The sequence below is a fragment of the Oryza brachyantha genome, chromosome 12 (assembly GCF_000231095.2).
Source record: "Oryza brachyantha chromosome 12, ObraRS2, whole genome shotgun sequence".
Taxonomy (NCBI): domain Eukaryota; kingdom Viridiplantae; phylum Streptophyta; class Magnoliopsida; order Poales; family Poaceae; genus Oryza; species Oryza brachyantha.
Genome location: NC_023174.2, coordinates 3411432 through 3472379, shown reverse-complemented (window position 1 = coordinate 3472379; position 60948 = coordinate 3411432). Strand labels below are relative to the sequence as shown.

The window sequence follows — 60948 nt, the reverse complement described above, 5'->3', positions numbered from 1 at the left end:
ATATGCAATCTAGTACGTACATAAACTCGTAAATAAGAATGATAGCAAACAAGTCCAAAACGATATATCGTAGCAAATCATATTGAGCTAGTTAATTAGAATTTCACATGCACATATGAGATCATGTGAAATATTATATGTACAAATCCTGCAGGTATGCCTTTTATTTTATGTTATATCTACTTCATACTTCCTTTACATCTCAGATATCTTTGATTTATGTATAAAATGACTTATTCTGTATTTGATTGAGCATGTGCATATGTACATAGCATTACCTTATAACATACGGGCCTACACATTATCCTAATTGGTGTTTAGCTTAGTGAAATTAATAGATAATAACATGTCTTTGGGCTTTAATTTACACGTATAGTATCAAACAAATATGTGCACTGAAATGAGCTATTTAAAAGTTATGTACTAAATTGCACTCATCTCGCAATTTTGTACACAGGTAGCGCAATTTACTAGCTCGATAAAAATTATATGTCAAACTTGTTGAGTACTACTGGGATATATATTTTTTTGATAATTTTTGTCATTTTGGCCAACAATAAGGCCTTCAAAGTATATCTTTTGAATGACTTTCTATTATAATATATAATAAAATAAATAAATGATTGATTCTATATTTGTTCTGTTGTTTTTGAACTAAATGCTTTAAATGTTATTGGTAGTCAAATTTTAAAATTTCAATGTCAACTTTAACCAAAATGATAGGGACTATGGAACCCACAAAATGATAGGGAGTACTAAGTACTCGTTATCCATGTACGTACCCAGAATGTTTCCTTGTTACTTCTTTTTCCATGCCAACTCTGAAAGGAAAAGGACAGATTTCATTTTTCTATAAACAATATCTCCGGTACAATTTAGCCATTCCAGTTCAAAGTTAGAGCATTTCCATGCATGCATATATGCGAGTTGCACTTCAATGACCATATGGTTGAATTTTCACCGGAGAGAATCAGAAGAGACAGTAGGTCAAGTGGGTCCGGATCAGGTGAAGTTAATACTGTGTCTACAACTTATACAGTTGATGCTATCAGCCTTGGATGGAGATTGGGTGAATAAATTCGACGCGAGAACTATTCATAATACTGTAGTATCACGCTGTAGCATATTTTCCTTTAGGTAGTTTACTATAGCGATGATTGTGAGCCGTTGATCATCAAAATGGACGACTAAAGCTGCATGCAGTCGTCGGCTGTGACTACAACTGATCCCAATCCAGGTTAAGTACGTATATAGTTACTTGTACGCATATCATATCGTGACTCCTGAATTAACCAAAAAGCCGGCCGACCTGATAGATTTGAATCAACTAATAAGTTGGAGGTTGACCTGTAGAAAAAAAATTACGTGGAATTAGTGATGAACATAGTTGTCAATATATATTGGTCTGTGTGACCGCTGATCTACGGTTGATTGATGAATTGTGAGCTAGCATCTATATGATCAATGGAGAAAACAAAAACGTGAACAACATGAGATACACGATAATTTTATCGTCATTTGAGAAAGGAACTGTGATATATATATTACCATGTTCTCTAGCTCCGTACTATTTTTTTTAAAAAAAGAATATGCATGGTAGATGCTCTTAAGTACTGTAAAATTTCTCGTCTGCATTATTTTCTTCAAAAGACCGAGGAGGTGGACGCTTGTTTTTTTTTATCAGCGCGATTTGTTTAGATAAACTATGTATGATAACACATTAATTTGCACTTTACAATCTGTAATTGAGGATAGATAAGTTACATATGTGGAAGCTTAAACAAGCGATTTAGCTAACTACAATAACATATCTCTACTATCTATAAAATTAATGTCATTCTCTCTTCTCTCATAAAGCCATATCACCTCAATTATTTTTAGCGTTAGGATGACACATCAAGGGTGTAAATTAAGCTACATCATCTTAATTATTTTTAGTCTTAGGATGATACATCAAGGGTGTAAATTGCATTTCTTCACATCACCTTAATTGTTTTCAGCCTTTAAATAATTCATCAAGAGTGTAAACTGCATCTCTTCCCCCAAAGACACACCATACAAGTACAGCACAACCACTTATAACCTACAAATAATTGATAGGCATAGAAATATATAAACACATGAAAAAAATCATAATAGTATAAATTGCATCTCTTCCCCCAAAAGACACATCATACAACACAACCATTTATAATTTATGGATAATTGATAAGGCACAAAAATATATAAACACATGAAAAAAATCATATAATAGGTAAGAATTTTTTTAATTCATATCTAATACATTATCACTCAGTTCTCCCGCACCAATACGCGATGTATCCATCTACTTTGCAATTATAATCGGTGACCTCGAGTTGTTTGCATGTCAAATAAAGCATTTAATTTCATTGCCATGGCTGAGAAAGAGAAATGTTGTTGGAATGGAACAGGGATTTTCAATGTATATATGTAATGGGTATGTGTCTCATAACCAAAACCATCAAACATGCATAAAAAATGGGCAATGTTATGGTACCTTTTACTTGCAACGGTATTAGTATAGTAAATTTTTATCTAACTATGTATTTTTATAAGTATATTAAATATTTTTATTCTAAACTTTGGTACTATATATTTATGAATTTATCAATTTTAAATGATATATGACACACAATTTTATCACAGAGTTATATATTTTAGTTCTAACTTTACCCTTATAGAATATTTTACTACATTAGTAGCGGTGTAGTATAACAAACTCAGATCCGTTGGATCCAAAGTAACGAATGACTCTCTATCATTCATGGGTATCTTAAAAAAATTCTAAAAGTTATATTAAAAAATTACTATACAAAACTATTCTATGGGTTATATAAAATGAGAGGGCTTAATTGTCCGATTTCGTAGGATAATATGCTAAAATGTACCTTTAGACCATCTCCAACCATACCCAGTATCTGTCCTCCAAAAGGTGTTTTTGAAAAATTAGTCTAAAAATAAATCTTCAATGGTGTCCAATACCTACTCCTAATTCTATTTTGCTCCTAAAATGACAAAAAAATGCTATATTTGAAGGTTTTTTCTTGTGTTTTCAATCGCTTCAACCGATAAAAATAAGACTGTTGGACTTAACATCGATTTAGACGAAGAATTATTTTAAAACAGCTCGTAATATAATAATTTTGGAACTTGATTTTTGACACACTCTCTCTCTATCTTAGAGATGCTCCTGGCTGTATTCATCCAAGTGGATATGTGAAGGCTGAGTTCAAATCATTGTTTTCCAAAATGAGACAGACTTTCATTCCAAGTTTGGATTTACATGAACATTTTTTTTTTCAACTCAGAAAGTCAGAATTGGCTCATTCTCAACAAGAACTTGGTAACGATGAACTCACTCTTTGTTTTCTAAGTCAACTGGAACTAATGTGCATGTCAAACTTCGTTTGCTGTGTTGAGCTCTTCTTCGGCCGTACCTGCAATTTGCTGAACAAAATAGGAGCGCCGACAGTTGACCGGCCGAAATATGTATAGTTCATTTGTCAACGAAGGAAAAACTATACCGAGAATTTAAAACGCGTGTCAAAGGTCAACGTTTCATAGTTTGAGGAAAAAAATTGTTTTTCAAGGCATCCACAGAGGATAGAGTTTTTATTTTCGGTTTTGGGACAAGCCAAATTTATGTAATTCCAGCAGCTAATGTTGATGATTAAATTAACTCTATACTTGTTGGATTATTAGTACCGTTTCAAATTTAAATTCTGGAACTTAATTTGAGAGTTGACTTCAAGGTTTTTTTCTATGGAAATGCTAGAGGATAGGAAACCTAACTAATTACTCTCTATGCTTAATAGTATTTAAATTTCTGCATGTTTGACATCCCTTTGTCCCGATATATTTTGGAAAAACATAGACATAACGTTCTCATATCTTTATATTTTGGAATGGTTGCAGCTAGTAGTTTTCAAGCAGAAGATGGCATATCCTATTTGCAAGGACGGATTATCAAAATTTATATTGAATAATTCTCCTTGCAAAATTGGGACTACCATTTACCAATATATATCCTATATGTATGTTTTCTTTCTATTTTGCTAATGCCATATTATAGTTTTAGCAGTTTTATTTAATCCAGCTTCTACATCGTGGGGGTATTTGGCCAAGCTTGTGCGAAGGATATCATCTTCTACGACCTCTGGGTTCTAGAATACATAATAGATATACTGCAAGGAAAAAATTGTAGCCCCATGGCCCCCCATCACACAGGTACTAAGAGACAAAAATTCACAATAAAAAATATTGACCTCCTAAATAATCAGAAATTTATTGAGGCTGAGTTCTTTTACTCATGTTTAGCTTTACGTGCATATTTCCTGAACTGCTAAATAAGTTGTTTTTTTTTTGCAAAATTTTCTACATAGAAGTTTATCATTTCACTTTTCTAAGCAATTTTTTTTACTTTGCAATAGTTAATTCTATCATTTATATCATTAAATAGCTATAAAAAACCAATAATCTGTTTTACACTACATCAATAAAAGAACATAGCCATGTGTTATCTAAAAGACACACCAAGTACTCTCCATATAAAGTATTACTGTGAAATACTTTCCTAACAAGCGTAAGAATTTTACGGGGCCGGCATTGAGACAAACGGAGCTAGTTATCAAACATTTTAATAGCTATTTAATAGTGTGAATGATGAAGGATGAAAGATTAATTAATTCTTTTATAACTATTTAATACTAACTCCGTTTCATAATCTAAGATATTAGACTGTTTTGGTTGCAACGCTTAACCATTCGTCTCATTCAAAAATTTAGTACAAATATAAAAATGGCAAGTCATGTTTAAAGTTCTTTTGATAATAAAGTAAATCACAAGAAAAATAAATAATATTTCTATATTTTTAAATAAGACAAATGGTCAAACATTTAAAGCAAAAAAGTCAAACATTTTATATTATGAAACGGAGAGAGTAGTAGAAATGGTGAAATTAACTACTATAAAACTGAACATCTACATTACAAAAGGTGAGATGATAAACTTCTATAAGCATTTTTTAAAAAAAAACACTATTTAATGGTTCGGAAAGTATGCATGTGAAAATCGAGGAAAAAAAACTAAGTATAATATAGTGTAATGAATGCAGCCTTAGGTGATATTTTATTTATTTATTTCAAAAAGTATTGTGCACTACTTTCATATCTCTTCAATAGTAAAATCACTCAACAAATCAGTCCATCATTTCAAAATATAAGTTGCAAACTACCACTAACACAATAAGCTCATATTAAGGCATGTATAACAATGAGATAACAGTCATCAATACGCACCCATGTCAGATTAATCATCCAACGTAACATCATTAACTCAACAAAAACTTGGGTCTTCATAATTTTGTTCATCTACTGCTTGGGTACATGCTCCTAGGATACATAAATCATGTCTTATAGAAAACTTATGCATCGGTTTACATGTAACAAATACAAAATATAAAAACAATGATGTATTAATTATGGTATATACAACCAAATAGGCAACTTATTATGTAGCTTATCTGTTAGCTACCTGTATATATCAAATAAACAATAGTTGTCTAGATTATTATAAATGCCCTTCGAGCTAACATGTACAATAGTAGGTTAATTAGCTTCAGTATTTTTCTCATCTCTCTTTCGTGTTAGTGGGAGGGAATACGGTCAGAGATTTGCTAGCTGCAATTAAAAGAGATACAGAAGTATATATGGATGTATGCACTTAGCCACCACAGAGTTTGTAGAATAATTAAAGTGCTGGAGTACTAATCAAGTAGAAAGCGTACAGAGATTAGGCGCACGGCACTAATCAACACACGCAGATGATTGTATTTTGACCGCTGGCCGAGACTGTACTGTATTTGTACCATATGCACATTACTATATATACACTGGGATCGATTCAAGAAAAGGCAGCTCTGACTTTCTCATCAGAGGCTGCAAAAATTAAACGGAGAGCTATATATATTAACTGTCTTTTGATTTCAGAGATTCAGCCAGCCCGGCCAGTTTAATTAGTCCTAAACGTGGCCATTAGTTTCAATGGGATCCAGAATTACAAGGAAATTAGGGCAGGCAGGTGATCGAAGGACGGACTGGGTGTAAAGCAGTGAACCATTAACCTGACTCTGAATGGATGAGATGCATGGACTTGTTCTCTGTTAATTAATAGAACTGGTCTCAGATTGTAACTGCTTTCAAGCTGCGTCCTTCTATTCTTCCATGCATTTTGACCGTTTTAGCTGGCGTTTTTACCCGACCTGCTACTGCTACTAGAACTTGTGCCCTTTTTGGAAATTTATTATTAGTAGGAGTATTGATTTGGTCTTTTCTCTCTAATCATATTTTACTGTACAATAGCTCTCAGCAAATTAATTAATTGATTTCAACTTGTAGGAGGCTTCTTGGTTGCCAAAATATTTAACCCAAAAAAAGAAGACTTGGTATAGCTTCCACAACAATTTGTTAGAACTGTTCAAAGTTATTTTTTCCCCATACAATATGCACCTGTGGAATACCAGTGAAGACAGCCTCCTTTTACTGCTGCTGATGGTCCAAGTCTGGCAGGGGAGTGACAGCATGTATTGCTTTTGCCAAACCAGTAATTGAATATTAAGAGGCATAAATATTCGTATTTGAAGCATAAACATATACTCCATAGACATTAATTACTGGTGTAGTCAAATTAGATCTGACCTGCTGTTTCTGCCAGTACAAGTTGTATTTTTGGGAATTCATTACTATTGATTCGCTCCTGTCTCTAATCATGTTCTGCTAATAACTTATCTCCAGCAAATAATCAAAACATCAGTATGAAAAAATTACTGGTTTGGCAAATATATGGTTTAAGTATATCAATATATTAATTTTCACTGCATGCGTATATGCAAATGCAACTCGAGGGAAACAATGTCTTGAAGAGACCTACAAGAATAAATTGCATAACAGAGCTATCTTTTAAGTTGAACGTGCTAGCTATCTGGCTAAGCTAGTTAAAGGCTTAAAGCAAGTCATCAAACACACCGTAACAATATACTTATCTCACTAAACTTCTTTAAGCAGGGCACTCTATCTCATCCAAGGAAAATAGACGCATAACAGGGACACCGAATTTTTACGTAAAAACCCTTGCAAAACAAAACATGGACGCTGACCAACAAAAACCGCCATGAGAAAATAAATATAATAACGGACCGTCACGCCCTTCTCATACAGCTTATAGGAGATACATAGAAATGAAATATAAGAGTCGACTATAAGTCTTATTAGAAAATTCTGATCCTAATAGAAAACTAGAAGCCATGTTAGTAAACTAATATCATAATCCAAATACATTGTATATTGTAGTACGAATCATATCTCTAACAACTTAAATGTCAATCTTATAAATGTGGCCAACGGCATGTACTTTTTCTAGAGCTTGGCTATGACGCTTTATCATTAGTATTCTACTATCATTACTACAGTCGGTAAAAAAAATCTCGACCATTGATTTAATGTTCTACTACAAATAGAAAAAGTATTCTCTTACCAATAGTTTATATGGTAATATAAATACATTCAACCTATTAAATAAAAAACTAAACTATCTATATTGGTTCTACTGTCAGCTGAGACACAGTAGAAAACCTATTTTTATACTATACCACGATGGTATGTTGCAAATATCTAATAATTATAATAATCTGTGGCAATAAAGCTAGGCCTAAGACAGCTTAGGCATGGCCCAAACAACAGCAATGTTTGTACCACCACTACATATATATATTAAACAAATTATCAAAAACAACATATATACGTGGTCTCAGGCAGCTTAGGCCATGGCCCAAAACATATATTAATTATCAAAAACAACGTTAATTAACAACCTTATAAATAGATATGATCACTGGGTTCATTTGTGTGACACTCTTGTACCCTCACGACCCACGTGTTCATGCCCATGATGCTAACCCTCATGGCATAAAGCATGCATATTGTAATCATCTAATTATATATATATACGAATGTTGACCATGATGTTCAACTAGCTAGTTTGGGAGATTGGTGCAGTGACATCTTCAAACCAACCTTGGCAAGTTGAGAGTGGCCCATGCTTTCAATTAATTACTGAGCCATTAATTATTTTATCACATTGATCTAAATAGCGGTTTTGATCCAATTGTTGGAATTAATTATATTTACTCTAGTAGCCCATATTTATTTACTCTAAAATTTTAATGTTAATATAGGTCTTGAAAATAGAACTTTCGTGCTAAATGCTCAGCGTAATTGATTTGTTTAGGCTTAAAAAATTACTGGTTCCGCCACCGCAAGTCATTCTCGAATATATACATGTGCTCGTGTGTGAGTGTAGGTATGTGTATATGCGTGTGTGTATATATACACGCAAATATATCATAGAACATAAGTTCACCTACTCAAACAATCTCTACTATCCATCCATCCATCATCCATATACTTATATACGTACATATACTTAGATACATGCATACGTACATATATCCATGATTATATATATATATATATATATGTGTGTGTATGTATATGTATATGCATATGTATGTGTATGTGTGTGTGGGTGTGTGGGATATAATTAAGTTTCTGGTACATGTGCATATATAGAGGGGACCGGCTGATATTGATGAAATATATATTGATACATTTATACATGCTCCACAAGTCATAAATTGGAGTGGTAGTGGTAAATTTGTATTCACAGTTTGTTGCTTACACGGTGTATTAAATCTGAGTTTAGTTGGCTTAGATTTTGTATATCTTGGTCGGATAAGGCCTGAGGTATATTCAATTCTTGTGCACGCGGAAGTGCAGTGTTCTTTTTTTTTTTGATGAAATATCAAATATAATAGTGTAAACGACAAAATATCAAAGATTATTTAATTTTCTATAGCTATTTAATAGTGTAAACGACAAAATTATGTACTATAAAATTTAAAATTTACTGCAGAGGTAACTTAATGAACTTGTATATAAATGATTTTCTTACTGCACCACGTTTAGCAGTTCGGGAATTATACGAGCAAAAGCCGATAAATAATCTGGCTCAAAATAGCACAGCCATGATGTTGGCACATGCATACTTAATAAGAAACAAGAGCTAGGTCAACATAGAAACAATTAGTACACACGTACATCCTAAACTATTTGAAGAGATCGACACACGTATACACGATAAGAGGTACGTGTTGAATTTGGGAGAAGAAGAAGGAATGAACACCACAACACGAGATCCTTGTGATCTTCATGCCAACCCCAGCCGGCCAATTTTTTTTCCCCATCCTGAAAATGTTTGCTCCGAACATATCGAAATTCAGAATCGAATTGAATTAATCGATCCCTGCCAGTACTTAACAGCTAATAGTAATTCGCACGCGTACAACTGTAGTGATATGGTCGTTCGTGTATGAACAAGTCCTTGGAATGTTTTGAACCTGGAAAAATTAAGAAAATGCACATTCGTAGCTTTTAACGCCTTTAATGCATCAGCATGCATTCATAATAGACGACTCGGTAAAATAATGTGATGATCATTTCCATCCATCATCTCCAGTTAATTAAGGATACGTACAACGCATGTTTTTAAGTTGTCTGTATGTTACGAAATTTATAAAAAAAACCCGTCACATCTAACGGATGACCACAATGTCTCTTTGCGAAGAGACGGTAGTGGTGCGTGCTCCAATGCCAAACAGACGCCGCTAGCACTGCTGTACGCCACGTCTCGTCTATTCATTAGCACCATTGATTACCTTGATTTATGTGTCAAATGATAAATTAAATGTTTTGCTGACAAACAAATAGATAAGTCATTGTACAAGCTGTCTATTTAGTTGTCTGTGTATGTCAAATAGACAACAGCTATCTACACTGTTATATGCATCTCCATACACTTATGCATGCATGATGGAACAAGAAGAAGAAGAACAAGAAAGTGCATTCTGGAATTCAATTAATTATTTTGGAAAGAAGGAGAAGCAATTGTGTGTGTGTATGTATTGTTGACCAGCTATAGCTAGCTAGGCTGCATTAAATCAAAACAGCTACACCCTTCTTCCTCCCCATTTCCTGTTGTTTTCTTCCTGACTCTTCTTCTCCATCTTCATCATCACTTTGCTGCCACTGTGTTGGTGTTGTTGTACATTTCCACATCAATGGTGCTATATATACCGGTGCCCATGCAAGTATGCAACCTACCTACCTAGTTGCCTTGCCTTCCTTCTCAACCCAAGTGTTGATCCTAATCGCCATTGATACATATATGAGCTTGGATTAATCAGCTCATTCTCTTTAATTTTCCATTGCCATTAATTGGTTGAGCTCATTAAGCTCCAAGTTAAGATCTTCCATTCGTTGCTAATCACATAGATAGATTGATAGATAGAGAGAGGAGAATGCCGTCTATGCAAGTGCAAGAAGCTGCGGCCGTGGATCACGCGGTGAGCAGCATGATGAGCCTGCTCGGGGCCATGTCGTCGGAGAAGAAGGGCTCGGCTGCGGTGGCGGCGGAGAAGAGGGTGGAGTGGCTCCGGTCGCAGCTCATCGGGAAGGACGTGGAGTTCGACACGCCGTTCGGCCGCCGCGTCCTCACCTACGCCGACCAGACGGCGTCCGGCCGGAGCCTCCGCTACATCGAGGAGTACCTCGTCAAGGAGGTCCTCCCGTTCTACGGTGAGCTACTGGGCAGAGCTAGCCATGGCGGATTGATCGCTCGAGAGTGGCACGTACGTTAAGGTTGGTGGCTGACGCGTGGTGGTGGTTGGGTGTAGGGAACACGCACACGGAGGACAGCCACGTCGGTAGCAAGACGACGAGGCTGGTGCACAAGGCGGCGAGGTACGTGAAGCGCTGCATGGGCGCCGGCGCCGGCGACGCGCTGCTGTTCTGCGGGTCCGGCACGACGGCGGCGATCAAGCGGCTGCAGGAGGCGATGGGCGTGTCCGTGCCGTCGGCGTCGCTGCGGGGGCGGCTGGCGCCGCAGCTCCGGCAGGAGGAGCGGTGGGTGGTGTTCGTCGGGCCGTACGAGCACCACTCCAACCTGCTGTCGTGGCGGCAGAGCCTCGCCGAGGTCGTCGAGATCGGCGTCGACGACGAGGGCCTCCTCGACGTCGCCGCGCTCCGCCGCGCGCTCGCCTCACCCGAGTACGCCGACCGCCCCATGCTGGGCTCCTTCTCGGCGTGCAGCAACGTCACCGGCGTCGTCACCGACACCCGCGAGCTCGCCCGCGTCCTCCACCAGCACGGCGCCTTCGCCTGCTTCGACTTCGCCGCGAGGTGAGCATCCCATCGAGATCGACGACACACCATGCGTCGTACTAAGCATTAATCACTAACAATAATAATTACCCTCTCCGTTTCACAGCGTAAGACTTTTTAGCATTGTCTAAATTTATATAAATATCAATTATATACATTCATCAATTGATAAATTTAGGTAAGATTAGAGAAGTCATACAATATGAAACGGGGTAGTAATTATAATCTAATCCTTTTAGATAGATTTTGGGCTACCCTTAGCAACTTTACACAATCGCTTTCATGCAACCATTCATGGGGTATGGCATCAGTGGATTTGAGTTGACAATCTCAAAACATTAAGAAAAAGTCCAGATTAGGCACAATGTTTTCGTATCTAGGGTGATAATAAACCAGGGTTTCTCTGAAACGCATGAATTTTACATGAATTAGTTCAATTACGTAAAGTTTTCTTTAAAATTCAGTGTTTCAAAGAGGACATGTAGTCCTGAAATTCAGTGTTCTCTTTTTCTCAAAAGGAATTTCTAAGATATGCTTTTTTTAAGGTGGTCCTGAAATCTTTGCAAATCACCTCGCATTATTATTTTTTAAATAAAAAACAAGTAGTCCCTATCAAACATTCTGCCGTTGATATGTCCAACGTACATATCAATTCCTGGTAAACTATGAAAGGCAAGTTATTTTGAAGGACACCATGTTATATTCAAGATGTTTATTTTATTTTCTTCTGAGGAAGATTTTTTGAGATCTTCATGTGCTCTATATTATAAGATGTTTTGATTCAACATAGATATATCCATGGACCAGTATATATATTTTTTATATATGTTTATATTTATTGACATTCATGTGAATCTATGTAACACTAGAAGATCTTATAATATGAAAATATGGTAATACTTATTTTAGGTGGTCCTAAAATCTGTCCATATCACCTCACAGTTTTTCTCAGAAAAAAGGGACGTCCCTATCCAACATTCTGCCATCGATATATATGTCCAAAGTACATATTTCTGTTGTTGATAGAACATGCCCAACATTACATTAGTTGTGTATATGAAAAATAATACCACTAAAGCTCTGAGAATACTCACTTAATGTTATAAATTTACTACAATATCCTAACTTGAAACAAAATAAAAGAAAATGCCAATTAATATAGCATGAATAGTAAAATACAACAAATATATGTGTTATTGTCAACTTTTTTTCTAAAAACAAACAAAACTTTATAAAATGAACACCTATCCTTCTTGTTGTTTTCATAGTTAGGAGTTAAACAGTGTGATCTAATTAATGAACAACAGAATGTCTTCATTCAATTTGCCTGACAGTACCACACAGCTAGCTCGTAGTTTTTTTTCTACACCTTGCATTAAATATGACAGCAATACATCTGCCTATATCTATCTAATCCAAACATTTGCAAGTATATGATCTCATGCATGATGATTGACTTATGCGAAGTGTATGTCTAGGCAAACTAAGGTATAAAATGAAGTTAATATCTTTGTTTGCGCGTTGAACCAAAAAGAAGAAAGACCTAGGGCCATATTCTAAAACTTGGGGAGGAATGAGGAAATTAACCTGCCAAAAGTCTAGTGAATTAGCTCATTGTGACAACGAAATTATTTTGACTTTGACAAGACATGAACAGCCTGAATGTTTCATTTTTCCAAATTTATACAATATTGTACGTGCGTCATTTGCCTATAGCTTGAAGTTATTTCCACTTTTATTTTGACGTGGACTGTTGGGTTAACTTAACTTACTGGTCTTCATTTTGAATCTGTATAACCATATATGATCAGAATTGTTCAACCTGGTCAGTAGTCAACTTCATACTTGAAATTCACTAGATATGGTCAGAACTGTTAAGTCTAGTCAGCTAGTATTATACTTCTTCACTTGTACATTTATGAAACAATACCTACATTTTAACTCATGACATGCATTTTTGCAGTGGCCCTTACGTGAAGATTGACATGAAGTCCGGAGAAGTTGATGGCTATGATGCAGTTTTCTTGAGTCCCCATAAATTTGTTGGTGGCCCAGGGACACCAGGGATCCTTCTGATGAACAAATCATTGTACCGACTCAATTCGCAACCACCCTCAACATGTGGAGGTGGAACTGTGGCCTACGTTAATGGCTTCAATGAAGAGGTTAGCATATATATATATATATATATATATATATATATATATATATATATACACACACACACACACACACACACACACACACACACACACACAAAGAAAATACAAGTATTTTTGTGGTGCCAAAGCATGGTCATTTAATAAACACTAATGAACAAATGTATACGTGATGTGCAGGATACCCTATACTATGATGACATCGAGGAAAGAGAAGATGCTGGCACGCCACCGATAGTGCAAAAGATCCGTGCGTCCCTAGCATTCTGGGTCAAGGAATACATTGGATATGATACAATGGAACTACATGAGCGAGTGTACTCTGAAATGGCGATGAAAAGGCTCGTCGGTAATCCGAATGTAAGGGTGCTAGGAAACACAAGTGTTGATCGTCTTCCAATCTTCTCCTTCCTCATCTACCCTCCGGTAGAAGATTCACTTTTCCTTAGGGTTGAGCCTGGTAGCTATAGTTCATTGGGAAACAAGACATACAAGAGGCTACCGCTCCATGGGAGATTTGTGACGAAGCTTCTTAATGATCTTTTCGGCATCCAAGCAAGGGGAGGGTGTGCTTGCGCAGGTCCTTATGGACACATTTTGCTTGATGTTGACAATGAACTCTCTCTTCGCATCCGTTCTGCTATTCTTGAGGTATATATGACTATATTTCTTAGTACTAGTTAAATACCCGTGCTTTGCTACAGATTTTATGATATGTTATTAAAATTTTTTATATGAAATAGTCACCTTAATTTGAAATCTATATTTAACTGGTTTTTAATATCAAGAAATTTGAGGGCTTAATTGTAAAATTATAGTGAGGGTTAGGGTGGTGACAGATTCACTGCCACCACCACTACTCCTTTTTACAGGAGTATTGAAATTTAAACTTACTAGTATCCATGATGCTAATTAATCTATGGCCTATGGTCAAATTATTCCAGGGTTACAGTGGACTGAAGCCAGGATGGACCAGGTTGAGTTTTGCTTACTACCTCTCAAAGGAGGAGTTTAAATTCATCCTCTCTGCCATTGAGTTCATAGCAGCATATGGTCACCGATTTCTCCCGCTCTACAAATTTGACTGGATCACCGGCAACTGGACATTCCGTGAGCAGGCAATCAAATACCATGTTTTGAAGGAGGAACTTGCGACAAGTGTGAAATTTGCAGAAAATATCAAGTCAGAGGTTGCAAATAAGCTGGACAAGAAGCCTGAGCCCAATCATATGAAATTTGAAACCTATTTGGAGGTTGCGAAAAAAATCGCGCTATCGCTGCCAAACATCAGCCAACAGATTGTCAGCATCCCAAAAGGAGTAGACCCTGACATGGTCCTTTTTCATATATAGTGAATTTCAGAAATCGTGATTAGGCTACAGCTTTGTAGAAAATTGCATTCATTGTATGGTAATATATGTGAATAGTGGTAGCCGACTACACAGTTAGGAGAAATGTGATGTAAATTTTCGAAGAACTAAATAAATGTGCCGAAAAATGGTACCAAGTTATATCAATTGTACTTCTGATTTCCATATCAGAAACAGTTCGGCCCATATGATATCCTTTTCGTTTTTGTTTTTCTTTTTCGTTTTTGTTTTTGAGAAGAAACAGTTATTTTACGACGGCAATTACAGAAGAAAAATATTCCAGCAATTTAAGAGACAAACAAAATGTGTGCATGCATGACAACTAAATTGATTGCAATCATATAAGAGTGACTTGACTAATCGTCCTGAACTGGCTGATTTCACTATCTCTATTCTGAATCTGAACCAGAAAAGTCAAAATATACAGGCTTGAAACGATTGCGACACCTGATTTTCATTCCATGTTTCTCACTAGTATGATAGAGCTAATTGATCGGGGGTTTTTTCGATTATAAAGAGATGATTTTGCATATATTTTTTTTAACTTCTTTCCACAATAATATAGATCAGTATCACATCGTGCATATATATATACTTGATTTCAGAATCATCCAGAACTTTCTGGAGAGTTTCATGGGAAATCAGAAAGATGATCGAACTATTCATATAATTATTAGATATATAATTAAGCTAGCTTTCACTGGTAGTATAATTAAGCAAATAATCAAATAAAAAACATGTTCAGTAGTTGTTCATGACATATAAATGATTTAGCAAAGCAAGCTAGGTAGGTTTCAAATACGATAATTAAGGTAACCAGCTGGATTAATGTAGCTACAGGAGGAGAGCACTTTCAACTAAATGCTCGAGAGATATACAGCATGTGTGGTAATTAATATGTCATCTCTGATGTGATTGCAATTTTGCAATGAACATTCGTACGGTGTCCCTTAAATTTTCTTTTATTCCTGTACTTGCAGGTTTCACTGTCTCTCTTGTTGTTTCACAATCTGAACCACGAATAGTTTATATATAGTTTGTCAAAGCCTCAAAGGTATGAAATTAAAAGATCGCGATCAATTAATCTCTCATCTGTTTCAAGGTCAGTAAGACAAACTAAGATTTTTTTTTTTGCAACATTATTTCAGGCCATATATATGTACTGCAGATATGTGATGACGTGTAGTTTGATTTGAATGCTAAAATAGTTGCAAGCTAGTCAAATAATTGGTTTGTTTTAAATAGTTTTTCAGTACAGTGATTCTCATGGCCACATGGGTGTTACGGTGTATCATGATGCCATGTGTGATGCTTCTTACTTGCAAGGCACACTATCTTGATGTGCAGTTGAATTGAAAATTTGAGATCATTCTAGCAACTGACAAAATTTTCAGGCTAACCTAACTACCGAAAATCTTAGTTTCCGAGAGATTAAGCAACTGGAAAATTGGGTGAAGACAAACGCATAATAAGAATGGTGCAAGCGTATGATCTGATGATAGGCTGTGCTGTTTTTTACTATTATTTATTTGCTTTTATGTGTATTTTTCTCGAACTACTGAAATTGTTTATTTTTTAATTAAAAATTTTTATGTATAAGTTTATCTTCTCATCTGAAAGAGTGAATTTTAAATTCTATAGTGGTTAATTTTACCGTTTACATTATTATAAAACAATATGATAATTTTTGTCTTTCATCGACCAAAGAAACATAATCGATCGTATTCATTTTTTTCAACATTTGAATAGAATTCATGCTAACTTATTAATATTGTATGCATGCAATGGCATGTCATGTAGAAATACAGCTTCCTCATTTATAACTTACGACCTAAAACTTTGAAATGACGCCTAACGATATTATCATGCACATGCAGAGAAACGTTGTACCGCCTGCGATTTCAGCACGTGTATGTTATCGGTTTTTCCAAAGTCAACGGAAGCTTTTACCATCCTAGCCCAATAATATCAAGAACCCCTATTGGAAATTGAGGTCGTCTAGCTTAAAGCTTAATTATAAGCCACACATAAAATGAAAAGACCGTCGAGCGTAAGGGTCTGTAGCTGAGTGGTTACAAGAGCCTTAATTAGTAGCACTTGAGATTCTGATTTCGACTCCTAACTCGTTGGGGCAAATTTTCTAGAATTTGTATCCGTCGACGGAGCCCGTTAGGGTTTGCGTGCGTCGTGAACATAATGTGTTTAAAAAAATAAAAAGAGACCATCGCGAGATGGTTAATTAAATATTAGCTATTTAAATTTAAAATAAATGATTTTGCTTATTGTTTGACGGATACTTTTATATAAAAGAGTATTATTAAAAACACCACCGTTTCAATAATTTAAACAAAACGTGTTCATCGTAAACAAGAAAGTAATTTCCTCTAATAAACAAAAAGGAAGACTGTCTAATTATATGTTCATACAAAGCTTAATTAAGTGGACGCTCATGAAGTCAAGGATTAAGATCACCTCGCCAGTGCTGCTCTCACAGGAGAAAAAACAGAGAAAAGGCTGTTACAACTAACTTAACTAATCGTTCCTAATTTTGCAGACGATCGAATGAAAGAAATATGATTTTTTTTTTCTGGAAGTACGCGTACGTACGTGCGTCGACAGTCGTCGTAGACGACTGGACGGACTGACCTAGCTAGCTACACATATACGTAGTATATACTATGTGACAGTGAAGTATATATATACATATACATGCATATATATATACGCATGTGACGCGTGTCCACGTCGCTAATTTACATGCATATATATATATACGCGTGTGACGCGTGTCCACGTCGCTGAAATTAGCGAGAGAAAAATGCTACTCACTCCGTTTCACAATATAAGACTTTTTAGTCTGATCTAAATTCATATAAATGCTAATAATATATATATATATATATAAACTATATACATTCATCAATGGATGAATTTAGGCTAAGGTTATAAAGTCTTACAATATGAAACGGAGGTAATATATACGTAGATTACGTTGTTTAAGTACACATATATAGAAGGTAATTAATTAGCATGAATGCGACCCACGAGACTACACGTGGCATGCATGTTCAGAATTAATGAGTTATGCCAACTGGTGGTCCACCTTCGTATCAGCCAAAAATTTATACTCCCTCCGTTCTAACATTGTCTAGACATTTGATTGATCAATTAATATATATATGATTTGTCTGTGCGTTTATATTACTGGTATAAATATAAATTCAGGTGCTAGCTACGCATTGCTCGAAAGATCTATATAATGGAGTAGTTAAGAGTTAATAATTAAGAATAAATTCTATATGACAGTTAAATTTATTTTTACAAGGTTTCTAACAGATCATTATCTTCAAGAAAAAAAGGGAAATTCGAAATCCAAATACCCCCTATAAATAACCGTGTGTTTCTTTCGTTTAAATTTCTCACGTCATGTGGGTCTCCGGCGCATCCTCTCTATGTAGTATATGAAGTAAAGATTAATTTTCTCATTAATGCATTTCATCTTGTCTCTTTACTCGAGTTGAAATATAGATCATTTCCTTCTCTAAATTCTCTTAGTAGTATAATTGTAAGTATTTTTTGGTCTTACCTAGATTTATTTATGTGCTAATGAATCTAGACACATAAAAAACATATATATATTGATATATGGATGAATCTAGATAAACTCAGAGAGTCTTATAATATGGAATAGATGGAGTAGTTGATTTATACTTTGGCGAGGTGATATGGGTTCCTATCGTCCCATCAAGCTAGAAGTCTAGGATGAAAGAAATCGAAAGAAACAATGAGGAATCAATAGAACACGATGTAGGGGTTAGAAAAGAAATTGACATGTAGAGAGGTTTGTGTACGAAATAGAGTTATAGGGATAGAGCATAAACAATAATGACATATAAAGGTTAATTGCATTTTACCTTGAAAAACATGAAGATTTGGAATATCATCAACAGAAATGAAATTCACTAGGTAATATTCAAATTTACATGTACTTCAAATTTCAAAATCACCTGCCGTTGAAGAGATTAGCACCTCCATCATTCACCCTTTAGCTTAAATGAGATAGCAAAAAATTTAATTCTAAAACTTAATTTAAGTTGATTTTAAGATTTTGTACTAGGTTATTATTTTGTATTTTGTTTTTGAACTACTAGTCAACACATATTCAAAAGTTTTACTCGCAGATTATTTTTTGGTCATTGATTGTTCATATTCAACGTACATAAACAGGGAGCGTCTTCACCGAATAACAAGGACTATTATGGAACGCGGAATAATGAAACGGAAATTATTCAACATTGATATGCAGAAGTCTTTGTAAATTTTACACATTTGACACAATGTATGGTGAATACAATGTCAGTATGTCAGTCGTTGCAAGCTTCTTTGGTCAGTCAGTCTCTCGTTTCACCGCCGACCTCAAATTCAGTCTGCAGTCTGTACACTGCACAGCATAATTTCCGTTTGTTTCTTCCTTTCCAGAAGATTCTTCTTGCAGATCTGGAGACTACTATTTTGTTCTCACTGGTTGAATGGAAGATGGATTGTTTGATTCTGTGACAATATTCTAAGGTACAAATATTACAAAAGTTAAAAATGTTTTAGAAAACTCTAAGAAACCTATATATTAAAAAGATTTACAAAAATGTTCGGTTGAAAAGCTTACATGCACCTCGATCTTTTTCGCTTCTGCTTATGCTTATTAGCTAAAATTTAAATTTTTAATCTTTAATTTGAAGTTGATTTTAGGGTTTTTTATCGTATTTTATTTTTTAAAATTAGCTTTCAGATCGTTAACGATACGTATATTAAAGTTTTATTTATAAATTATTTTTCGCTTGTAAATAAGCTCTTAGGAAACGAGGCAGGAGAAGAACAAATGGCAAGTATTCAAGTCGTGATTAATTGTTGGGCTTGTTAAGCAGAATTTTTAAGTCCACCAGGGTTTCTTTCTAGGTCCTTCCATCTTGGGCCTTTTTACCTTAGAAAATTTTCAGCCCAACAGAACAGCTTCAGAGAAATCTAGGCATCAATCATCCTTGTTCACAAGAATGCCTGCCATGGAATGTCAATCGTGGGCCACATGAATGAACTCCAACAAGAAAAATCATTCTGTCTCTCTTTGCCATGTGGTTGATATCTTTAACAAATCAAACCAGAGAGGGAAAAAATGAATGTGAGTTTTAACTTTGAACTGAACACATGCAGTGTGTGGTGAGGAAGAATTACCTGAAAAAAACAAGCATGTTGTCCTCCTGATTTTTGATTTGCAAGTTTAACTAAACCTGAGTGTAGTTACATTTACACCTCACAAATTATCTGTGCAAAACCCAAAGTATATTAGGTATTCTACTATACTTTCTACTGGTGGTAGAACTAATCTAGATTGTTTTTTTTCTAGTCTCAGTGAATCGGATCTATTTATACTACCACAACTATTACTAGTATTAAAAATTTAAAAATGGTAATACTGGAAGTATAATAGCAGTAGAGAGTATTATAATGAAGCTTAAAGTACACAGTAGAGGGATAAAAGCGAAGCGTCGAAGCAGCCACACTCAGACAATCTAGGAGAGAGGTTTTTGTCTGAACTCCCAAAATCATCCTGTCCACTCATGGCCTGTGGTCCAGAACAGCTGAAGGAGTATGAACTGAACAAAAGATAAATCTCTTTATGAAAAACAAGAGGCAAAAAAAGTACTCAAGAAATATCAGAGAGCCAGAGGCCCAGAGCTAGAGCATCAGAGAGAAGGGAGGACCAGCTCCCAAGAAACTCTCACAATCTCCATGCTTCTTGCAGAGATGATGAGCAGCTCAGTGCTGTTCTTGCCAAGCTCCTCTCTGTTCCTCACAAAGCAGGTGACCACAAGCAAGGGCAGGGCGGCAGCAGCAGTAGCAGCTGTTAGGTGCAGCAGTAGGCCCAATCTGTCAGAAGCACATGAGGAGGAGGAGGAGGATGGAGTAGCCTTGATGGGGAGGAGGCATGCAATGGCTTCTGCTGCTGCTGCTGCCTGTGGAGTTTCAGTGTTTAGTTTTGCAGGTGAGAGCATGGCAGTGAAGCAGGGCCTGCTGGCTGGGAGGATCCCTGGTCTGTCTGACCCTGATGAACAAGGTTGGTTCTTGCTACCATTTTGATCCTATAATCCATGTGTGATTTATAATGTTTTCTGTTTGAAGGATCAATTTATAGAAATTTCCACAGAGAAACAGAATGTCTGATGCTCTTTATCCCTTTCTTTTTTTTGAGATAATAGTTATGTTGCTTCTCTTGTGTTCACAAGTGAAATACATGCAAGATACTGTAGTCTTCTGCCAAAGCATTCTTGTTTCTACTAGTTGAATATTTTGTTGTCAAAGAATTACAATTGCAGATTTGATAGGAGAGAGAACAACATGAAAGTGAATATGTGATCAACATCTCAGAACAAAATTTGCAGTAAAATGTTGGATTGTTTTCATGATATAGTTTGTTCAGACAGGTTGGAGAACATACCGCAGGCCAGATGACAAGTCTGGTGGACATGGAGTTGGCTGGAGCCCAATCATTCCCTACGCCTTCAAAGTTCCTGATGGCTGGGAAGAGGTAAAAACTGAAGCTACTGCCACAAAATTCAGATCCATACAACATTGTCACAAGGTTTCTGATGCCAAATTGGTGATGTTCCAATTGCTCAACGTAGGTCCCAGTGTCGATTGCTGATCTTGGTGGAACTGAGATAGACCTGCGGTTTGCGAATTCCAAGCAGGGAAGATTGTTCGTCGTCGTTGCACCAGTTCGAAGATTTGCAGGTGAGAAGCACTTCTTTCTGAAGAGATTGCAGCTTCTGTAAGATCTTCCTAGGATGGTTGCAATCTTGCACTACTGACTACTGACATGATGAACTGTGCAAAGATCTCGATGATGCGACAATCGAGAAGATTGGTCCACCGGAGAAGGTGATCGACGCTTTTGGGCCGGAGGTGATCGGTGAAAATGTGGAAGGGAAGGTTTTGTCCATGGCAACTGCAGAGTATTCAGGAAGAACTTACTACCAGTTTGAGCTGGAACCACCTCACATCTTCATCACTGCAACTGCTGCTGGAAACAGGCTCTACCTGTTCAATGTAACTGCCAATGGTAAAATTACTGTTCTTATCTCAAAACTGTACGCCATTTCTTTAGAACTCTGAATTGAATGATGAATAAAAGAAGTGGACCTTTGCAGGGCTGCAATGGAAGAGGAACTACAAGGACCTGAAGCAAATAGCTGAATCATTCCGCGTTGTGTAGAGTTTAATTACATTTGCTCACAGTATCTGTGTGTGCATACCATAGAGTAAATGAGAGATGCTATTGTTCATAATGCAGAGGGGTCATAAGAAACATCCCTTTCGATTATGAGTTGCATAGCTGAAGCCACTGGACACTATGTTAAAACTACCCCCTTTGAGGCCTCGTACTAAATACAAAATTTTCTAGATCTAAAGGTGCGAACAATTCAGATGCACATCACACATTGTTTGCAATTTCTGTGGCTGCAGAACATGTCAAGTCTCTGTTACTATGTAGCAACCGATGAATGTAGTCTCTTCCCTCTACCTGCCAGTTCTCCCAGCTGGAATTCTGAACTTAAAGACTACATGATTCTTGGAGGTAGATCAAAAGGAATGAGGCCCTTGCCTGACTTCTATGACTGGGTCGAGTACCGCTGTAATTCTGATGCGTCATTGGCGCTCCATTCATCAACACAAATACCAACACAGTGAGCAAATGAACTAAGGTCACCATGCACAGCTGAAATTAAGAACAGACACCATTTCATTCAAAAGGTTATTATATAAGATGCTACGAAATGGCATGGGTAATAACTACGACAGAACAAACTAATGCAGCATGTAGACAAAAACCACATGGAAAACATAACACAAACCATTTAATGAGAAAAAGACCGCCTTTTTTTCTTTGATTAAAGAATACCAAAACAAAAATAGCTAAATCGGTGTTCAAAGGAGAACTGGAACAAACAAGTTCACTCAAGAAGAACAACTCCTAAGAACTTTATATTTCAAAAGTTGCTTGATAAATGCAATACACAATTGTATTGATAATGTGTTTGTGTCCTGTAGAATTAGTGAGTAAATGATAGTGTATGCAGCGATGGCCGATTTACAGGAATTACTTCATAGTTGTTTTAACTGGCAGTATTCTATCTGCTACCTAATAAATAATATCGCACCGCAAAATAGAAGTGGCATACCTATATAACATCATCACATCAGTGCTTTCCTGTCAGGCAGATGCACTCCGGGAATGGGTTTTCATAAAAGGATTCCTCAGTCCTTAGACGTGCTCTGCCCTTGCTCCCTGGCAAGGAGCCGTTTCTCTTCCTTGGAGATCCCTGCCTAAAAACAGATGAATACAATCTCAGTGCAACCCTTAAAGTGTGGAGTACATGTGGCCTAAATCAAAATATAAAATCACCTGTTTTTATGCATCTCGGTAACAAGTGAGGAAAATTTTGGACCTTCCATAAGTTCCCCTTTTTGTAGTAAATCAAAGAGTTCCACCAACCCTCTCCTGACGATTAAATGGAACAAGATTATAATTCAGATTGCAGAAAGAAACTAAACAAGCAACTAGCAGCACTAGGCCAAGATTGATCGATGCCAGTTACAAAAGAATATTTTTGAGAATATTCTAATATTTACCTGTCTGGAGTGACAGTCTTACGATGACCCAGAAATCGACGATGGCCCTCAACAGCTCTTGCCATATTGCCAGAATGCGATGGAACAAACACATCACTTTCAACTGAAACTATGTAATCAAGAGCTGCAACTTGAGAAGCATGGTTGTTAAATTTATCAAGCTCTTCTTTTGTCGCTAACACCTCCTGCAATATAATTTTGGTTTAGCTAAATAGTATACAATGCTGTGCAGAACTGACTGAAAAAGGTAGTGCAGCTGACCTTGCTAACCAAGTTTGGGAAGTATGATCTCAATTTTGAGACATATTTATCACCGCCATAAATTTCACCAGCTGCCAGGTAGATCCATGTGGATTTTGGATATCCCATTGCTCGTAGAAAAATCCCCACCTCCTCAGGCGTTAGTGGACAGTTACCTTCAGATCTCTGTTCAGTTGAGTTTATGTCCTTCAATTTCCAGTGGCTTGTTCTCTCTCTGTTGAGTGCAGAAAGTAAATTAATACAACCGCATGCATAAAACAGTACTGGTTTGCATTGATTATCTTTACCTCATAATTCTTAACTCATCTGCTTCAGATTCACTCAGACCATAAGTACATCCTGTAAATGCTAGCATATCTTTTTCATATCGCAGATGAAGAGCAATAAATTTTCCACGTGATCTTAGACGCTCCAAAAGCTTCTGTTGTGTAAGTGTTATGTTGGCTCAGAACCTAGTTTACAGCGTGCCATAAATTTCCAAATGCAAATTGAAGACTGTAATACAGATCCTGAGTTAGATAAAGGCTTAAAGATTACAAAGAGAATGTCCATGCCTTTCCAAGGTTCTCGATTGGATCTGAAAAATGCAGTGCTTGGTAGAGACAGCGACATCTTAACCTCTGGATATCCATGGGAAGACCATTGTTAGCAAGTCGTGAATCTGATTTCGGAATGTGAACTACCTGTAATAAAAATGTTTGAAGTGAGCTCATATAAATGGTTTTCAGATTTCAAAGGCAAAAGTTGAACTTTTAAATAACAGATATTTTCTAAGTAAGTCATCTTTTCAGATGACAAGATTAGTGTTGGTAAAGTTCTTGCATCAAGTTGAGAATACATGTCAGTATGTACTCCAATGCAGTCATGTTGGTAGAGCAGAAAATAAACCACCACCACTACAAATTATAATATATTTCTTTCTTGCGACATTCTTGAATATGCTTCATACACCGAATAACAAGAATTTTGACATTTTGGTCCTTTTGAAAAATTTATTTTACAAACATACCCCTAAAAGAACTTACTGGCACCGTAGGCCAATAGGACGGCGCCAATATAATTGGCGCCGTCCTCCTGCCACGTAGATAGCTCGGCCCGCCGGACTCGGTGATGTGGCAGGAGGGTGGCGCCAATGACACTAGCACCGCCCTCTTGGGGTGGGGGAGGGGGGGACTTAGCCGCGCAATCCCCCCTCCCTCTACCCCGAGCCTAGTTCTCTCGCCCCCTATCTCCTCCTTCACCTCCCCCCCCCCCCCAAAATCCACTCGTTTCGGGAGCTTTTTTCTCGGGATATTTTTGGGGAATCAAAGAGCAAGGTAAACTCCACCGTTCCCCTCTCGTTTCATTCATTTTTGTTGGTTCAATTAGTAGTTTGGGGTGAAACCCTAATTTGATGATTTAGGATGATTTGCTCAATTTGGACTCTCCATTTGGTTGGTATAGTGGGAGCAAAGTGGGAGCATTTGGTGTGTACGCATATGGATAGGTACTTTAGAAATTTATAGATAAACTTGGGGTGATATGGTAAGTTAGATTGCTAGGTCTAATCGTATATTGATACCAATAGTGGTTCTACATGTCGTTTGATAGATTATGAGATTATAACATTGGTTTTAAAATTAATGTATTGTATCCATAGGGAAGTGATATCATGTTAGCTCGTGTTAATTGTGTTAAAATTACGGAACCGTTGTGTTGTATACTTATGGTAGTAATATCGTTTCGTCGGTTTGAAATATAGGAGGTTGATAAAGAGATGGATACTGAGGCTATTAGCATGGTGAAGACTTGGCATGAGTGGGAGTGTGAACGCATCAAGCGTAGGTTGGCGATGAGGCGACAAGAGAGGCTTGAGAGACGGGAGGAGCTTGAGCTTAAAGCGTTGGCGAGTGAGCACGAAAAGAAGAAGGCACGTGCGGAGAAGCGAGCTAGGAAGGTTGCGAGAGCGAAGCGAGCCAAGGAGGCCGGGTAGCAGCCGCAAGCAAGGGGAAGTACCCCCGATGTACCCAATAAAGGGTTGTAAGTTGTAAGGAGTGTCACAAATTCTGGATGTTCCGTTCCGCATCAAACTATGGGTTGTAATAATAGTACTATGTTACCCCGCGGTAACGATTATTGGAGGTTGTGAACAGCAATTATCGAAGACTTGTAGTGATTTCTGTTTTAATTTTAAGACACTGATGTTTGATGAATTAACTGCTTAACATGTGATTGATTCAAATTGATGTAATAGTTTGTACTTTGTTGGTTGGATTATGTTATTAATTTGTTGGTTGGTTGAATTTTGTTTACATTTTACAACTCGTACTACAGATGGAATTATTCAAACATATCTTTGAACTAGACTTGAGGAAGCGCCTCTAAGCCACAAGCGCTTCTGCTTACGGGAAGGGATTAGCGCCCTCATATTGGGGGGTGGCGCCAACGGCACTGGCGCCGCCCTCCAGGCGATGGCAGCTCCTGGTGAGCTTAAAGTGCTAGCGAGTGAGCACGAAGAGAAAATATTTGGAGGCTATAGGCAGTTTTGTGCCTTCCAGCAAGGATACAGGATGGCGCCAGCCAGGGTCGGAGGCAGGACGGGTCGCGGCCTGCAAGGCGGCACCAACATCATTGGTGCCGCCCTCCTACGTGAAGGTGTCAGGCCAGGGCTGCATGCAGGATGGGCCACGCCCTAGAGGGCGGCGCCTATGTGAGGTCACCAGGAAGAGGCTGCAAGCAAGACAGGCCACGGGTCGCCCTCCAACATGAGGGCGCCAAGCCGGGGCTACAGGCAGGACATGCTATGGCCTGGAGGACAGTGCCAACGTCGTTGCCGTCGTCGTCCTAAGCAACGGTACCAACCTGGGCCAGCAGGCAGGAGCTGTCATGGCCTGGACGTCGGCGCTAGTGTCGTTGGTGCCACCCCCCTATATGAGGGCGCCAATCCTTGTCCGGAGGCAAAAGCGCTTGGGGCCTGGAGCTCAGTGCTCCCTCGAGTCCATTTCAAACATATGTTTAAATAGTTTAATCTGGAGTACAAGTCGTCAAATGTAAACAGAATCTAACCAACCAACAAATTAATAACATAAACCAACCAACCAAAAGTACAGACTATTACATCCCAACAATTTGAATCAATCACATATTAAGCAGTTTATTATCATCAAACGTCAGCGTCTTACGGTTAAAACAGAAACGACTACAAGTCTCCGATAATTGATGTTCACAACCTCTAGTCGTTACCACGGGTAATATAGTACTATTATTACAACCCATAGTTTGATGTGGAACGGAACATCCGGAATTCGTGACACTCTTTACAACTTGCAACCCTTTACTGGGTGCATCAGGGGTACTATAATCTATCAAACAACATGTAGAACCACTATTGGTATTAATATACGATTAGACCTAGCAATCTAACTTACCATATCACGCCAAGTTTATCTATAAATTTCTACAGTGTCTATCCATATGCGTACACATCAAATGCTACCAAATTGCTCCCACTATACCAACCAAATGGAGAGTTCAAATTGAGCAAATCATCCATAATCATCAAATTAGGGTTTCGCCCCGAACTACTAATTCAACCAACAAAAACGAACGGAAAGAGAGGGGAACGGTGGAGTTTACCTTCGCTCTTCGATTCCCCGAAAATATCCCACGAAAAAAGCTTCCGAAACGAGTGGATTTAAGGGGGAAGGTGTTAACACCAAAATTTGGTAAATTTCCGTATTGGATTCGGATAAGGAAAGGTGCAATTGCCGATAGATTTTTTATCCGGAAGAGACTGAATTCAAGAAGGAATCGTGAAGACCAAGGCTTGGCGGCATAAATTTATCTATTAATTAGAGTTAGTTAGGATTTTTATTTTATCTCTAAGGTTGTTAGAGTCCGATCAGGACATGTGTGTTAGAGATAGAGATAGAATCTATCTAGGAGTTTGTTATTTCTTTTCATCTATTACGAGTTGTATGTCGTATCCAACACGGCCTAGCCTCAACCCGAGGGTATAAATATGTATGCCCGGGGTCATTGTTTTTGGTCTACGAATCAATTAGATCAACTTCTTTCGGCGCATCGCAACCCTCTTGTCCGAGGTTTTCAACTCCGGCGGAACTTGGCACCTGACGCAGGGCTGCATCGCTTCGATCTCCAGCAGAGGGGTAAGTCCATCGTTCCGCCGGGCCACGGTAATCGTTCGGCTAGATTAGAACTGTCTCGGTTCGGTCTAATCTTCTAATCTGGTTGCGCGATTGCTAGTTATCGTATCAGTTTCAACTTAGATCACTTTCGTGTTTTGAGTTGAATCTGGTCGACCACTTTGGGCGATCTATGTTGGTTTGATATTCGCCGTTTGACATATTCAATCTAATACTGTCTCGGTTCGGTCCGATCTAATAGATGGCGTTTATCAGATGGTTTATATCAGATTAATGTATCTTGCTCATTGTTTTATCGGAATACCAGCCGATAAGTTATCAGTCATGGGCTAATTGGTTTGATAGCAATCTAGATCTGTTTAGTATCTATCCTGATATTGCTAGGTTTAATCTTGAACTGTCTTGGTTGGGTCCGATCTTCTATGATTATTCTTAGCAATCTGGGCTAGGTATTTTATAGATCTTGGTTGTTTGTCCGCCGTCTATAGCCGATGATTTTTGTCGATCTACATGCTTATCATATTTACATCAATAGAGTAGCCAATTGTTTTACTGCATTATTTCTATACCAATCGGCTTGATTTAGTTAGATCGGCAGTTATTTATGTTGCATCGGCTTATGAGAATTGCATGTAAATTGGTTGTAGCCGATCGTAACATACGATTCATTGTTTATTCCAAGTAATTTGTTGGTTTATTTATTAGCTTTATCGATCTTCATGTTTCCTATAATCATATCATGCCCGACTGCATACTGTCTTGGTTAAGTCCAATCTCTGCACGTCTAGTTCGATCTGGTTATAGAGGCTCGTCCAATCGACTAAGATTAATAAGTAACTTGGCGGATTACGTTGGTCTAATATTTATTTCAAATATGTTTCTATCAAGTTTCTATCCGGTCCAAGCTTTTTACAGCCGATCGTTTGTCCTATCGGCTAACCGTTGCAGCATCAACATTCGATCGGCTGAATATTTAGTTACCTATCGGCCCGATAGCCGATCGGCTTGTTTTACTGTTTATCTTGTCAATTGCAGGATCAAACTGACTGGCACGCCCGCGCATCATTCTAAGAATTTAGGTCCTACACTGGAGCTGTCTAAGATTGACTCCGAGGCCTTCGTGTGTGACACGTTGGATCGCATTTTCGACGTCAACAGAAGGTGAAGGAGGAGAGAGGGGGCGAGAGGAGACAGCAAGAACAGAAGAGAGAACTGGGCTCAGGGTGGGGGGTTGGGCGGCTAAGTCAACCCCCCTCCCCCCAGAGGGCGGCGCCAATGACACTGGTGTCGCCCTTGCCACGTCAGGGGGCGGCGCCAATGACATTGGCGTCGTCCTATTGACCTACGACGCCAATGACATTGGCGCCGTCAAAAGGTCCATTCGGGAATAAGTTTTTTTAGGTGTCTGTTTGTAAAATAAGTTTTTTTCAAAAGGACCAAAATGTCAAAATTCTTGCACAGAATAATGTGAACGCCTTCAATAAGAACTAATGTTCTAGCACTCTCAACCCTATTTGGGAAGAACTATATCAAAGCAGTTCAATATCAAGAAGGGAAAAATAAAGAAAGAAGCACCACAATTATTCTCAGCACAGAAAGATCAGTATTTTATTTCATAACAAAAGAAATAAATCTATGGAGTCTTCAAGCTGTTAATTGTGAAAGAGCGCTTAACTGAAGAAATACCTTGTGGTCCTTCCAAAGTTGCTTCACCTCGTCATAATAACTTGCACCAGACCATGAAGTAAAGTGTTTTCGAGCTCTAGGAACAGATTGCAAGCTTTGAGGCAAGTCACTCACAGTGTGGACATCCCCTTCCAGAGCTTTAATAAAATGAGGCTCATTGAAGATGTCCTTGAATGTACTGTAAATAGTAGAGTGACTTGTTAATGCACAAAATTGGAGGGAACAGTACATGCCAAATAACCAAAGTATATTATAATGGTAAGCACCTGGTATCTTGCCAAAAGGACCGTTTATCTAACTGAGGAATAACAAGTGTTGCATTCACCAAACGAGCAACTGCAACCATATCACATATCTACAGAAGGAAGAAGCTTCAAATTAAACATAGCAACAATAAATTTGTTTTTTTCTGAGGATTTTGTTGATAAGATTCACAAAGAAATGATGAATAAATGAAAAAAAGTTACAGATATAACATAAGGAATTCTCTGCAGAGGTTAACCATGCAAAAGAAATCCTGAATTTTAGAAGGAAAAATACATACATATTTGAGCAGCTACATAGTTATTGGTGCAAAACTATATAACTCTAAGGCACTTCAAATATAAGCCTAAAACCTAAGTTTGGTATCATGAACTTACTCCAGTACGCATTTGGTTGAGTCCTCCATTACTCCTAACTGTCATGTAGCGTTCTGACTCTTTTGGAGCTGCTAATGCAAATGATGGTGTTAGGACTGTATACAACGAAACCACGCAACCGTATCGATGAAGGATTGTTACACATACATGTATGTTCACTGAATTTTCTTTACTAGAGTATGTAGATTAAAACATGGATAGGGACCACCCTAAAAGATGACAGCAAAAGATGACCTATACCTTAAAATATTGTTGTGCCAGCTCTATTGCAGTAAAACACATATGTTTTAACCAAGAGTGGCATCGCACGTCAGCATTCCAATTACTATCTTAAAGGGAGATCAAAGGTAGTAGTATAAATCATGACTAAGAGTATGAGCATACGAGTGAAATTGACACCAGCACAAAGGACCAGAAAGCTTCCACTGAATATTTATTTGAAATGAGGGCATCCAAGTTGCAGAGGACCATATTCCATCTCAGTAAATCGAAAAGGGAATCATCGCATGCATGATGAAAATCGTTGCATAAGAAAGAAATTTACCCATATATCTGGATGTTGGTGTGACACAAGCATGAGAACCATCACCATTAGAACCCCACAGCTGCTCACTTGATACCTGAAGATCGGTTATATAGCTCCAGTCAACAATCATCGAGCATCGCAATGGTGCTTCATGGCTATGATAGTGCCAATGAACCAAAACTAAGATGGGAAAAAAAATAGGCATCTACCACTTCACTGCCTCAAAATTCCCAAGAGGCTGGGATGCATTTCATGAACAGTTTATAGCTAAGAACACTAAGATTAATTCATCCTGGTCTACCCCTACTAGTATATCCAAACTCCGCGACAGAGAAAGTGAGAGGGGGGAGACCAGGAAAACCAGCCTGGGCGTGAGCGGGCGAGGGGTCGTGGCCGTGGCCGGGGAGGGCGACGCGGTCGACCTGGCGGAGGGAGAGGACGAGGAGGAGCGCGGCGAAGGCGGCCAGGACGCCCGCGCAGCGCGAGATCGGCGACCGGAGCAGCCGCCGCAGCCGGAGAGGGAGGTGACGCGCTCCTCCTCCTCCTCGAGGGTTCGCCATGGCCGGCCGGAAGGGAGAGAGAGGAGCAACAAGAGAGAGCTCATAAGTAAAAGGCTAAAGGCCCACGTCATCTAAAGTGGGCTCTATTGGGCTCACGCGTTGCTCTGGTGGGCTCCGTTGGTCCTTGATGGGCTGATTTGGTTTGGCTCTGGCCCGGTAAGAAAATTCCAGGTGCTACGCATTTCCATGGAAAAAAGTCCGTTTGGCGTCCCTCTGGTTGGCCAAATCCGAGGATGGCATGGTTGGGAATAGTTGAGTCACGTAAAATAGGCTTACCGAAATGGACACAGGGGATGGAGTCAGCGACGGCGGCCGACTGATGATGAGAACGGAAGGTGGTTTTGCACTAGCCGTGAGCACGTGGCAACCCACGAGTAATTTATGATCAGCTTTACTTCGACACAATCAATTAAGAGCTTATTCAGTTTATAGGGTTTATAAATCGTAGGAATAGAATAGATGTGCTCATAAGTAAAAAGCCAATGTAAAAGCTATTAGCAGCCTCTGTTGGGCCGGCGTCGTTGTGCTTTAATGGGCTGATTTGGTACGCTCCGATGGGCCCAGATGTTGGCTTTGATGGGCTATGAGTATTGGGCCCAGGCCGCTGTGGTTTTGATATAAATCACTCCGGCGCGATGCCGTGATGGATACGAGGAACGGAGGAAGGAAAGCAATCTCGGCGCGTGTATTTCGTGCTCCAAAATGTACACATCTGATTATTCATCTTATTTAATGTTTTATTAAAAATATAAAGTTATATATATGCATAAAAGTATATTTAGTAATAAATAAAATGATATAAAAATTATTAATAATTATATAAACTTTTTGAATAAGACGAATAGTCAACCATGTATTAAAAAAAGTTAGCTCCGTCAAATATGGACAGACGGAGTATAAGCTTTTGCTTTAGCTAAAAGATTTCCTTACGTCTATGGGGCTACTTGCAGGATGATGGGTGTAGCGGCTTTACATGAATTTTAGGAGGTCCGGGTTGTTTTCTATAGATTTTGGTAGAATGTTCTTATGGTGGGGGTGTGACTTGTGAGCGAGCTACGGAGGTTAGGCTGTGTTTTTTTAATCGAAGACGAATGATTATCTGATAGATAATTATGGTTATAAATGATGAAATTAGCTCAACAAAATTAAACAATTATTTAGAAAAGTAAGACTATGAGTACATAAAATATATAATTTAATGTTTTAGAAAGCGTGTGCGTAAAAGTTAAGAAAAAATCTAAAAATAATCGGAAAAGAAGAACACAGGTACAGCGTAAGATTTTCAGTTATTTTCTCAGATACTCGTCGCATGTGAATACTTCCTCTCTCACTCCCGTAATATAAGCGATTACGGCCACGTTCGGCGTGGGTAAGATAAATTAATACGGAAAACATAGTAATAATTAGTATATTATTAATTAATTATTAAAAAATATAAAATATGTTAATAAGATTTTTTTAAAACAATTTTTCTAAAAAATTTTTTATAAAAAATAAACCGTTTAATAATTTAGTAAACGTGCGTACGAAAACGATAGGGCTTAGTTAACTTCTTAGCTGGGACAAACGTGGCCTACGTCACCTTTTAGAGAAGTTAGGAGACGGGGAGAAAATACTAGGAACCTCACCCTTTGCAAAATGAGAAAGGCAAGTTAAAACAACTTTTTCTTTCCAAAACATGGTTACTTGATTAAAATATATTGCCCAGCAGGTCACGTGCGTAATTAATCAAGATGACGATTGTTTAAGGCGAAGAAGTAATTCGGTTTAAGTCCACGCTACTCAAAGACTAATATATGCACACCTTCTAAGCCCTCTCAAGGTCCACCCTATCTCTCACCCTTCTCCCAAAGCCTAAAAAACACTCTCACCTTATTTAAAAGGTTAGTCAAAGAGTTAATATCGTGGGTCATTCCTTTTATGGGTTTCCCCTCATATCTATCTAAGCTCACATCTCGTCTCACAGGAATTATGCGGTAACACGACGACAAAAATACAGTAACACGACGACTAATTTACAGTAACAACGTCGAAATATACCCATGAGGGATCTATTTTTTTAGAACAATTTTTTTCAAACAATATGGTACAAAAGTTCTTAAAAAATAATATATGAGGCGAGAGATAAAGTTGTTTAAAGTTAAAAATCTTAAGAAATATCTGTATGTGCAGTAATGATGCGCCTCTTGTACAGTAATAGCGTTATGTTGCTATATAAATTATATGTAGTGTTAAGTAACGTCATGATAGATGTGTAGTAACATTGCGATATACGTGCAGTAATATGTGTGTTGCACAGTTACAGTAATATAAAATAATATAAATTTTATATTATTTTTCAAAACTGTTTTCACCACATTGGTTAAAAAATATGATTTAAAAAACTAGATCCGTCATAACTATATTTTAACGTTGTTACTGTATTTTATAATGCATGTTGTTATTGTACTTTTTAAATAGACGTAAGTTGGCAAAGGTGGGGTGTGGAGAAAGGTCAAAGGAGCGGTTTGACCGGCGAGGGAAGGCTTTGATCAGGCTAGTTGAGAGGTCCTAGGCTCTTGGAAAGGGGTGGGAGGTGGATTTGGGCCTTATGAGAAGATTGAGACATAGAATAGCTTATTTTATAGGGATGCATATATATATATATATATATATATATATATATATATATATATATTAAAAGCAAATTAAGAGTCCTTCTGTTTAAGATTGGAATAAAAATTAATTAAGCGTCGAGTCGATCGAAGAGAAGGGCATTAACTTTATCAAAGAAGGGATAAGCTAGCTACTGTATGCTATGATGTTGTAATCTGTTTATTTTTTTCATTTTCTGCCGCGAGATCTCAGTGTCATTAAATAGACATGGTCATCTCCAGAGTCTATATCTCCTGTTTGTTTAATATCAACCATTTAGCTAGTCGGATAGTTAATTAACGGAACCTGGGTGGCGTCATCACGTCTGAATGGCTGACGTACGATCTGTTAGTACTTCGTAACAAAAATATCAACTGTTCATAAAAAATATCAAAACTCGATCAGGTAAGAATAATAAACTATTTACTAGACAAACTATCATATATGTAACTCTTTTATTTAATATAAATTACTTTTATAAATATTAATGGTCAAAAGTGATATCTCGAATATTGTGTCAAGATTTCAAATTAAAAGTAGGGAATTGCTATATGGTTGCATGCTTTTTTATTTGTTTGTTTCAGCCGAATTTATGTTCGTTAGATATGTCTCAAAATTCGTGCACCTGGACCCAATAGAGAGACGCACTCATATGCTGCATGCCCATGTCTCCAACCACCACACATACACGTGTTGCTACAATGCAATATCGGATCCCCATTTTCTCCTCCATTCACACCACAGAGAGATCAGCTGGTGCTCGTCAACGACGACGACGGTGCGGCGACATGACGACAATGCTCCTAGCGTATCCTCTAGCTGACTGTTGCAAAGAATATACGCTAGTTCTGTTGGCGGGTTATGAATGGTTGTTCATAGGGCAACCGAGAAGATAATTGTATTGGTTTTGTTTTATGTTTTGTGAGCTTGCTTTTTGAAAATAAAAAATGATTCATTTGTGATAGCTTCTCATAATACTTATTTCAGATGATTTATTGATGTTTTGTTAATTTTGTTTTCTCCTAAATTCTATAGTTCTTCTAAATTCACTTATAATTTTGTTTGTTTTGTCAGATGACTTGTTGATGTTTTGTTAAAAATTCATCCAACATAGTTTTGTGTTTTGTTTTGCTTTGCTTTGCTTTATGTCATTCGATTTGCAATTAATTGGTGTGTTTGGAAATTGCTGAAGGTGAGCAAAAGGTGAAGCTAAATTTTACATTACCTCAGTCAGCTTATAGCAATGTGAGTATAACTATTCTGTAAGTTTTTTTTTTCTTTTCGTGTTGTCACTATGAAAATCCATAGTTCATTCTCCTCTCATGCATTTCAGTGTGGCACTTGTCCATAGAATTCTTTGCTTAGCTCATGTGTTTTCTGAACATTCTAAATTAAACCATAATTTTCACATAACCTGACCTAATTGTTCTCTGGATGACTAGGAACCTAACACATAACATCCCTGAATGGAGAAATTTTATTCCACAATTAACATATAAACTTTCTGGATGGAAAACTTTTTTTCCATAATAAAGTTGGGAATAACACAGTTAATTTAAGTGCTGAATAGTTCAGTCATAGACTAGTTTTGTCAAACTTTCAGCTAGCCACTTGAGCTTGAGGTTGGGCTTGAGTGTCTAAACTGCAACCTTTGAACTGTTGTTGTTTGCACCTGCTGAAGAGACTCAAGGGAATAGAATCACATCAAAATGGGTCGTATGAAATATGCAACGCGCGCTTTGCTAATCTGCTCCCCGCACGCTCTGAGCAAGTGCATTGTATGGTTGACACGTGTCAGAGCCGATGATCCAAAATTCAGCTGAAACCTACGAAATTTTCAGCCGGTTGCTTTGTAGACAGTCCCACTTAAAACGAGTTCATGAACAGATAATGTGCACGTAAAAACGAGCGAATCTTATTTGGTGCCGAACGGAGCTAGAACCATTTTCAGGGAATATCTTTGGAATCTTTTTTTTTCCTAGAATTTATGGTCATATCAGAAGGTGGCCAAAAGGCATTTGCATATCTCCATCAAAGAAAACGATTAAACTTATGTTTAATTTTGTGGCCAACATCTAATACTGACACATCATCTGATACCTTTCACAATATGTGGCATTTGACAAATTGTCAATAGGGTTGCAAGGAATTCAACGAGAGCCAAGAGAAACAAAAGCAGATTTAAGCCGGCCACGGTATTTTAGAAGAATGAATTTCCCATAGGATTACGGCCATGTTCATGTTAATGCCGTTTTTCTCACAGCCACAGACCATCCTATCATGTGGGGCACCTCCATATAGGACACGACAAAAATGTGCCCACTTCTATTTGGTCCCAACAATCACTTGTCACATACAAAATGATAATTCATCTTCTTTATGATTCTGACACGTTTAGTCCCAAAAACTTTTCCTAAAAACATCACATAGAATTTTGGACATCTAAATAAAGCATCAAATATACATGAACATTAAAACTAATTACATAGCTATGAGAGAAATCGTGAGATAAATCTTTTGAGCCTAATTAGTACATGATTAGTCATGAGCGCTACAGTATCCACATGGACTAATGACGGATTAATTAGACTCAAAAGATTCATCTCGCTGTTTCCAGATGAAATCTGAAATTTATTTTGTAATTAGACTATGTTCAATATTTTAAATGTGAAACCATACACGTCGATATGACGTCTCTACCAAAAAAATTTCCAACTGTATGGGGACATAAAACAAAATTTCGTTTTCAATAATTGCAACACATGAATTATTCAACTTGGGATGCATGGTAGATGACGTGTTAATTTTTTATTACATGTTTGACCGTTCATCTTATTTAATAATTTATATAATTATGGTTTGTTTTGTTACAATTGGATTTGTGACTTAATGTATTTTAAGTATAACCTATATTTTTATATTGGCATAATTTTTTTTAAGTAAGACAAACGGTTAAAAAAGTCAATAGTGTTAGAAGTTAAAATATAGAGGTAGTGTATAACTGTCAAATGTCATTATCCTGGTTTTATACGGTGTGTGTTTCATTGCTGCGTTGCGTAAAGCCGTAAATGCAGAAAGTACCGGAGGCGAAGTGACCGGGTGAATGATTGATGAAACAAGAGAAAAAAAAAACACGATACAGCCCCTCACAAAAATTGTATGTACATCAATGTCTTAATTAAATGATACTCCTCCTTTTTTCTATTTAATGCTATTGACTTTTTCCTGTTGTTCGATCGTTCATATTACTCTTTTTTTAAGGTCATATTTAGATGACAAAAATTTTTAGAGAAAAGGTCACATCAAACGTTTGACCAGATATCGAAAGGAGTTTTTGGACATAGAATGAAAAAACGAATTTCACGGCTCGGCTGGAACCGCGGGACGAATTTTTTGAGCCTAATTAAGCCGTCATTAGCACATATTGGTTACTGTAGCATTTATGGCTAATCATGTAGTAATTAGGCTCAAAAGATTCGTCTTAAGACTTCTCCCATAACTGTACAATTAGTTTTTTTATTTCTTCTATGTTTAATGCTTCATTTAAATGTCCAAAAATTCGATGGGATGTTTTTGGAGAAATTTTTTAGGAACTAAACAAGGCCTAAATATGCATAAGTATAAGTCTTAAAGTATTTTTATTAGTAAATCAAATAAAAAAATAGTTATGTAATTATTTTCAAATAAAATAAATGTTCAAACGTATAGTCAGCTCATTAACTGCATCAAATAAAAAAGGAGTTCTATACTGTATATGTGACCTATAGGGGAGGACACTAACTATATATACATATACAGTCTTGCTAAAATATTCATCGTTTAATCAAATTTCTAAAATTTCGACAAACAGTTTTATGCTAAAATAAATTTATAGAACAAATAAGTTTATGATATTATTAGTATTTTTTATGATAATCTATGTACATCATTCCTATTGATTTAAACTAACCATTAAAGAAATTATTGATTGTCAAAATTTTAAAAGTTTAACAGATTTTATCATACACGACAAATATTTTTGAATGAATGGACTATAATTTACTACTTCCACTCTCAAGGAGCTATATAGTATTGATTGTTAAACAAACCTTAATATGCATTCATGCTGTTTATCAAGTGTTGCTGAATTTTAACTAAAATCATCTTTTTGTTAATTTTGTGAACCTTTTTATTTTTTAGTTTTCAAACTAAAATCCACCAAAAATTTATTTTTCAAATATAAACTTTTTTTATCACATCACCCTATTTGACATGGTCAAGTAATACCGCCATACCTTAAAGAGATGGTGTAACCGTTTTATTTCGCAACACTAGCTTAAGTAGCATGACCAAATAATGTTACCACACCAAGAGAAGAGAAGTTAGTGGCAATATTTTGTTTTGCTGGACTGTTGTAGAAAAAATTAGAATCTGCAAATAAATTTTGATGGAGTTTAGTTTTAAAACAAAAGGTTCTCAAAATAAAAACAACTCATTTTTCTTATAAGCCAAATTTTAATTTTAAAAAATAAATTTAGAGTTGATTTTGAGGTTTTTTCCATCGTCGTTTATTTTTTAATCTTTGCTTTTAGATCACTAAGAACATATTTATAAAAAATTTACACACGAATTATTTTTTAATCATCAATAAATTATTTCGTTTATGCCTAATAAAAGCCAAAAAGATGTGGTTGAAGATCACTAAAATCCAGTTGTCGTACACATGGATAGGAAATGTGATATATTAGGGCATGTTCAATGGTAGAGTGACTAGAGTCTATTATGGGCTCTATCTCAAGCCATAGTTACAGGCTAATTAATTTCCCGTTCGCATTCCATCTGATCTGCATCTATGATTAGAGTCAACACACGTACAAAGCAGATTTTCTGGTTGTCTCCTCGTTTTATGTGCAAGAGTCGATGTTTTGCTGACTCCATGTAAAACAACCACTTTTCTCTCCTATGATCTGTCTCTTTCACGTCAACGGGCATGCGATAGAGACGACAATGATAATCCTTTATACGTGCCCTTAGTATTCCACCTAGGTTGAAAATCACATAGCCAAACTCATGTCGCCTCATTTTCCACATACTTCCTGAACAGTGCTCTTTTTAAAATTTTCTATAGAAAATTTATTATAAAAATCATATACTTTTTTTTAATTTTAAGTTTATATAGCTAATATGTAATAAATATATGATAATGAGCCATCCAGTTTTACATGGCAAAGAGAAGGCTTTCCCACCCCCTCTCCCTAATGGTCCCTAACAGAACTCTAGAAGGAAAGTGACAGGCTGCTTCATGGCACGTGATAGACCGATACTATTTTCTTTGGGGTGATTGTTTTCGTGATTCGTGGAAAAAGTCAAATGATATATTTATAAATAAAAAATAATTTATAAATAAAAGTTTTATATACGTGTTCTTAGTGATCTAAAAGCCAATGCTAAAAATAAACTTCGGTGAAAAAGGCTAAAATCAACTCTAAATTTAAGGTTAAAAATTCGAATTTGGGATTATAAGCATAAGAATAATGAAAAGATGGGGATGTCTCTCGTTTTGAACTTTGTGCAAATGAAGGTGGCAGACCAAATATTATTCGTATAGATGGTCATTAAGTACTATTTTCGACCCCCAATTATCTTGATACATAAAAGGATATCAATATATTTATACGCATATTGTTATCAAATAATGTAGTTCGTATTATCCTTTTAGAAAGTTATGAATGAGATTATCAATAAAATAAAGGAGAAAGCATATTCAACATGAAGAAAGCACACGTCTGGCCAATCACGTGCAAGTAAATGGATCGAGAGTCCCACAAGCCGTACAAACCAATTCAGAAGTGTCAACTCGGCATAGAACCGCCATAAGGGCACACATGTTAGCCTTTCATGAAGTTGGCCAACCTATGGGTTTGACCGAACTAAATTAAGATGGCAACGGGACCTCAAACCCCAACCCATAGCATGTAAAAACTCTATTAGGGTATGAAAGTGAGGGTTACAAGGGTAAATCAACACTCATGGGCTATTGTCGGCTAGAAGTTTCTCCCGTCAGGTGTGGCAGGGGCGGGGAAGTTCCCCAATCGCTCGTCTCTGTATCCCCATAGGTACTCGAGTAAGTATGCATATGTGTTTCATATCCCTCACTCCAACAGCACAAATAGAAATATTAGCCAGACCAAATTAGCGTCCATATATAAAAAAGAGAAGGAAAGTAGGAAACCCTAGTCTTTTCCACCGACTCAGTTGTCCCGGCACTCCCGCAGTCCCAAATTCTTGATCCGTCGATTCCCATCCCACTTCTTTCTTCTTCTCTCGAATCTTGAATTCTCGATCCAGGGCGGAGGGTGTGAGATCGCCAGGCCACCAGTCGCTCCCTGCATCACCAGCGGGCACTGCCGCCTACTACTGCAAGCCCCATCGTGCCACTACGTCACAACATGCTAGGGTCGCGCAGCCGCATCGCGCTAACTTGTCGTCGTCGCTAACTTATGTGATGAACTTGTTAAGTGGTTTATTGTTTGATGTAGTTGGCTTGTATGGTTGAGAGTGTGGGCTTATGAAATTATGCGTGTTAGTTATTATTGTTATTATTTGAGAGTGTGGGTGTTTACTTATATTGTTATAAGTTGTTAGTGTGAACTAGACCTGTATATACTCAGTTCTTAGGTGTGGGCACCCGGCGGGTGAACCATACCCGCATGGGGACGAGGACAGGGAGAAATCCTCCCCCGTGTGTGGGGATGGGAATATTTCATCGTGATGATAGGGATAGGGTGCTGAAACTAGGCGGGTGCAGCTCGTTGCCATCTTTAGACCGAACCCTCTCCTCTCATCCCCACCTTCCAAGTGTACACCGGGGATGCTCTCCTAATGACAGTTATGGGTGTTAATGATCTTTGTAACTACATTAGGACAGCTATAAGTAGGGTAGAGTTCTCAGTTCACAATACACACACTTAATAAGAAAATAATCCTATCTCGTCTATATCTTTTCTGTTTATTAGTGGAGTTAAGCTTAGCATTTTTTTCTCAGTTTCCAAGTACCCATGAGGGTCATGTGTGAGTCTTAAACTACCCTCTGCATTTTGTATGACTTTGAGCTTAATAAAGTTACTGTCTTATTACATCGGTGTTTATGGTTTATATAATACTTTAGCTTTATTATGTTCTATGTTATGTATATATGTATTATATGTTTAGGCTAGTTGATCTATGTTACGACCTAGATCTAATGACTTTAAATGGTTGATCTAATCTTAGCTTGTCCATCCGTAGGGTGAGAGTCCTAGGGAGCTAGTGACATTATTTAGCAATATAAGTATAGTGCTTAGATTGACTAAATACCATTAGATGCGGGTGTAACCCATGAAATGCAGAAGTAGGAATCACGTGATGACAAACATGTCCATCCTTTATAACCCTCTATGTTCAGGTATGACATAGGGGCTCATAAATTGTACAACCACATTGGCAGACCAATAGAGAGGTAGTCTCTCGATAGTGCCTAGTTGCATAAAACTAAGTCCTAAACATGTATGTGCATACTCGTGATATAACTACATTAATGAATATAGAAATATATAAATAAACCTTAGCCAATCTTTAGAGCTCGTCCGTTAACTTAGTATTTCTTAAGGGAATGATTTTTTATGTCCACTGACTTTATCATATTATCATTTACCCCTTGATTAGACAATTGATTCATTGTTTACACTATAATCTTAAGCATGATGGTATATTCTTTGATCGTCGTCTTCCATTAGGATAAACAAATAATGATACACTGAATACTTATGGGTGAAATGCTACTTACACATTTATCTATAATCGTATAAAATTCTAATAACTCCATGGAAAATCTTAAATCTTGTAATATTTTGAAGAATAAAACTATAAGCATATTTAGTGCACAAAAGTTATACCAATAGATTCATAATTAAAACATTGGTCAATATATTTTGTGTGTAATCAACAGTCAAAATTTTATATTTAAGTCTTTTTTTACAAATAAAGTACACCCTATAATTTTCTTGGGGAGTGTATTTGATTACAATATGGTACAAGGTTGGTCCTTTATATTATGTTTAGTTAGAGGGAGAGAAGCGTGTGCCCTCTTATATATTAATTCGTATGGAAGCTTCGGATCAAGATTCCTTGCAGAGAGTGGTATAATTTAAAATGTTCTACTAGAAAAACCGAAGAATCAACTCACTGTAAGCCAATTGGGAGTTGGGAGCTAGCAAGGATGGAACAAAGGTTTTTCCCCTGACTGGCTTGACTTTGATCGTTTTGCACCTTGCATCGCTATTGATTACTTTTAGGTTATAAGAGCAAGTTAATAGTATAGCCAAGTATTATCTTCAATTCATCTATAATTAATTTAATAGCTAATTTATAACATATACTACTATGCCCCACTTGTCATATATACTGCGTCTTGGAGTCCGTGCTGTAGCTGGCTACAAATCTATAGCACACTGCTCTTCTCTCTTATCTTTTATTTCATTAAAATATAATTATAGCTGGCTTATAGCCTGTGCTCTAAGATGTTTCAAGTTTTCATTGATTCATATAGATACTAATTAATTTAAACATATTATTATAAAATATATACATTGATTTATAGATTAATTTAGGAAAAATCAAAACATCGTAAGGGAGGGAGTAGTATTTTGTTGTGCAGTATCCCATGCCTGCGTCAATTATCAAGGCAAGTTGATCATATTATTGTTTCTCCTGGCATATACATGGGTGTTAATTTTATTTTAGGCCTCCAACTTAATAGATCAAGAATGTCACATTGCTGTTGATCTGGGAATGGATCTTCGATGATATTGAAATGTTGCTAAAGAAAAACAAGATATCTAGATAGTTAGATCAATGCGCTGTCTTTCATGAAAAAGAAACAAAAACCAAGTATTTGGGATATTTTAAACTTCTGATTTTTTTTATTGTGGATGATGATCTCCACAAACATTGTGTTGTACTATCTCAAACGAGGATCTTTTCAACAGTTAGAGATGGCTCCGTTTCACTCGTCAACGCTCTTATCTTTCTCTTTTGCTTATATTTACTCTTTTACTTATATTTACTCACTCCGTTTCAAAATATAAGGTTCCTGAACTTTATTACTATATTCTAAAATATAAGGCGCGTATTAATTATATTACTACATGTATTAGTAACATAATAAACTGGAACAAAAATAGATAGCATGTATTGGCTGGTTTGTACTAAGTAAATGTATGATTAAATATTTATTGGTCTTTATACACAAGGTGGTTGTGTCTTATATTTTGGAATGGATGGAGTATAAGCTAAAATTGAAAATTTTAACCTTAAATTTGCAATTGATTTTGAGGATCTTTTTATTTTTAGCCATTACATTTTGAACACGTATATACAAATTTTATTATAAATTATTTTTGCTTATAAATATGTCAGTTAGAACAAAACAAAACAATAAGGGCCTAAATGTGAGTTGTCACGAATGGCAAGATTCGTAGCAGTGGGGTGTTGTACGGATAGAAGTGGTAATGGGCCAAGGACTTTGAGTTCTTTCATAGCCCTATTTAATTTTTTTAAAAATTAGTTCAAAACTCTATACAATTTTATTTTTAACCTATTTTAAACTCAACCTAAATTTTGTAGACAAAAAGATTGGAAAATTACACCCCTATACGGATGGACCGCGCTGGTGATCACTGTGCACACAGCAAAGAGCAACTTTAGGCTTTGTTTAGTTCCTAAATTTTTTTTCAACATTGAATTTTTGGACACCTAAATAAAACATTAAATATAGATGAACCAAAAAACAAATTGCACAGTTACGAAAGAAATCTTCATACGAATCTTTTGAGGCTAATTAGTCCACGATTAGTCATAAGTGTTACAGTAATCAACATGTGCTAATAACGGACTAATTAGGCTTAAAAGATTCGTCTCGCGGTTTTTAGGCTAGACGTGAAATTCGTTTTTTCATTCGTGTCCGAAAACCCCTTCTGACATCCGATCAAACATTTGACGTGACACTTCTCCTAAAAATTTTTTCAATCTAAACACCACCTTATTCTGAAATTACCAAAAGAGCCTTTGCTTGTTTTCAACAATCATTGGACAAAAAGAAAAGGCAGTTTGACAACATCCATATAGGAGATCCTTTCCAAACTAGCTAGTGCTTTGTGCCATCAGATCAAGAAACCATCAGTCTGTTTTTTTAAGTTATATGCATATCCTATCACCTCAGTTGTTAACAATTTATTCATAATCATCAGTTTTTGCCTCATTTTTAGCAGTTCATTCATAATATTGGTTTTTGGCATGCAGGTCTGTGCTTCGGATAAAAATAAAATAATTAGTGAAATAACAGTAGCTGATTCCATGTAGCAACGAATAGAAAAAAAAAGTTATATCTGCATGCGTCACATGTATGTGCAGTTTTTTTTTTACATGCATGAACCTTTTTTTTTTCAGGCAGTGAGTTCAGTCAACGTCTTGCCAATGACTCAAGCTCGACCACCTTGATCCGTTCACAAATATAAATAAATATTTTTACGGCTAAAAGTAAAGATTTCTGGAGTACTTTTTTCTCACACCCAACAACCTCCTTGATTTTTTAATGGTTAATAATCATGTAATCTTTCTTTGTGTTGATTAATTAGGTGAGGCCAAAAGAGGAAGGTTCCGAGCATCAAGTGAGACCGGCATCCCATGCGAGAGAGAGAGAGAGAAAGGGCGACGTGGCCTCGTGCCAGTCCGTCGTTACTGTGTGGACCAGATCGCATGGCATGGCCATCAACCCTAACACTAGTGGAGTAGTAGTATTAAAGTCTTCTATTATGTTTATAAGTTAAATTTTTAGATTTAAACTTAGTTGATTTTAGATCCATCATCGTATTTTATTTTTCGGTCGTGATTTTTAGATTTTTAAGATTAAGAATATATATATATATTATTTAAAATTTTTATTTATAAATAAATTATTTAGCTTTTTCCCCAACGGAGAGAAGGAGATCAGCCGATGCACGTAACGAAATAAGAACAGGTTCAATAGTATAGTCAACTACTCGCTCCAAATCATCTATATCCAATCTAATAGATAATTTATATAATAATTACCTATAAAACATTAATACATGGCCCCATATATTATACACATTATGTCTTGGAGTCCATGCTACTGCTGGGTATAAGTTACTAGCTCACTCCTCTTATTTCTCTTCTCTTATATCTTTAAAATATATTTATAGCTAGTTTATCTGCTACTCCCTATTTGACTTTTCTGCTTACAATATTTAACTATTTGTCTTATTTAAAAAATTATAGAAATATTATTTATTTTGCTTGTGACTTTATTTTATTATCAAAATTACTTTAAGCACGATTTACATTTTTTATATTTATATCAAATTTTTAAATAAAATAAATATTCAAATGTTATAAAAAATTTAAACATATTACGATGAAACGTAGATAATGATAATATGTCTAATCTTGCTGCTAGGAGTACGGCAGCCACACGTGTCAATTCATGACGCATGCAATGCATACGGCTCCAGAATCCACCACGTTTGGCGCGTCGCCAGCTTTCGTTCTGACAACACAACATGGCCGCCCATCGTCGCCACTCGCTCGCTCCGTTGACCCGGAACGAAAATTCTACCAATTCTCTGGCCGCCACGATATTGGTTATAATATTTTTACTTTTGTAAAAGTAATATAAACATTGGCATCCTATTTCCTTGTTTCCGTATATAAAAATATTCCTTTTAATTTCTGAACATGCAGCGCTTGATAGTTGAATTCATAAATATGAAAATTTTCAAAACGGTTATATAAAGACGATGGAATCGAGTCGGCATGTGTACATTGATACGGAGGCATGGGTCTAAAGTTAATTTTGAATAGCCACCGGCCTAATCTTTTCGTTTCTACTTAGATTTATAAACTAAATTTTAAATTAAACTTAAAATTTTACTTTTAGATCGCTAAAAAGACATATATAAAAATTTTATTCATCAATTTTTTTATTTATAAATATGATATTTAGCGTTTTCCTTAAAAGAATAAACAATCACTCCCATGACCATTACATCACATCATGTAGAAGATCGATCGATCCCTCGAGCTAGCTAGCTCTAGCCATATATGCGCGAAATGGCACAAGCTAAGCTAGTTTGTGGGGTGTTTAGACGTGGCTATAACTTTTTTTATTCATGTCATATCAGATGTTTAGATATTAATTTAAAGTATTAAATATAGACTAATAAAAAAACTAATTTCATAAATAAGAGCTAATCCGCCAGATGAATTTTTAAAGTCTAATTAATCTATAATTAGCAAATATTTACCTAGCATGACATAGGCTAATCATGTATTAATTAAGCTCAATAGGTTCGTCTCACGAATTAGTCTAAAATTATAAAATAAGTTTATAATTAATCTATATTTAATACTCTAAATTAATATCTAAATATCTGATGTGACAGTGACTAAAAATAAATCCCTGCTTTTTTTCCAAATAGGCCCTCGGTGCGACACGGTACCTGGGCCAGCAATGTACGTACGTATACGAGAATCAATTTTGCCCTTCAAGTCCCGAGGAGGCAATTGGCTGACCGATAATCGAAGAAGAGCCAATGACATACATGCATCGAAATCGTGGAATTTGTGGACAATAGGACAGGGTCATTGTCTGATTTTTTAGTAATTATTTAATAATATAAATAAAAAAATTACTACTACTATTAAACAACAAAGTTATTTAATAGCCCCTCTCTTTAATCCGCATAACGAAAAATTCTTAAACATTCTTAAACAGTTGTTTAACATCTAAGGATACTATCTTACGCTACAATATATGTTAACCCTACACGACACTCAACACATACGTATCAGTAATATCCATCCAATCCACCACATAACCTACACCGTCAGGAAGGAGTACAATGTCATTGTCTGTTTTCTTGGTAATTATTTAATAATATGAATACTAAAATTAACTACTACTATTAAATAACAAAATTATTTAATACCTCAACCATTTAATCTCCATAAAAAAATCTTAAACAGTTACTTAAAATCTAGTAACACAATCTTACGCTACAATATATGTTAACCCTAGACGACAACACATGTGTGCCAACAATATCCATGTAAGCCACCGCATAACATACACCCTCAAAAAGGAGTATAGCTACAGAATCCAATAGAGCATCAAAACCGGCACATGCCCTCCCAAAAAAAACAAGACAAAAGAACAACAAGCACAAGCACAAGCACAAGCACATGTCCCAAAGAAATCCCAAAACGTGCACAAATAGGTGTATACTTTCCTACACAAAACCGCACTTAACCACCCCCAAAACCCCCTCAAAATAGCAAAAAAGAAAAAACGAACAAACTCATCATCATCAAAATCCCTCTAGTATAAAGACCCACCACAAACACAACATCAACCAAGAAAAAAAAAAAGAAAAAGGAGACCACCACCACACAAAACGCGAATCCCCCCTATTTATTACCCCCCTCCCTCCCCTACCGCCGCCGACGCCGAACCCCCACACACCACACAACCCCATCGCCTCGCGCCGCCGCCGCCGCCGCAGCAGCAGCAGCCGCCGTTGCCTGAGAAGAGGGAGGGAGGAGGAGGGAGGAGCGAGACGTTCCCTGTGGTTTTGGGCTCCTCCTGGGGAAGGGATATAAGGCGGGGCGAGTTGAAAGGCGGCAAACACGGCTAGCGTTGAGGCCGTGCGGCGCGGCGACGCAGCTGCGCGCGGCGCCATTGCCGCCCCCGCCCCCGCGACGGCGTCCAGCCCGGCCCCGCACGGCGGCCGCGGGGCGCTACCGTCGGCAGGCGGAAGCCCCTCGGACCTCCTCTTCCTCGCCGGCGGCGGTCTCCGTCTCCGTCTCCGCCTCGTCTGACGTCCCCCTTCCGCTGACCTACCCTAACCTAACCTGATCTGACCTGACCTCGAGAGAGAGAAAGAGAGGAGAAGAGGGGTTTTGAAAGGATGGAGATGAAGCTGACCATCAAGAGGGTGCCCACGGTGGTGTCCAACTACCAGGAGGAAGGCGCCGCCGCCGACGCCGCCAACGACCGCCCGCGCGCCGGCTGCGGGAGGGATTGCCTCGGGGACTGCTGCTTGCCCGGTGAGCCGCCTCCTCCTCCTGATTCAGGATTACTTCGCAAACTTGATTATACTACTATTACTATTAGGTTTTGTGTTATCGTCGTACGCTTTTAGTTTTGATTCCAAAATCTTAGTTACTAGTATAGTATGCTTTCTTCTGTGATGATTTATTATTAGTTAAAAAAAAGACATCTCCCGACTTCCGAGAAAGTTGGATCCTTGCATCCAAACTGGTTGCTGTCGTAGGAAGGATGCTTTGTGCTTATCTTTTACTATTTTTACCCCCCTTTGGTTAAACTGTAGTTACTGGGAATGTTCTTGGGTTGACAAGTTGTAGTTTGTTTTGTCCCCCTCCAACTTGTTGGGATAAAAATAGGAGCCACATTATTTTATTTTATTTTATTTTATTTCATTGGATGCTTGAAAACTTTAGGGAATAGGTACCACAGAAAATTGAATGGACAAATTTATCACATCCACTTGTTTTTAAGTGAATTACTAACATTTTCTTGCATTTTCCTGAGCAGATTCCAAGCTTCCACTGTACGCTTTTAAGGCAAGTCCAAAGAAACCGTCTTCGCAGGAGGATGCTGCCAACACTGACTTCTTCGTCAATCTCCTGCTTGGCCTGGTAAATAGATGCCCATAGTAATTATTTCGCAAAGGAGAAGTTCAAGTATTTGTTTTGTATTGCACACCACTACTAAACCCTGTTAGCTGTCTGGGAGAGGTACTGAGGGAATGAGATGAGATCAGGTAGTTTTTGGTTGCACAGTTTTGGTTTCATAATCAGTTACCACTTACCAGCTTGTTCCAAGACCGTTACATGTGTTTGTTTCAAATTTCAAATGGGCCAGTAACGGGTACTCTGAGATCAGGTCCTACCACGATGAAAAGCACATTATGCTCCCTATCCAGTGGAAATGCTTACCGTTAATTACTCGTTACCTTTGGCTCTTCCCACTCACAAGCTAAGATGCTAGATGCTATGTATTTATGACGTGTAACCTGCAAGGAAGTCCTATATTAATTAAGTTATTTCTATGCCAAATATACACCAGATAGTATTATTTGTGAGATAGTATTGCTGATTACGCAATTACTACTCCCTCCATTTGTTATCATAAAGTTATAAGCCCTATGGTTTTTCAATCTTGTTAAAATTATACCGCTTGCATGCGAATTTATTGAATCTTTGCCTTGTTTGTCCTCATTTATGACATAACCTACCCTGCGTTTATAGTAGGTACCTCTCCAATCATGTTACTATGCTTACATAAGTTAATTATTGTTTGTATTATGCAGTGGGAGGACAAGATGGCCCGGGGCTTATTTCGATATGATGTCACTGCCTGTGAGACCAAGGTTATCCCAGGCAACCTTGGCTTTGTTGCACAACTGAATGAAGGACGCCACCTCAAGAAGCGCCCTACTGAGTTCCGCGTGGATCGTGTGCTTCAACCATTTGATGCTGCCAAGTTCAACTTCACCAAAGTTGGCCAGGAGGAGGTGCTCTTCCAATTTGAGAATGGTGGTGGTGATGACAGCTTCTTTCTGAAGAGCGCCCCAATCAGTGTTGCTGATCGTGCTCCTAATGTTGTTGCGATCAATGTATGACGCATTCACACTGGTAATCTATTTTAATCCCAATTTGTGTACTTTTGATGCTTATATTTCTATTTGACACTCTGCAGGTAAGCCCAATTGAATATGGCCATGTTCTTCTCATTCCCCGTGTCCTGGACCGTCTGCCCCAGAGGATTGACCAGGAGAGCTTCTTGCTTGCACTGCACATGGCTGCTGAAGCTGCAAGCCCGTACTTCAGGCTTGGCTATAATAGTTTGGGTGCCTTTGCAACCATCAACCACCTCCACTTTCAGGTACTCATCACATGATTTTGAAATTTGTTTACTATTGTATCTATGTGTAGTAGTTAGGTAAATCATAAATACTCCAGCATGCAAAATTGCACAAACTGTGTTTCATGTGGGGACATGCCTTTTCAGTTACAGTGACACTGAACCCTTGGTATCTGCAGACCAAACCAACAAATACCTATTATTTGCATGGTTACTAGGCGATACATGTTCGATGTAAATAAATATCTGTCTTTATTAAGCTTCTGGTTCTCTTGCCACAGGGATTCAGATACATTGAGAGGAGTCGTATTTTCTTTAGAGAAAAAGTAGTCCTATTATGCATCCATTTGATCTGAACAATTAGCTGATAGAACCACCTGTGCTGTAGTGTTGTGTTTACCATTGTGTACTAAATGATACCCTGATTCTTTTGTCCACAGGCGTACTACTTGACAGTGCCTTTCCCTGTTGAGAAGGCAGCTACCAAGAGGATTTTCCTTGCTGAGGGCGTGATGAACAGTGGAGTAAAGGTGTCCAAGCTGATGAACTACCCTGTGAGGGGACTGGTTTTTGAGGGAGGCAATTCACTGAACGATCTGGCCAGTGTGGTTTCCAGTGCTTGTATCTGGCTGCAGGACAATAATGTGCCTTACAATGTTCTTATTTCTGACTGCGGCAAGAAGATCTTCCTCTTCCCTCAGGTAAATCGATTACATGCATAATATCAATAGTTCTATCCACTAGCATGTATATCTCAGAACTGTTGTACCTAGCTAATTTGTCTAAGGTTACTCTAGTTAACTTGATCCTAACAAAGACATAATTGGTGTATGTAGTGTAATCATGCTATCAACAATTGTGTAAAAATGTGCAATGTTTGTAATTTCTTTCTGATGTTCTAATAAATTTCATCTGTTTCCAAAATGCAGTGCTATGCTGAGAAGCAGGCTCTGGGCGAAGTGAGCCAGGAGCTGCTGGACACACAGGTTAACCCAGCAGCGTGGGAGATCAGTGGCCACATCGTACTGAAACGGAGGAGCGATTATGAGGAGGCTTCAGAGGCTTCTGCGTGGAGACTCCTTGCTGAAGTTTCCCTGTCGGAGGAACGCTTTGAGGAAGTGAAAGCCTACATCTTTGATGCCGCTGGTCTGGTGCAGTCTGACGAGGAGGAAGTCAGTGAAGACGAGGACGCCGCCGCCTACACGCCCGTCTCCATTGCTCCTGCTGTTGCCGAAGGCTGTCTCGTCCTTCAGTGAGATGATAGAGAACAGGGTGTCGGCCTAGTGAGAGCCGTGCCGCCTTCGTCGTCTCGTCAGTCTTCACACGCTGGTCGCCTAGCTTCATCGTAGTTATGGTTGCTGAACTTATATAAGGATCTGATCTTATATAAGGATCAATGTGGTTGAGCTGCCTGGAGTCTGTGTCTGTCCCTGCATAGTTGCACCCATTTCTCCCTTCCCTGATGCTCTGGTATTCAGATTCTGCAAATATTAAGCAGAGAACTGTGTGTATTGTTTGTGCTGTTTAGCACTGAATCTAATGTGATGAACATTGTTAATACCTACACATCTTCCCTGACATGTTTGCTCGCTTTGTTTTCTTATATTGGCTGCTTTTGTTAATGCTGGAGGATGCGTCATTGGTGTTAACTACTCACAGTACAGTTCCAAAGTATGCGTCACTGAAGAGACAAACCGAAAACTGTGTGTATTCTTTTCCTGACTACATTACACATCTATTCTGTGTTCCTTTACAACCACAATTTATAAAGTGACTATGCTATAACAAAATTACTGAGGGTCATCGTTTAATTTTTTTTACGGCATAATGGGTTTCAATCCAAATACACTCTAAATCAGCGGTCCACCAAATCAACTCACAAATTATTTTTTGTTAGGACAAACCAATCCAACTTCGACTTTAATATAATCCAAATCAAACCATTTGGATAAAATAAGTCACTCTAGCAGCAGAATGGATGCATAAACTTGACCTAAAATTTTTAAATTCGTGTTCACACTATAAAATTTGAATATAATCTAGTAAGATGATTTACTATGTATAAGAGCAACTTTTATAAATTTTAATCAATTTTTACATATAGGTCTCACATATATCTTTTCTATTATCCATTGGTTACTCAACTGAAGAGATTTAGTTGTCCTCCACGGACTAATTCCATTTATAACTTAAAATCACCTAACCAATACTACTCCGTTTGTCCTTATGTCCCAGGCCAATCCAAACAGTTCTTTGCGATCTAAAAACAAAAACAAAGACTACAAAATAATCTAAATTTAATATTCACACTATAAAAACTAAATCAACTCTAAATTTAATGTAAAATTTAAATTTTATTTTATAAGTATAAACAAAAGTAAAAATATGAGAATGATCACGTAGTATCACTCAAGTGATAAAGAGCAGCTCTTGAAACCAGAATCTAACTGGAGGACATTTTGGCATACATCGTTTGAGAAATTTAGTACTAGCAAAATAGCTGCAACTGCAACTATGCTCGCGCGCAGTTAACCAAACACCTGCTTCAAGGAGCCTGGCTTCAGGCATGACACACGCTACATGACTGTAGAAGTTTATAACTGAACATGTCTATCGGATAGAGCAGCAAATGGCTAGCCAATGCTATTCTTCCATCTCCTTACTTTTGCCAAAAGCTCATGCTGTTTGCCTATGTATTGTTCTCTGATGATAGAACTAAGCTACTAAGCTGCTATTTATCTCAACGGACGCTAAGCAAAACCAGTGAAAAATGACATTTTTTCTCTTAACTAGTACAATGGTAGTATCCTTGTTTGTTTTACAGCCTAAAATTTTTGGTTTAAGATGACAAAACTGAAGTAGATGTTGCTACAACAAAATTTTCATCTTTGACTTGATAGAGAGCAGCTCCTCCTTGCTCACCACCTTCCACACACCACCAACCAGTAACCTACCCTTCAAAGGAAAGGCCAATTCTGGCATCTCTGAAATCTCACATTCAGGTGATGTTTTTGATATTTCTGTAATGATTTCAGCGTCCAATTGCTTCTCAGCGTGAGAATAATGCTCAATTATTTCAGGATGGTCATCAGGCTCAAAATTTACATGTTCCTCTAATGTGTCATCTTCATGAACGGCGACGTCAAGATTAGGAAGAACAGGCACTGAACTAAATGAACAAGGTATCATTCCAATTGGACAGGGGGTCCAGGACTTTGCTGTAGACCATCTATTACGTTTCTCTGGAATGATAGTGTGCAATGATCCCCCGGTGCCATTTTCTACCGAACATATGTCCTTCTGTTTCAATTGCGATTTGAACATTTCCAGCTTCTCTGTTGCCTTGTCAACTGATTCTATTTCTTTTCTGGACTCAGGGAGGGTAGAATCTCTAGCCAACCTTCCCAGGGATAAAGCAGGAAGCTTCAACAGTTTCTCCTTCACATTGTTGGTGGTCATGTCAATCAGCAGTAGCGCTGCATCTATGATACGTCTGTCACCTATAATAGATAAAACCAACAACTTCTGCAGAAGTTTCGCTAGGCAGAAACGTGGGACTGCATTCCTGTCTGAAGAGAGCACTCCTATTTCATGGACAAGTCCAATGCAGCCTGAATCCTTTAATTCTTTTACCTTTGTGACAAGCCACAAAAGAAGGGAACATAGATTTTCCATTTTAGCTGGCAGGCAAGCATTGGATTCACCTATAACATAACAAAAACCGGTCAGGACAGACACATAGCAGCGCTAATACAACTCTAAAGGAGTCAGGAATGAAATGATAGCATCAAGTAACGATTATGCCTTTCGAGACGATGCATGAAGTGAATTGTATGGTAAGGTCCAGCTAGGACAGAATTGAAAACAGAGCGTCTAGCTGTAAGAACAGTACCTTTGTATTCAAGGCTTTCACAAGTCTCAATTGTTTCAATTACCGACTTCAGTATGCCAAGCAGCAATCTTGGTTCCTTTTCTGATAATTTTGTTACAATAGTTTTCATATCATTATTTGATATTTGGTTGTGAATACCAGATGACTGATCTACATCCAAACTATCAGTTTGTTGCACATCGCTATTTTCAGAGGACTCAGGGGCATCAAGTTGAAAAAAGTCCAATATAATAGAGGCAACCTCAGAAGGACATGCGTAGTAAAGGCGGCGAACATATTTTGTGTTTCTGGAAATCATTTTCTCCGAACCTGCACACAGGGTCATGGAGAGACATTCACTGAGATGATTATAATTATCCTTTGTATAACTTTATCCATCTGAATAAATCCTAAAACATAATTTATTTTCATGTCATTGTCAAATGGTAGCAACCAAATTAATTCAATAAAAAACAATGGATGGTAACAAACAACAATGATGCTTGTAGTTACACCTGTAATCCTCTATAGCATGCATGTGCAATAATACAGCGGTAGCGCAGTTAGGATTAACAAAAGAGGGGCAACAGAAATTCACGAGTTGCATAACTGTGTTGTGACTATGTTGTCAAGCGTAATCCTAAGTTTCTCCATATAATGAAAAATAAAGCATAAACCAATGATCCTCTGATAAACCAAAGAAACTTTAACAAGGTGAAACCAGCAAAATCAAATGATGGTAACAAGCTTGAATTGGGTAACACATTCCATGTGACTGAAATTTTTTTGTACAATTAGGTCTAACATGTACTGACAGCTAAATCACAATATGGGGAACATATTTTTCAATCTGCAGTTAAATTTTCTTATAAAAAAAAAATGTACGACATCCCTCCTATTTGCCAAGGAAACTAATTAAGTGTGACAAATAAAATGTACCTAGAACAGAAAAGCTGATAAGAATCACTGGTAACTTTAAAATACAAACATAAGGCCAACCAGAAAATTCTGACAGTAGGTTTTCAGAAACTGATTTCTCGTTGCCTGCAGAGAAATCTTAATGGAACCCAAGTAAAGAAAACTATACAGGCCCAAAAGAACTAGACAAGGCCCAGTGAAACTGAATCACAAATCAGACTATAAGCTGATGACACTCACGTTTCCTTTTGGAGCCTGACTTCGCTTTCACTGAATCTTTTCCACTCAGAAAGTGATTGATATCGTGCAATTTTGAGCTTAGCTCTACTTGAACATCAGGAATAGCATTAGATTGGGAATCCCAGTAAATACACTTCAACCAATCAAATGCCTGAAAATAATCTCAATTGGTGAAATATCAGGCAAGGAACACTGACCAAAACTTACAAACAGCACTGAATATTATTCCTTATAATCAAAAGTCATTACTCAGCAGAAATAAAATAACTACTGATCAAGAATCCCTGGAAACACTAATCAACAAACTATACCTTAATGGCTGCCAACCGTAGCAGCCGCAGAGAGGGAAGACTGCGATGGGAACTCTCTACAAGGGATAGATGATGTTATTAGCTCAACTGCAACAGGATCACTTCAAAGAGAAATGCAAAAAACGAAATATTTAATATTCTAACCATGACGAATGTCGACAAGAACTCGTGGTATTCCAACAGCCTCAGCTAATTCAGATATTGAATAACCAGTTTTCTTTTGTGGGTTCTCCACAAAACCATTTACGAGCCTGGAAGTAGAAAATTCAATGCTTATTGGTTTTCATAAAAATCAATTCAAGTAACAACTAAAGATTTGGATTCACTAGAAAGATAAACCAACAAAAAGGAGCTCTGCAACTAGTACCATCAATAATTCATCTGTGCAATGAACAGTGCACACGTCTCTGCTACTCAGTTGTAGCAGAAATAACATAACAGATTCTGAGCAATATAAGCATCTAGCATATTGTGGTGCTAAGTATGTCACCCTTTCAACACCAGAAAGCCTACAATGTGCCACTCCAATTAAGGTACACTACACAATTTGGGTGAGTCTTTGGCTCACTGACTTGTGGGTAGTAAAAACCAAAAGTAATTAATCTTTACAGCGGAAAATGTTAAAATCCCTTCATCTGGGCTCAGGTCTGCCCTGGCAATGTACTGATATGGAATGATGTTCAAACAAGATATGGTAAATCACTAATATGAAGAGTGCCGCGCAAACAACATATGGCAATTGAACTCATACTCTGTCCAGTCGGCTATATCTTGAGGTTAAAAAGACTCGCTTTTCACATTGCCACCTTAAGGTCTGTTAAGCTCTAGTTCTACTATTAGTTCCTTAGAAACTTCCCAAACTCTGCAAAATGTTAATTGAGGAAAACACTAAATTCAAATGTTGGCTTCCTTGCACAATAGGTTGTGGCATGCGACATTTGAAGCCCACCCACCCAATAAGAAAGTTGTTTTCATGAAGCAGCATAACAGTGCTACGAAAACCATTTAGCGCATTGCAATTTGCAATTAGAGAGTTATGCTCTTATGTAACAAAATTGCAGTAGGAATTTAATTTACTCACCTCATGATTGCCATACTATACAGCATCGCCAGCATCTCTTCCGACTCCAGCGTATCATCCGCAGCCACCATCACACTCCTAGATAACAAGCAATCGCATATAAGTATAACACCATTCCCAACTCCACTCCACAAAACCAAAGATTGGAAATTTTTTGCAGCTTTCAACAATCCACAGACCGGAAGAAGGGATCCCGCAGCCGTATCTCGACGAAGGCGGCGGTCACATCGACGGGGACCGGGAGGGAGCCCCTGCTCCGCCACGCCGCGATCTGGAAGCACGCGAAACAGTCACAGATCACACACCCCGCGTTGGCGAAAATTTGATGCGGCGTAAGAGCGTTACCCTGCGAAGAGCGGCGACGGGGGAGGCGGAGAAGAGGCCGTCGCGCACGAACCGCCACTCCGCCCAGCTCGGCCACGGCACCAGCTTCCGGCCGGTGGAGAGGCCGCCGCCGGCTCCGGCTCCGGCACCCGTCGCTTCCGGCGCCCCCTCCGCCGCCTCCATGGGAGCGAGCCAACACAAGCCGCAGTAGTCCAAACCCCCCCCCCACCCTACTACTCACAGCTCCCTACTACCGCCGGCGGCGGTGGCGGGGGGAGCGGAGCCTCGCAACGGCGGTGGCGGCGGTGGGGAGGAGCGGAGAGGCGGCGGGAAGGGGAGGGAGGTGGAGCTCGAGGCGAAGAGCCTCTCAACTTGGGCCGCCTTTTCCTTGTCGGCCCAAAGAGCTGATGGGCTCTCTCGAGCAGATGGGCCGTGCTGTAGTGGGCCGTCTTGCAGGGTTCATGTGAAAAATTTTTTATTAAATAAACCTTTTTAGCAAGTAATTAATTACTAAAACACCGGACAAAATTTTTATAAAACTGAACCTTTTGGCCATGCCAGTGTTGGTGGCATGGCAAGGATGTGGCAAGTCATTTCACCACGCTAATGTTGGCGGCATGGCCAAAAGATTCATACGATGAAAATATTTTCCCCGGAGATTTAGTAATAAAATTATTTATTAAAAGGTTTAAAAAATAAAAATTTTCGTTTATGTGACCAACCACATAATAATCTTTTTTTTTCTGAAAAAACATAATAATAATATCCTACTATTCTCTCTCTCTCTCAAAGAAAAAACAAATCCTACATACAAGGAATTTAATCATGCTTTTGATACAAGTAACCAAATACCAGCTCATGTGATACATGCCCCAGTACAGACAATCAGACAAGGCCATTTACATCCCTTTAGTATCCAAGGGAGCTTCATCCAGAATAATGACTCATACGAGCTTGACTATTGACGTATCTATCCAACCAAATATTGCACACGCTATCTAGGTTCAAACCGTACAAACAACCAAGTAAAGACCCTTTACATCCCACCTCATCCAGAAAATGACTCATACAGAGCTGGTCAGAGTTATCCAGACAACCAGATCATGCATGCACACCATACTTACACATCTATGAATGTTCTCTAATACTCCCTCCGTTTCATAATGTAAAGATGTTTGACTTTTTTGCTTGCAACATTTAATCATTTGTCCTATTTAAAAAATTATAGAAATATTATTTATTTTGCCTGTGACTTAGATAATAAAAAAACTTTAAGCACAATTTGCCATTTTTTATATTTGTACTAAATTTTTGAATAAGACGTATAGTCAAACATTACAACAAAGTCAAACATCTTACATTATGAAACGGAGGCCGTAGACGTTTAATTAGAGACATGTTAGAGACAAATTTTCGACCTCACTAAATTCCTATGTCATATCATGGACATGCACGAGAGAACTAGGATTAAAATCTTGATGCGTGAGGTCATATATACAACCTAATTACAACCATGGCTCCACTGTCTTAATTACTACATATGCTTCTCCAAGTAGAACTAACCCACTAATTAAAATAAAAAAAATCGATCAGCCACTCGATCATAGAGAGGAAGAACTGTTGTTCGGTGTTCGTATAGATTAGTTTGTTGATTAATGGTGAGAACCTCTGTTGTTATGGTAACTCTTCTGAAAGCAGAAGCCACAATCCCCTTAAGCCAGCTCTGCCTCTTTTTGTTAACTCAGTTTCAAATATTGCTAACAACTAAAAACAGTCACAAACAAGTGCATGCATAAAAAAAAAGTGGCAACAAAATTATACTCCCTCCGTTTTAGCGTAAAACTTTATAGCCTTGTCTAGATTCATATTCATATAGATACTAATGAATCTAGACATATATATAAATTATATGAGGTATACTTCGGTCTCCTGGCTGGTACCGCTCGTTACCAGTACCGGCAGGACTAACTCAACTCTAACCGTTAGATTATAGGAGAATCAGCAGGGGTATGATTAGTCATGGCCTACTCCTCGCCACCATTGACCAGTGCAGCCCACGGCCTACTCCTCCCTCGCCGCTTCTGCCACAGACTCCTCCGTCGTCGCCCACCGCGGTTCTGCCTTCCTCCTCGGCCACTGCCATGCCGCGGCCACCTCCTCCGCCGCCGCGGTTTCCTCCTCCGCAGCAGCCACTGTCGTACCATAGCCTACTCCTCCGTCGCCCAAGCCGTCGCCGCCGGTAGTGAAGAGAGAATGGGAGAAGATGAGTCTGCGAGCCCGCAAGATTGGACGAGGGGATTGATCGATCCATCCCAATGTGAAAAGATAAATTTATCCCTGTGAGAGGCAGATAGATTGTGGTGTCACCTCCGCAAAACACCTGAATCGATCGGTACCACCCCACTCCTGTCTGTCCGATCTGAACACGTGTACGACTCAAATTTAATACCCGTATAATATGTGGGACGGTAAAAACTCTCAAATTATATACATTCACCAATGGATGAATTTAGACAAGTCTAGAAAGTCTTACAATATGAAACAGAGGTAGTAAAATTTAACCAAACATGAAGATCCTTGATATCATATACACAGTCACTGTGTCCAAATTGAGGAATTCGATGGGGAGAACAGCAATTTCAGCATGCAAGTGTAACTGCTATATGAACCAGAACCACAATATATATACTGTGATTATTAAGTAAGAAAATGATGAAGGGTGATTAATGAGAGGTGAGTAATTAGGAGAGGGTGATGAAGTGCTGGAGCGAGTCGACGAGGCTGGGAGGCCAGTGCTTGGTGTCCCGGACGTAGGCGAGGTCGGTGTAGTGCGGGTCGAGCAGCGTGGCGATGGCGAACTGGTTCTCGGCGAGCAGCGGCGCGTGCTTGTCGGCGTAGAGCGCCGCCGCCAGCGCCGCGTGGATCTCCGGGTAGCCGCGCAGCGCCACCGAGACGTCCTCCATCTCGGCGATGGACTCGTCGCGGTCGCCGACCTCGTACAGCACCAGGGCGCGCCCAACACGGGCGTACTCCGACAGCGCCAGGTCCCTGTACTCCCGCACCACCGCCGTGAACGACGCCAGCGCCGCCGGGAACTCGCCGCGCGCCTGCAGCTCCCGCCCGAGGTCGAGCAGCCGCACCGCCTCCCCCACGCGCCGCGACACCGACGCGCTCGCCGCCCGCTCCGCCGCCGTCACCGGGTCGTAGTTGTAGGCGTCGGCGTCGTCCCCGCTGCTGCTGCTGCTGCTCGCAGCGGCGGACGCGCGGGGCGCGGCGAGGAGCAGGAGGAGGCCGGAGCTGACGGTGGACGCGAGCAGCTGCCTCCTCGACGGGGGCAAAAGGCAGCAGCAGCAGCTGCTGCTGGTGGTGGTGGTGGCCGTGGTGGGCGCTGGGAGATGGGCTGCTCCGCCGGCGGAGCTCGCCGGCGTCACTGGCAGCTGCATGAGGCGGATGTGAGGCGCGCGGTCGCGGCTCGCATGCTCGCCACGGTCGCGCGCGCGCGCGCGCGTGCGTGCGTGCGGAGCAGGATAAGGCTCGAGAGGCGGCGCGAAAATGTGAGGCTTTCGGCGCGCGCGCGCGCGTGCGGAGGAGAAAATTGATCCGTCGTTTCTATACGAGAGAAAAACTGGAATATTTCTGAAAAATCAGTTGCCGCGTATCAGACGGTACTTCCTCTGTCCTAAATGATTAGGTATGCATGATTTTTTTTTAAAAAAAAATTTTGCAACCACACCATTATGATTTTACAAAGTTAGAGAATATGTCATTGATAGCTTAATGACATATGGGCCCTACATAAGTCAATGACATGTAGGCCATGATGACATATCTATGGTTTCATGAAATTATAATGACATTCTTGCAAAGGGGGTTATTTGTCTTTTTTTTATGAAAAACCAAATGATATATTTATAAATAAAAAATTATAAATAAAACTTTTATATATGTATTCTGGTAGATTTAAAGGACAAAGTTGGATAATAAATTTAGATAAAAGACCTCAAAATACAAATACAAAATTTATATTATAAGCATATGCGGAAGAGAAGAGAAAAGATGAGGTGACAGTCTCTAATGCAGAAATTTGGCCATTAATTTTTTTCTATAGTATTAGTAACTTCAAAATCAGTGCTATATGAAAACATTTTCCAATATGACCCAATGGCATAGCCAAGAATTTTTCACCGCCAGTTGAAACTCTAGTGTCACGATACGACATCACATACCAATTTTATTTTTTGTACCATATAATATATATTA

At 38.2% G+C, this 60948-nt stretch overlaps 6 protein-coding genes across 6 annotated transcripts; 3 read left to right on the top strand and 3 right to left on the bottom strand.

Moving 5' to 3' along the window:
* Window positions 1-10432: 10432 nt before the first annotated feature.
* LOC102720930 (probable cysteine desulfurase) lies at window positions 10433-14978 on the top strand. The gene is made up of 5 exons (XM_006663813.3): window positions 10433-10709; window positions 10808-11312; window positions 13258-13459; window positions 13634-14104; window positions 14398-14978. Exons 1-5 carry the CDS (start codon window positions 10433-10435, stop codon window positions 14803-14805), a joined length of 1863 nt encoding a protein of 620 aa, XP_006663876.3. The 3' UTR covers window positions 14806-14978.
* Window positions 14979-20500: 5522 nt separating this feature from the next.
* Window positions 20501-22217, top strand: LOC102721218 (psbP domain-containing protein 4, chloroplastic). The gene is made up of 5 exons (XM_006663814.3): window positions 20501-20932; window positions 21300-21403; window positions 21501-21609; window positions 21713-21937; window positions 22026-22217. The coding sequence occupies exons 1-5, from the start codon at window positions 20608-20610 to the stop codon at window positions 22088-22090; spliced, it is 828 nt and encodes a 275-aa protein (XP_006663877.1). The 5' UTR covers window positions 20501-20607; the 3' UTR covers window positions 22091-22217.
* Window positions 22056-31327, bottom strand: LOC102701131 (O-fucosyltransferase 38-like). Its single transcript, XM_006664344.2, has 12 exons — window positions 31133-31327; window positions 30786-30861; window positions 30242-30309; window positions 29867-29955; window positions 29601-29778; window positions 24324-24452; window positions 24057-24190; window positions 23770-23983; window positions 23509-23693; window positions 23282-23377; window positions 23058-23202; window positions 22056-22594 (listed from the first exon to the last, which is right to left on the bottom strand). The coding sequence occupies exons 1-11, from the start codon at window positions 31325-31327 to the stop codon at window positions 23076-23078; spliced, it is 1491 nt and encodes a 496-aa protein (XP_006664407.2). The 3' UTR covers window positions 22056-22594; window positions 23058-23075.
* A 16082-nt stretch (window positions 31328-47409) lies between these two features.
* On the top strand, window positions 47410-51518 carry LOC102721498 (GDP-L-galactose phosphorylase 2-like). Its single transcript, XM_006663815.3, has 6 exons — window positions 47410-48103; window positions 48612-48715; window positions 49390-49695; window positions 49779-49964; window positions 50384-50644; window positions 50873-51518. The coding sequence occupies exons 1-6, from the start codon at window positions 47965-47967 to the stop codon at window positions 51197-51199; spliced, it is 1323 nt and encodes a 440-aa protein (XP_006663878.1). The 5' UTR covers window positions 47410-47964; the 3' UTR covers window positions 51200-51518.
* Window positions 51519-52351: 833 nt separating this feature from the next.
* Window positions 52352-56934, bottom strand: LOC102721786. The gene is made up of 8 exons (XM_006663816.3): window positions 56710-56934; window positions 56544-56635; window positions 56365-56442; window positions 55428-55534; window positions 55284-55339; window positions 54973-55123; window positions 53836-54144; window positions 52352-53647 (listed from the first exon to the last, which is right to left on the bottom strand). Exons 1-8 carry the CDS (start codon window positions 56869-56871, stop codon window positions 52812-52814), a joined length of 1791 nt encoding a protein of 596 aa, XP_006663879.3. The 5' UTR covers window positions 56872-56934; the 3' UTR covers window positions 52352-52811.
* A 2355-nt stretch (window positions 56935-59289) lies between these two features.
* LOC102700854 lies at window positions 59290-60278 on the bottom strand. Its single transcript, XM_006664343.3, has one exon. The coding sequence runs from the start codon at window positions 60129-60131 to the stop codon at window positions 59430-59432; it is 702 nt and encodes a 233-aa protein (XP_006664406.2). The 5' UTR covers window positions 60132-60278; the 3' UTR covers window positions 59290-59429.
* Between the last annotated feature and the right edge of the window lie 670 nt (window positions 60279-60948).

Excerpts from the sequence above, each read along its gene's own strand:
- LOC102721498 (XM_006663815.3), top strand. The coding sequence starts at position 47,965 with ATGGAGATGAAGCTGACCATCAAGAGGGTGCCCACGGTGGTGTCCAAC. Across the intron at positions 48,104-48,611 it reads CGGGGACTGCTGCTTGCCCG|ATTCCAAGCTTCCACTGTAC; the intron begins GTGAGCCGCCTC and ends TTTCCTGAGCAG. Across the intron at positions 49,965-50,383 it reads TCAACCACCTCCACTTTCAG|GCGTACTACTTGACAGTGCC; the intron begins GTACTCATCACA and ends TTTTGTCCACAG.
- LOC102701131 (XM_006664344.2), bottom strand. The coding sequence starts at position 31,327 with ATGGCGAACCCTCGAGGAGGAGGAGGAGCGCGTCACCTCCCTCTCCGG. Across the intron at positions 29,956-30,241 it reads TCAACCAAATGCGTACTGGA|ATATGTGATATGGTTGCAGT; the intron begins GTAAGTTCATGA and ends TTCCTTCTGTAG. Across the intron at positions 24,191-24,323 it reads CAATCGAGAACCTTGGAAAG|AAGCTTTTGGAGCGTCTAAG; the intron begins GCATGGACATTC and ends CTTACACAACAG.
- LOC102721786 (XM_006663816.3), bottom strand. The coding sequence starts at position 56,871 with ATGGAGGCGGCGGAGGGGGCGCCGGAAGCGACGGGTGCCGGAGCCGGA. Across the intron at positions 55,124-55,283 it reads TACGGTTGGCAGCCATTAAG|GCATTTGATTGGTTGAAGTG; the intron begins GTATAGTTTGTT and ends GATTATTTTCAG. Across the intron at positions 54,145-54,972 it reads GTCAGGCTCCAAAAGGAAAC|GTTCGGAGAAAATGATTTCC; the intron begins GTGAGTGTCATC and ends CCCTGTGTGCAG.
- LOC102720930 (XM_006663813.3), top strand. The coding sequence starts at position 10,433 with ATGCCGTCTATGCAAGTGCAAGAAGCTGCGGCCGTGGATCACGCGGTG. Across the intron at positions 10,710-10,807 it reads GGAGGTCCTCCCGTTCTACG|GGAACACGCACACGGAGGAC; the intron begins GTGAGCTACTGG and ends GGTTGGGTGTAG. Across the intron at positions 14,105-14,397 it reads TCCGTTCTGCTATTCTTGAG|GGTTACAGTGGACTGAAGCC; the intron begins GTATATATGACT and ends AAATTATTCCAG.
- LOC102721218 (XM_006663814.3), top strand. The coding sequence starts at position 20,608 with ATGCTTCTTGCAGAGATGATGAGCAGCTCAGTGCTGTTCTTGCCAAGC. Across the intron at positions 20,933-21,299 it reads GTCTGACCCTGATGAACAAG|GTTGGAGAACATACCGCAGG; the intron begins GTTGGTTCTTGC and ends TTGTTCAGACAG. Across the intron at positions 21,404-21,500 it reads TTCCTGATGGCTGGGAAGAG|GTCCCAGTGTCGATTGCTGA; the intron begins GTAAAAACTGAA and ends TGCTCAACGTAG.
- LOC102700854 (XM_006664343.3), bottom strand. The coding sequence starts at position 60,131 with ATGCAGCTGCCAGTGACGCCGGCGAGCTCCGCCGGCGGAGCAGCCCAT.